The following is a 72,089-nucleotide window of genomic DNA, read 5'->3' as shown; positions in this document are numbered from 1 at the left end:
GCGTGAAAGAGTTGGAGTTCAGGGTGATGTGGTCCTTGATCTAGGTTGGTCGCCCACCAGCACAAAGTACATTAGTCATAACTTCCCACGTGACACCTGGTCTGTCGTGGTAGTAGTCAATATCGCCCGTGAACCGGGGTAGCCTCAATACCTGGCGGATAGTTTCAATTGAGGCATCTACCCATGTGCCTCGCACAGTCACCTCCCACAGCATATGTGTCGGGCAACTCGTGTAGAACTCCCTAACCATCATCCGGTTCGCTGGGTCGGGGTCATCAAAGAGGAATTCCATTTCTCGCCTTCGAATTTCTTCATACATTTCCTCATGTTCCACACGGAGGTCTGCCCGGTCAATTTGCAACTCATGAATGAAGTTCTTACCAGCCTTGGCATGAAAATCGTCCTCCGCTCATTCCGATTCAAACCTGGACTCGTCATATGTCGGCTGTTGGGATGTGCCCGCCCCTCTCTTTTGCTTTTTACGGGCCATAATACCTGCAATGAGTCAGGAAAATTCATAACCATCAAATTCATCCTAATTAGTGTCCGTCAGATGGGTACTCAGACTTTGCCACCCGATGACACCAAAACACCATCCCCATTGAGTTTTTCTTGGCAGACTAGCCACACAAGCAAGGTAGGGAAGGTTACAATCTCCACAAAGGCCTCACAACAGACTACGTACAACATTCGGCCTACACCACCCCACACTACTCCTGCACATATTATCAAACAGTGACAACACCCCCAATCACCAAGTATAACACCCCCTAATTAGGAGTGGGTATAACCCGCCCCATAATATCACAAAAACTCCAATATTTCGACCCACATGGTGCATAATAACAACTACACCTCAAAACAAATGATTCCTAGGCTAAAATATCATAAACACCATGAAGGCCCACACACTATGACACCAAACAATTTCATAACAGTACCATACAACAATAAAAACAATGAAAGAAAACAAAAATTGACAAAACTTATACGAACCCTACCTAGGGTTAAACTAAATACAATTATGCTAAATTATACTAAGTTAGAAGATGAAATAGAGAGAGAGAAAGAGGAACTTACTTGTTTGGTTGAGGGAAAGTGGATGAAGAAGGTGGATAGTAGGGGAGGATGATAATGGAGTGATGTGAAGATGAGAAGAGAAGAGAGAAGATAGAGAGAAGTGGGAGAGAAATTAGAGAGAAGGGAGTGGGGGGGGGGGGTGTTTTGCTGAATCTGGGCGAATTGGGGGGGGGGGGTTTAGTGGTAGGTGGGGGGTATTTTGTGTAAAAGGTGAAAAGAAAAAAAAATTAAAACGAAAAAACTTACCTGGACCCCGTCTGCGTCTGCCGCAGTTCTGTCGCGGTCGCGGTAGGACCGCGGTAGACCAAGTTCAGAGGGTCTCCCTGGCCGCGGTTTTACCGTGATCGCGGTGTAACCGCGATGGCCTGGGTTCAGAGAAGGGTCAGTACCGCGGTCGCGGTGGAACCGCGGTCTGGCCGCGTCTCTGATTCTGACGTTTTTTTTTATGTTACACTTACAACAATTTCGCGGGTTTCCTCCCACGTAGCGCCTGATTTAACGTCGCTGCACGACGCAGGAAGAGTGCATTTAAAGCTCGCTCGACCTCTGTGGTTCAGTCAGATGCAGTTCAGCCCCTTCCTTAGGTTCGCTCATACCCACATACAACTTCAATCTATGACCATTGACTCTAAATGTACGAGAGTCATTCTCCGTGGCAACTTCAACCGCTCCTGACGGGAAAACTTCAACTACTCGAAATGGTCCAGACCATCGTGACTTCAGCTTACCCGGGAACAACCTCAGTCTTGAGTTGTATAGCAATACCATGTTCCCAGGTTTGAAGTTCCTCTCAACGATGTTCTGATCGTGTAGCCTCTTCATTCTCTATTTGTACAGCCTTGTGCTCTCAAAAGCAAGATACCGGAACTCCTCAAGCTCATGCAGTTCTGTGACTCTTGACGTGCCCGCAGCTTCCATGTCTAAATTTAGTTGTTTCAGTGCCCACCACGCTCTATGCTCAAGTTCTACAGGTAGGTGACTGGCCTTCCCAAACACTAACTTGTATGGTGACATACCAATTGGTGTCTTGAAAGTTGTCCTGTAGGCCCATAGTGCATCATCTAACTTCCTCGCCCAATCAGTTCTCGTAGTGTTCACAGTTTTCGTTAACACACTCTTGATTTCCCTGTTGGATACCTCAACCTGTCCACTAGTCTGCGGGTGGTAAGAAGTAGCCACTTTGTGGCGCACATCGTATTTTGTAAGCAACTTCTCGAAGGCTCTATTGCAGAAGTGAGTGCCTCCGTCGCTGATAATCGCTCGTGGTGTCCCGAAGCGGGTGAATATGTTCTTCTTTAGAAACCCCACCACCACTTTCGCATCGTTAGTGGGCAATGCTACAGCTTCCACCCACTTGGACACATAGTCTACAGCAACAAGGATGTACTTATTGCCATAGGAGCTGACGAAGGGACCCATGAAATCAATCCCCCAAACGTCGAACACTTCTATCTCCTGAATTGGGTTCATAGGCATCTCGTGGCGCCGAGAAATGTTCCCGGTGCGTTGACATTCATTACAACCCTTCACCCATGAGTGGGCATCTTTAAACACAGTAGGCCAGAAAAATCCGGCCTCTAGCACCTTTGCTGTTGTCCTGATCCCTCCAAAGTGTCCACCATAAGCCGATGCATGACAAGCCTGCAAAATAGAAGATTGTTCTATCTCGGAGACACATCTCCGGATTATGTTATCCAGGCATATTCTAAAGAGATAGGGCTCGTCCCAATAGTACAAGCGGCTTTCACGAAAAAATCACTTCCTCTGGACCGATGAAAGGTCGTGAAGAACTATACCACTGGCCAGGTAATTGGCCAAGTCCGCATACCATGGCGCTTCCTGATGAGTTATGGCGAGCAGTTGCTCGTCTGGAAAAGTTTCCAGAATTTCCTCAACTTCAATTGCATTTTCAGCTCCCTCAAGTCGTGATAGGTGATCAGCGACTTGATTCTCAGTGCCCTTGCGGTTACGTATTTCAAGATTGAACTCTTGCTTCAGTAACACCCAACGAATCAGGCGTGGCTTAGAGTCTTTCTTTTCTATTAAGTATCTGAGAGCGGCATGGTCAGTGTAGACGATTACCTTTGATCCTATCAGGTAGGATCGGAACTTGTCGAATGCGAACACCACAGCTAGCATCTCCTTTTCAGTTACCGTATAGTTCAACTGGGCTCCACTCAGCGTTCTGCTGGCATAGTAGATAGGGTGCATCAATTTGTCCTTTTGCTGTCCCAGCACTGCCCCCACTTCGTAGTCACTTGCGTCACACATTAGTTCGAATGGTTGCTCCCAGTTGGGGGCAACAATGATGGGTGTTGTGACCAGCCTCTGCTTCAACTCCTCAAACGCTACCCTGTAATCATCAGAAAATACAAACGGGTGATCTTTCTCTAATAACTTACAGAGAGGTTTGGTGATTTTGGAGAAGTCTTTTATGAACCGCCGGTAGAAACTGGCATGTCCAAGAAAACTTCTGATTGCTTTGACCGAAGTTGGTGGAGGTAGCTTTGCTATTACATCAACCTTTGCTCGATATACTTCTATTCCCTTGCTTGACACCCGATGCCCCAAGACTATGCCTTCTTGTACCATGAAATGGCACTTCTCCCAGTTCAGCACCAGATTAGTCTCGATGCACCATTTCAGCACACGCGTCAGATTCACCAGGCACTCATCAAATGAACTTCCCACCACTGAGAAGTCATCCATGAACACCTCCATTATATCCTCAACCATGTCAGTGAATATGGCCATCATGCACCGTTGGAATGTGGCGGGTGCATTGCATAGGCAAAATGGCATCCTCCTAAAGGCATAAATGTCATAAGGGCATGTGAAGGAGGTCTTCTCTCGGTCCTCAGGTGCAATGGAAATCTGATTGTACCCTGAGTACCCATCCAGAAAAAAAAAGTGTGACCTCCCTGTCAATCTATCCAGCATCTGATCGATGAAGGGAAGTGGGAAGTGGTCTTTCCGGGTGGCTAGATTCAACTTCCGATAATCCATGCAAATTCTCCAGCCTGTAATGGTTCTCGTTGAGATTAGTTCATTATTGTCATTCTTCACAACCGTCATGACACCCTTCTTAGGAACAAATTGAACTGGGCTAACCCAGCTGATGTCAGAGATTGGGAAAATAATTCCCGCATCTAACCACTTTATCACCTCCTTCTTCACCACTTCCTTCATATTTGGGTTCAGCCTCCTCTGATATTCCCTGGAAGGTTTGTGCCCCTCTTCCAGCAGAATCTTATGCATGCAGTAAGCGGGGCTGATCCCCTTGATGTCTGCCATGGTCCACCCAATGGTAGTTTTGCACTCCTTCAATACCTGTAGAAGCTGTTGGACCTGCACATCTAACAAACCAGATGAGATAATAACAGGTAGAGTGGAGTCAGGTCCTAGAAATTCATACCTGAGGTGGCCTGGCAATGGCTTTAGTTCCAGCTTCGGTGGTTCTTCAATGGATGGCTTAGCTGGAGGAGTCTCCCTCTTTTCTAAGTGTAGGGGCTCAAACTCTAGATTTCTTTCCCAAAACCCTCTACCTTCCAATGCCAACACCCATTCTGCCAAGTCCTCACCGTTCACTTCCTCCAAATTCATCAAACATGCAGCGAGGGGATCCTCAATCGTTAACACTTCATCATCAGACTGTACGATTATATCCATGGCATTAATAAGAGAGCAATTTGCGAACTCACTTGGGCGCCTCATAGATTTCTGCACATTGAATATAATCTCTTCGTCATTGAGCCTCATCTTAAGCTCCCCAGTCTCACAATCAATAAGAGCTCTCCCTGTGGCCAAGAAAGGTCTTACTAAGATGATAGGAATTTCTTCATCCACCTTGCAATCCAATATTACAAAATCTGCAGGGAACACGAATTTCCCCACCTGAATAAGTACATCATCCAGGATCCCAAATGGACGCTTCATAGTCATGTCAGCCAGCTGTAGCAACATAGAGGTGGGTCTAGCTCTCCCTATGCCCAACTTCTTGTAAATGACCAGGGGCATAAGATTAATGTTGGCCCCTAAATCACAAAGTGCTTTCGCAAAAGCAAAGTTTCCAATAGTGCATGGAATAGTAAAACTCCCTGGATCGGAGAGCTTTTCAACAACAGGTCTAGTTACAACTGCACTGCACGTCTGAGTAAGTGTCACTGTGGCCAAGTCTTGGAAGTCAAATTTCCGGGACATTAAATCTTTCATCATTTTTGCGTATCCATGCATCTCCTTTAAAGCTTCAATCAATGGAATATTAACCTGAATTTGTTTGAGCATCTCAAAGAACTTTTTGTACTGCTCCTCCTTTTGATGCTTGGCCAACCTCTGTGGAAATGGAGCAGGAGGTCTTTTCTTCCCAATCTCTTGGGACTTTTCTTTCTCAGCTACTATCTCTACTACCGTCTCTTCAACTGCTTCAGCAACTTTCTCGGTCTCCTGCTGAGTATTCTTTTCTTCCTGAGCAGGCTAAATTGTCACATCTGTCAGCCTTGTGGATTCATCCATCTCAATGGGTACCTGAATGAGTGTCTCAGCATGTATATTGTCACGAGCTCTCTCTTGCTCTTCGTCGAGATCCCTGCCGTTACGGAGACTCACCGCTATCAGCTGCTTCGGGCCCTAATCTTTAGGATTGATTTGGGTATCTGCAGGTAGCGTCCCTTGAGGACGATTGTTTAGAGACACTGAAAATTGGCCCACTTGCACTTCAATATTTTTGATAGTTGCGTCATGTGCATCTACTCTCTCGTTTATCTTCGCAGTGGACCCAATAACCTGCTGCATCATTGCTTCCAGTCTAGCAAACCCATCGTCCTGTCTTCCACCATGCTGCTGCTGAGGAGGGTGGTACCCCTGCTGCTGATTGTTATACCCTGTGGTCTAGGATACGGTGCCATGTTGTTGGGGGGTCTCATACCTCCCATGTTTCCGGCGTTATATTGTGGCTGAGGTGGTCTGTACTGCTGCTGAGTCTGCTGACCCCAGTTCTGATTTCCCTATCTCTGACCCCCATAGTTAGCAACATAGTTCATATCTTCAGGGTGCTGATGATGATGATCAAGCTCTGTATTCCAAGGATTACCAATTGGCTGGCTAATGCAAGATGTACACAGGCCCCCATTGGTAGTATCTACTATGTGTACCTGCTGCTTCTGCCCTGATTCCTCCACCTTTTTGGTGAGGATGCTCATTTGTGTCAGGAGAGTCGCCATATTTTCAGCCATAGTGTTTGAAGGATCAAGAGGCACTGAGTCCACCACTGGAGTGATGGGTGCATTCCTGGATGTCCATCCTGAATTCTGTGCCATTTTATCTAGTAAACTCTGACCTTCACTCCATGTCTTGCTCAGGAATGCCCCACCAGCTAAGGCATCCACAATATTCTTCAACCCATCTGACAGTCCCATATAAAATCGTTGTCCCAACATCTGTTCTGGAATACCATGATGTGGACACATAACCAACATTCCTTTGAACCTGCCCCATGTTTCATGCAATGTCTCCATCGGTTTCTGCTTGAAGCTCACGATCTCATCAATTTGTTGGGCAGTTTTGTTGGGTGGATGAAACTTGTTATGAAACTGCTTGACTAACTCATCCCATGTTGCTATAGAATTTATGGGGAGTGAGTTTAGCCAAACCTGTGCAGCTCTTGTCACCGAGAATGGGAACAATAATAGCCTAATAGCCTCTGGAGTGACATTGGGCTGCCTCTGGGTCTTGCAGATTGACAGGAAGTTCTTCAGGTGTTGCTGAGGATCTTCAAGTTGTGTCCCAGAGAAGAGTCCCTTGTTTTGCAGCAAGTGCAGCATGTTGTTCGTGATCTGGAACGATTCAGCTTGTATCGCGGGCACAACAATGGCAATGGCCAGATTGTCAGCTGTGGGTTGTGCCCAGTCATACAGTGCACCCTCATACACCAGAGGTGCCGCTTCTCTGACATTCAAGTTGACTTGCTCATGCCTGCCATTTCCGTTGGGGTCGATTGCGTCTCCCATGTCAGTGTCGAATTTGTCTATTTGTTGAGGTGGTTGAAGTCTTCTGTTGGCACGGTTCAATGCCCTGAATATTTTCTCAGGGTCTGAGAGTCCTTCAAGTAGTTCTCCAGTCCTGGTAGAGTTTCTAGGCATACACCTGTGCAACCAAGTCAACAACCGTCAAAAGTTTCAATCAAAAATTGGGTGTAGAGAAACTGCCTACACTAAGAATTTTTGTATTTCTATCAATGGTAATTGATAATTCCGTTAACTCCCCGGCAACGACGCCAAAATTTGATCACGCCCAACTATGCCCTCTAAAAAGGACTCTGCGGACGTTGCAAATATAACCCGAGTATTACGCCCAGGGTCGAATCCACAGAGAGTTAACCTATCAATCACTATCTTTAGAACTACTAAACTCTTAAGAATCAATTTCCCAAACTTTTGAATCACAAGTTGATAGTTTCTTTAGTAACTAAGATCGCAAGAAAATTAAACAGGCTGTAAACTAAAACGCTAAAGTTGTAAACAATGATGAGATAACGCTAAGGTAAAGATTTCCTCTATTGATGGAATCCCTTCTGTTTATGCTTCATACAAATGTACCAACACTTCTATATCAATCATGAACGCTCGTCTTACCATAAATCTCTCCTGAGTAATCACAGTAATATACTATTGCACTCTCCCGAGATACACTAGCTAGCTTTAATTAACACAGTTCACTTAAGATTGCACCCAAGGCTTCGTTATCCCTAATCTTGCCTTTAAACCCGCAGTTATAGATTCCTCTTATACTTTAGGAGTGGTGTTATTCAACAATAACCTAAATATGCACTCTCTCCCGAGTTATGCACACTAAATAGGCACAGCTAATTGAGGATCCTGTCAATTAACTACAACAAGAACATAGTTGAATAAATAAAGATTTAAACTAGCAATTTGTATTCACATAAACAAGAAGCTCATCCCCCAATAGGTTCCATCAAAACCTTAGACAAAAGATTTAGCTACTCATAACTATGGGTAAACAAACTAAGCTAAGATCCATCATAAACTAGCAATCAAAATCAAAGAAAAGAAGAAAGATGTTTTGGGTGATCTCTCACAATTGTTTTTCTTGCCAAGATACTCTAAAAATCAATACATGCCTCTCTTGGGCGAAGTCTAGTGTTTAAAATAGGTTTTAGGGCTAAAAATCCCGTGTTTGCACTTTAGTCCCTGCACTTTTCTCATGCCTACCGCGGTTCTGCCGCGGTCGCGGTGGAACCGTGGCCAAACAGCTCCTCTGAATCTCCCTCTGTCCGCGAGCATCCTTCACCGCGGTTCTGCTGCGGTCGCGGTGGAACCGCGGCAGAGTCATCTTTCTGATTCTTCAGCCTGTTTTTGCGTGGTTCACTTGGGACATTTCACAGTTGGCCTCTCTTTCTTCATTTTTTTTTACTCCAAAAGTGCTCACTAGCCTTTCCTAGTCATATATAACCTGCAAATCATGAAAAGCACTAATAAGAGCATTTTGTTATCACTTTTATTATTAAAACTATGCAAGAAGGCGGTTATTTAGGGCCTGAATATAGTTAAATTCACCTATTATCAGGGGCCATATGATACGGCGGGATAAAAATGGACTGAGTGCCCGGAGCCAAATCAATGCAGAAGTCAATATCCCTGTCGGGTGGCATACCCGGCAGGTCTGAAGGAAATACCTCAGGAAACTCACGAATAACAGGCACGGAATCAATAGAAGGAACCTCAGCACTAGAATCACGAACATAGGCCAAACACCCCTTCTCGACCATACGTCGAGCCTTCATATAAGAGATAACACTACGAGTAGAATGACCAGGAGTCCCTCTCCACTCTAAACGAGGTAAACTCGGCAAGGCTAAGGTCACAGTCTTGGCATGACAATCCAAGATAGCGTGATAAGGTGATAACCAGTCCATCCCCAATATGACATCAAAATTAACCATGTCCAGAAGTAATAAATCCACACGAGTCTCAAGACCCCAATCAAGACTATACACGAATGATGGACTCATTCTACCACAATGGAATCACCTACCGGTGTAGACACATATACAGGGGCACTTAAGGAATCACTAGGCATGACCAAATACGGTGCAAAATAAGATGACACATAGGAGTATGTAGACCCTGGATCAAATAAAACTAAAGCATCTCTGCCACAAACCAAAACCGTACCTGTGATAACTGCATCGGAAGCCTCAGCCTCAGGCCTGGCTGGAAGAGCATAACATCGGCGTTGGGCCCCACCACCCTGGACTACATCTCTGGGATGTCCTGCAGCTGGCTAACCTCCACCTCTAACACCTCTACCCCCACCCCTAACTGACGGAGCGGGCGGTGGAACACCTGGTGCCTGAACTATAGCATGGGAAACCTGCTGCTGTGATTGAGTACCCACTAATCTCGGACAAGCCCTCCGGATATGACCATACTCACCGCACTCATAGCATCCACCTGAATGTTACGGCTGAGGAAACTAGGACTGACCCTGGCAACCTGAATGACCACCCCAAAAACTCTGGATTGGCGGAGCCCTGATAGGAGCTGGTGGTGCATTGTAGGGCTACTGATTAGAATACTGCATGTGAGAACCACGACCACCTGAAGCACCATGAGAAACCTGAAGGGCTGACTAAAAAGGCATAGGAGGATGGCCTCTACCATATGAATCTCTGCCTCCAAACGAGGTACTACTGAACCGGCCTGAATGATGAGGCCTCTTGTCAGACCCCTGACCACCTCCCTGCGATAGAACCATCTCAACTCTCCTAGCCACATTGATCGCCTCCTGGAAAGAAATATCACTCCTAGTCTCATTGGCCATCTGAAGTCGGATCGGATGAATAAGTCCCTCAATAAACCTCCTCACCCTCTCTCTCTCTCGGTGGGAAGTATGATAAAATCATGACGGGCCAAGTCGATGAATCTGGTCTCATACTGGTAACAGTCATAGAACCTTGCTGGAGATGCTCAAGCTGCCTCCAATAGATCTCTCTCTGAGCAATAGGGAGAAACTTCTCCAGAAACAGCTGCGTAAACTACTCCCAAGTCAAGGCTGGTGATCCAGCTGGTCTAGCCAAACAATAATCTCTCCACCAAGTCTTAGCAGATCCAGATAATCGAAAAGTAGCAAAATCAACCCCATTGGTCTCCACTATCCCCATGTTCCTGAGAACCTTATGACAACTGTCTAGATAATCCTGGGGATCCTTAGAAGATGCACCGCTGAAAGTAATAGGGAAGAGTTTGGTGAACCTGTCCAATCTCCACAAAGTATCGGCAGACATAGCTACTCCATCACCAGTCTAAGCTACCACACCCGGCTGAACTACTCCAACTGACTAAGCTGCTGGAGTCTAAAACTGGGGAGCCATCTGCTCCGGAGTGCGAGTAGCAGGAGTCTGGGCTCCTCCTCTAGCCTGAGAGACCGCTGGTGTTACAGGAAGCAAGCATGCTTGGGTGACACTCTCCATAAGGCCCACTAGATGGACCAGAGCATCCTGGAGTACTGGGGTAGCAATAAACCCCTCTGGGACCTGAGCTGGGCCCACCGGAATTGTCTGGGCCAGAACCTCATCATCAAAGACAACCTAAGGCTCCGCCGTTGATGCTGCTGCTCTGGGCTGAGCTCTGCCCCTACCTCGGCCTCTAGTACGGCCTCGCCCTCTGCCCCTCGTGGGAGCTGCTGCACGGGGCTCGGGCTGCTGATCGGTGGATGAGGAAGTGCGTGTTCTCGCCATCTGAGAAAGAACAGAGTAGAAATCCAATTAGCATTGAGAAACCAAACTGCACGACAAGAAAGAATAAATGTAAGTTTTTCCTAACTCTGTAGCCTCTGGGGAAAAAATACAGACGTCTCTGTACCGATCTCTCAGACGCTACTAAGCTTGTCCGTGAATTGTGAGACTATGTAACCTAGAGCTATGATACCAACTTGTCACGACCCGAATTTCCCACCCTCGGGAGTAGTGATGGCACCTACTCATAGAAGCTAGGCAAGCCACGAAATAAAGAATTACTAACTCATTCATTTAGCCCTTTTTAACAATTTGAATTAACTGGTAATCAACATTGAAATATTAACGATAAATAAAATCAAGCGGAAGAATTAATCTGATAAGATAACCCAAGCCAGTACGACAATGCCAACATACGTCTCTACCCGAAATCTGGTGTAACAATATCACGGACTGTCTATGAATACTACAACAAATGTCTGAAAAGAAAGTACAATCTGCCTCGGAAACAAATGAAAACAGAATACATAATAAGACAGTAGAGAACGCCGGGCCTGCGGACGTCTACAGGACTACCTCGGGATCTCTAGCTGGACTGAAGGCAGCCACCCAAATGCTACTGTCCAAAAGCTGCTCCGGGATCTGCACATAGTGCAGAGTGTAGCATCAGCACAATCGACCCCATGTGTTGTTAAGTGCCTAGCCTAACCTCGGCGAAGTAGTGACGAGGCTAGGACCAGACTACCAAATAAACATGTGCAGTTATATAATATGCAACGGAAAATAAAATAGGAATAAACAAGTAAAGATGGGAGGGGGTACATGATGTGGGGGAATATCGTTACCACAGTAAACTAAAAGAAAAGCATAAGGACAATCTAGAATTTACAGCAGAACAATAAGGAACTCGTAACCAGTCTACAAACACTCATATTATCAATTGTTGCGGTGCGCAACCCGATCCCAAAATATAATAACACTGTTGCGGCATGCAACCCAATCCATATTATTTATCATTGTTGCAGCGTGCAACCCGATCCATTTATATTATTGTTGCGGCGTGCAACCCGATCCAAATATAATATTGTTGCGGCGCGCAACCCGATCCAAATATAATATTGTTGCGGCGTGCAACTCGATCCAAATATAATATTGTTGCGGCGCACAACCCGATCCACATATACAGTTCAACATCAATCACAATGAAAGTACCGGCAAGGGATCAATAAAGAAACAACACTATCCCGGCAAGGGAATCAACGGTATAAGTAAATACATCTTGACAAGGGAAAATCAGCTATAACCAAACTTGTTCCAACATCTAACTACCTCAACTAGCAACAATACTCAATCATAAGTAATTTCCACGGGAATAATCATAATCTTTACTCAACACAGTGATTCAACAACTTAGGCATTCGTAGTATTTATTAAGATCACAACACTTTCACTTTAAGACTCACGGTCATGCTCGACACCAATGTATAGATACTCGCCACCATGCCTATACGTCGTACTCAACAAGTAAAATGTAGCAAATATGACACAACTCCTAATCCCTCAAGCTAAGGTTAGACCAAACACTTACCTCGAACTTCCACGGCCAACTCAAGCCTCAAACACCGCTTTTCCTTTAGAATTCGCCTCCAAACAACTCGTATCTAGTCCAAATTGATTTAACAACATCAATAAATGCGAAAGAATTCATACCCAATGCTCAATTATAGATTTTCCATCATTCTTCCCAAAAAGTCAAAAATTGATCCTGGGCCCGCTTGGTCAAAACTCGAGGTTCAGACCAAAACCCGATCACCCATTCACCCACGAGCCCGAATATATGATTAGTTCCACAATTCGACCCCAAAACGAGGTCTTAATCCCAAATATACAAAAAGCCCTAACTCTATCCAAATCCCTAATTTTCTACCTTTAAGAACATGATTTAAGCCTAGAAATTTAAGCCTAGAACAAGTGAGAACCCCCTCCCTCAGGCCTTTAACTTTATGCGTTCGCGAGTGCCTGGACGCGTTCGCGAAGGGCCCCCCCCCCCAGCCTCGCGTTCGCGTCTTAGGCTTCGCGTTCGCAAAGAAGAAAACTGGCACCAGGGAAATTCGCCTTACGCATTCGAGGGTGGGACCACGCGAACGGGAAGAACAAAATCTATGTGCACTGAACAGCAAAAACCTGTAACTTTCATAAGTTCAAAAACTTTTCGAAGCTCACCCGAGCCCTCGGGGCTCCAACCCAAACATACGTACTAACTCAAAAACATCATATGAACTTATCTGTGCGATCAAATCGCCAAAATAACCTCTTAAACAACGAATTTAGCATAGAAATCTAAGAAAAATCTCAAAACTTTCAAAGTAGGAATTTTCACAACTACGGGTCCGAATCACCTCAAACGACTTCCGTTTCTTACCAAATTTTACAGACTTATCTTAAATCACATATAAGACCTGTACCGGGCTCTAAAACAAAAATACGGGCCCGATACCATCGAGTTTAAAGCACATTTCATTTCCAAAACTCAGAAATAATTTCAGAAAATAGTTTTCTTTAAAAATTCATTTCTCGGGCTTGGGACCTCGGAATTCGATTCCGGCATACGCCCAAGTCCCATATTTTCCTACAGAGCCTCCGGGACCGTCAAATCACGGGTCTAGGTCCGTTTATCCAAAATATTGACCAAAATTAACTTAAATCCATTTTACAGTCAAAATTCACCATTTTTCACAAATTTTCACATAATGTCTATCCGGCTACGCTCCCGGATTGAGCACGCAAAATTAGGTGATGCTGAAAGAGGTTTTTAAGGCCTCGAAATGTAGAATTTATTTCTAAAACAAGTGATGACCTTTTGGGTCATCACATGAGAATGAAGGGAATGAAATCATTTTTCAAATCTTATAGTGGATAACTTATTTTCTTTTTCTATATTCGTAACTACCCTACCCTATTTACTTTAGTACTTTCACTTTATCAATATTAAAGAATACTAACACGTCATGTTGTAATATGCTTTGTTTGAGCACATTAAATCATATAGTTTTAAAAAAATCTTACTACCACTTTGTTTTTTATCTCAAATTTAAGTAAGTCTTATTCTTCTATGTTTTTACACAATTTTTTTTTTGTTCTTTGCTTATGGTTGTTGTAGTATTCATTACTTAAAATTGTTACACTGTCATGTGATCTTTTATTAGCTTATCAATTGACTTATTATTTTACTTATTACCCTTTTAATAATCACCAATTATAAAGAAAAATTTATTCTTGAAATTTTATTGTTACGCTTTTATGTTCTTACTCGGAACTCTTTTATTATTTAAATCTATAAATAATATTTTTGACTATTATTTATTTATTTATTTTTAAAGTAATTCAAAATATAATATCCTCAAACTATCTCTATTTTCTTCTTTATACATTCTCTTTCCTATTATAAAATTTTAATTAATTCTTTATATTAGTGTCTTACCTATAACTAAAGTAATATCACATTTTATTTTAAATTATAATTTTGAATTAGTCTGAACTTGGTTTTTAGACTTGTTTGAATTTTAGACTTAGTTGTGAATATTTTTTGCTTAAGGTGTTTTGGACTTGAATGTTTTTATTGGTTAAAACTTTTAGACTTTAATGTGGTCTAGTAATGTTTAAACTAGTGTGATATTTAATGATTTGGGTTTAATTGCTTGAACAATTGTGATATTAGGTAGAATTATTGGTTGTTTGATCTGGTAGGTGGTGTAGCTTAAAATCCAGGAGAATTCTGCTGAATTTTACCTAATTTTCCTTCTGATTTTCGACCATTGTGGTCGGAATACTAAACTGAAAATTCCCCAATTTTCGACAAAAGTAGTCAAAAAAATTAATTATCTATTTAATTAATTTTAAATTTTCGACGGAATCAGTCGAAAATATTGAATATAATTTTAATTAATTTTTTAAAACTAACGCCTGGTTCAGTCAAAATTATTATAATTTTATTAATAGTTTTTTCCTATCGAATTGGTCGTATATTTACAGAAGGTTAAAATATTTGAATTTATTTTGCCATCCCAATTTTCAGATTTGCGACCAAAACGGCCACAAGGTTCCGGCTGATTCGGTCGAAAATCCTTTCCAACCATTTGACTTCAGTCGGAAATTAGTTTCTTACGGTTTTGCTGGTCGAAAATTTGACATTTTCTAGTAATGCCAGGAACAAGAATTATCACTGTTTATGTATTAACATGTTGAAAGAGAAACCAACAATGTTTGATACAGACATAAGTTTTATTTTTCACATTTTCATGAAAAATATTTTTCGATATTTGGCAATTAAAAAGTATTTTTCAGGAAAACTTATAAATTAAGGTTGAATAATACCATTAGCAAAACGGAGAGTGTTTTAATAAAACAAGATTTGAGTACTAAAGGCTTGTAATAATATTTAAGGGTTTGTTTAAGCAGTTAAAGGTTACTCGTGGTGAGAAAAATAATTTTCTGAAGAAATTCTGAACCCGATTGGCAAACACTTGAAAATGATTTCTCATGAGTCATGACTTTCGCCGTATCAAATACACTTAAAATTAGTCAAGAAAGTTACCTTGTTGTCAACATACTTGAATGGGCTCTTTCATAAGGGTCAGAAGGCAAGAGAGGAGATTTGTCCCTCCAGACTTCATCAAAGTACTGAACGATTATTAGGGACTCACAAAAACATGCTTTCCCTTGTGAATCAAATCTGGGATTTGCTTATGCCATTTTTTAGACTCTCGCCTAAAATTAACTGAAGCTTGAGAAAAATTAAATAAGCCTTTGTATATTCAGTGTAGTTGATGATACCGAAATTGATGACACAAATATGCTGCAGTCTTCACAATATATATGTAGTTTTAGGATTATCGGCGAAGCTATATCAAATTGTAGAATTTTTCCAGCAGGACTGCATTTTCTGCCAAACCTGTCATTCCTTCATAAGGCCGTATCATGTAGCCAATGGCATTACGGAGTGCTTTAGAAACTAAAGAGTAAAGGAGAGGGTGAGAGATTCATCACTATTATTTGATTAAATCTCTAATTAACCCTTGACTAAGGCTCTAAACTTAGCATGTACTACTTATGCCCTTCATCGAAGAAAGAAGCCACTGCCTATTATTCTAGGCAACCAGACAAACCAGTATCATACTCTTCATCTCCACAGATGGGAACTGGAAACTCGGAATAATAGTAGTTAGTAGTATAACTTCACTTTCTACGTTATTGGCATGCTCCTTATGTCAGTGACAAATTGTAGATAAACATTTATCTCTTTAGCAAAACAACTCCAAATAAAATAACCTTTTTACTTGAAAAGAATTAAATTCCCTTGCGTTTAGAGATAAATCCCCCCACATTCCAGTCTTTCATGTTCTCCTCAAGAATCAAGATGATTTAGATTCAATAACAAACAGCTGCAAATAAATTGCTAGAAGGAACACCCATTATTTTTTCCTAGTATAGACTCAACAGAGACGAGGAACATATGATAGCAGTACGTACAAGAAATTTGGGTTACAAAACTATGAATATGGAATTACCTTAACAATTATCTAGTGGTATTATCATGTCTGTTTAAAAGTAAAACCTCAACTCTAGACAAGAATACAACCCGACCACAATTTTATGGAAAAATTGTTAAGCATCCATAAAATGAGGAATACATGCTCAGCAAAGGCCAAAAAGGGCATGTCGTACAGCACGAATAGAATTTACGTGTTCTATCGGCAGACTCTAGTCTCGCAAGGAAATTCGCAACCAGAATACGATGTTAGTGCTATGATTTCCTCTTTTAACTGATAGAACACAGAACACCATTCGGACACACAATGGCGAAGTGAACAAAATCAAAGACAACTTATCATGTGCTACCTTCTCCGCCATGGTATATACTGCACTAGCAATCCATTCGCAACCACATTACCACAAACTAACATCACATCTCCGAGTGACAAAAAATACAGACCAAGCAAATCAGCACCACCGTCGATGGACTGCAAAATTGTCAAAGGTACAATTCACGTAAAAAAATGGGACCATAAACAAAGCAACTGAATGACCACCAAGGCTCATAATTTTTGCACCTCGAAACCTGAAAAGACCACTATGCTTCTGCACATACCATGTGTGAGTGCTTAAGTACTGGAGGGTGGTTTTCCTTGACTAATTGATGTTAGGCGTTTGATAAGACTACCCTTCAATGATTCAGGAATTCGTGAGATAAACATTGATTTGGCATCTGCAATTAATAACCTCCTGCAAGACCAAAACATTCTTGGTGTGAGATGAAAAGAAATTGAGAATATTAAGGCATGTGTAAGCTTTGTCAGTTTCAACGTCAGATCTGAATAAAAGTAGTTATGGACTCCATGCTAATTTCCCATGCAATACAAGTTCATAAATACATTCAACAGGTTTTCTATAGTTCAAGAAATGACCAATAGCCAAATGATATCCATTGATCAGTAAACCTCTAGCCCACCATTGTATTCACATTTTTCCTTTATTTGATTGTCCGCAATTCTTACTCAACCAAGTTCATCACGGCCACAATGATGACACTGTAGGGGATTGAAAGTCATATCATTTCATTCCTACAATGATAAATCTTTTTAAACCAAGAAACATGATTTTTATTAATGCTTCCAGAAACTTCTTTCCAAGTTCCTGTAAATGAAAATGAAAGAGTCTTGCAAGTATCAATAATGCATTACTCGCTGCGACAGGCTACCTCCAAACAACAAAAATTAACAGCAACAAGAAGAAGAAGAAGATAATTACAATAATAAGAAACAAAGATTTCTGGGGTGCTCGGATGGTATTTTTCCTTTACATTCTTAATCAAAAGCATTTTGCATTACATGCTACAAGGATTATAAACTCTCTACCCTTCCGGGGTAGGGGTAAGGTCTGCGTACATCCTACCCTCCCCAGACCCCACTAGTGGGATTTTACTGGGTATGTTGTTGTTGTTGTTGCTGCTACAAGGATTATAAGAAAATAATACAGTGGCAAGCCGAAAGCAAGGAGCACAACAAAACAAATTAGGGGACACACTTCTCTCACACATCATACACTTCAAATTGGAAAAAAAAAGATAAATAAAAAAGGGAAAAAGCTGGAAATTGACCCTTGCAGTGGAGACGACATGTAGGAAAGGATCGAGGCAAAATCAAAGAGCACATGATGTGAGACGCGATGCCACTAGGGGATTCAGGGAATATTTACTTGTTATCAGTTTACAACAGTCAGATCATGGATTCAAAGAGGGAAGACAGAGCATTCTTCACGCAACACACTAAAGCAAGAAAAGCAGAAACAAGGAGCTTGCCGATCACTTACCTTATACAATAACTACGCCTCAGTTCCAAATAAGTTGAAGTCAGCTATATGAATCCTCACTAACCATTTTTCCTAGAAAGCATAGGAACCTAATGTAAATGTATTAACATCGGTAAAACATAGTCCTAACTATTGGTATCACTCATATAAATCTTTTTCTTCCAGTGTGCCTTATCTTTTGCGAAGTCTGAATTAAATCTGCATTGATTCCAAGAGATTATAGGTCTTTGGAGACAACTTCCTTCCATGTGAGTCTAGGTCTACCTTATCCCTTTTGACACGTTCATCACTCACCAGTCCCATACTTATGATGCATTTGGAGGTCAGCGCATGACATGGCTGCTATTTCAAGCGACATTCTCTTATTTTATCCTCAATGTGTGCTACTTGCACATTCTGGCGAATGTGGTCACTTACCTCATCCCAAAAAGAACCCAATTTACCAATCACTGTCCATAAAACCCAAATAGTCAATCGCTGTCCGTAAAAATCAATTAAGTATGCCTTAATCCTAAAATTAATAGGGGTTGACACTATAAGAATCCTCTGCAGTAAATCCACTCCATTCGAGCCCATTTCGTTTCAATACCAAATAAGCTTTACCAATCACAAAGGTTCAACATATTGTTAGTGAACAATACTTTCTTTGTCCCAAATTAAATTAAGTATGGCTGGAGAAACTTTAGGCCAAAGGAAAAAAGAACCAAACAGAATGCCTTCTTTGGTCCATTTACCAATATTAGACACAGCAGTTTCATTATGAAGCACTATCGAGTAGACCATGAAGCACTACTGGGCTATTTATGAATGTGAAACACTGTTGGGCTAATTTAAAAATTCTCAAGCAGGAAAATGCAGGAGGAGAAACAGAAAAGTCTTTGGCATGTTTCACGGAAAAAGATCAGGAAAATTTCACCTTCCTTCTTTTATTTTAGATTGTCCCAAAACTAGTCCACTTTCTTAAATATAGATATTTCTTCTGTACACTTATCAAGATACTTCTTCTTCACACTTCTCCATGCTTTTCTCATAATTCTATTATAAAGAGATACTTCGGGACCAACTTTAATCCTAACAATGTTTACAGCCCAAAAACTGGTTTTAAAATAAACAATTGAATTTATGTTTCTAGGTCACTAGTAAATAGATTTGTCCAAAGTGTGTCTAATAAAATGAAGAATAACAGTGATAAATAAAGCAGAATTAGAGAAATGAATTCTTATTGAACGTCGGCCTCTGATACGGCTTTACAAGAGCGAACTACAATCTTTCAAGGATATAACTGAAATGATAACGTTTGAGAAACATATGTAGAGTGAACTTTCGTGTGTCCTCAGCGTGTGTTACAAGTAAATAAAGCAAGGTATTTGTAACTTAAGTGGGATGTAGTTGTTCCGAGTTCCTAGCCTACACGTTGTGTATGTGGCTAGTGGGGGGCGAGATCTCCAATAACTATAACCATAATAGCATCACGGACGGGGGCCACGATTTCAGGAGGATCCCGGATGTACCGGAATTAGTCATCGGAAACGTTTAGTCTGTTCCGGATACATACTTGGTGAATTTCTTTCGGTTACTCTTGTCCCGTATATGAATGGTCGGCCCCCATCATGATTCTTCAGCTCTCTCGGCTATAGCTTCCATGCTCACAGGTGTCAAACCACTCCTACCATATGTCACTACTGTGTTGTACCACGTGTTAAGAACGATTTTTCCCAATACAAACAATGGCAAAGTTTTTGCAACAATCAATTTTATGATCATTTGGACCATTTACATTTTAGTATAACAATAGTTCTAATTTTCCTTGATAACTGTACCAAAACCAAATGGGAGAACAACCACCAAAGAGCGAGTATTAAACTTAACCAAATAACAAAAATGAAACTTCTGCTCTTCTAAACCCAAATAGAATCAACCCGATGGATACAACTTATAAGACCTAAAACCCCAGCTTAACCAGCTTTTATATTGGTAAACCAACCAATTATGTTTTCTTAAACCCCCTCCCCATCCCCCTTTTGTGGAAGCCCCAAAGGCATTAATTCTGAACAGTCAGTAGAGGAGTTCGTTTCACAGTAGGATTTCTGTTGGAAAGAGTTAAAAATACAATGGTCTTGGAAGTTCCATCTATATCCTTGGCAGAAATTAACTGTCATGTTTAACACGTAAATTCACTTCAAAGTCACCTTTTAATCTTTCTCCCATTATCACCCTGCGCAAGATACTCCACGTCCCAAATTAACCAACGTAGTTTGACCAACACAAAGATGAAAGAAGAAAGTTTGAATGAGATATTGCGCTTCAATTTGGCAGGAATACACAAAGATAAGAGTTTGGACATGCAAATCCATATAAAGATGTCAAACCAAATTCCAACATATATGCAACTACGCCTCAACCGAACTAACATGTAAGCGCATATACAGAAGCGGTAGATAAATTTTTGAAGGTTGTGAAATACAACATTATTTAATGAAAAAAGAGATCAAAAAAGAGAGCAGGTCAAACAAATTTGAAATAAGCGAATAATAAGAAACTAGGTAATAGCACCCAGCACGTGTTCAAGTTTCCCATAGTATCTAATTTCTCAAATTTAGTATTGAAACAACCAAAGAAGAGGGGAGCAGTTTCGGACTCAAGGACAAACAAGTACTCTTAATTTCTTAAATGTACTAATTCAAACTGCAAATTTAGAGAAACGTACTTCTTCACATTAAAGTCTGATGCTTCATTGTCTGCTTGTGCCCCCGATTTCTTGGAATGCATAAAAGCATAGACTTCTTCCGACCAACCACACGTTCTTAAAACTAATGAAGCCTCCTTATGGAGCCTGAAACTCATTAGAAAGATAGGGTTAAAAATCAGTTTGAGCAGATAAGATAATACTGTTAAAAGTTTATTAGGCAAGACTATGAAAGCAGAAAGTACTTCATTATCTCTAACCACCAAACAAGATGACAGCAAAAGGGAGCTTCCCCATTAATTATGCTTGACAACAAAACAAATTAGAACTAAACAGCTTGGCTTCATCGAAAAAAATGTCCTACTCAACTTCCTTCCTCAGAACTCTTCTCAATACATTGTTAATGAGGTCAAGATAAGATATGGCTGATCAGTAACCAACATCATAAACAACTGAGAAGAACAAGAAAATGCACAAATCGTACACCACTCCACAACCTTGTCTTAGACACTCTTTTTTCTTTTCCTTTTTTTCCTCCAAACCAGTGATAAGAGACTTTTTACTGTAATCACTTCCCCACTAAAACTGAAAGCAGAGATGGACCAGAACACAAAATGGTTTTCCATTCTGTGGTGAGTAGTGACAAGCACGGATTCGGAAGAGATGAGTGCTTCCAGTTTATTAATTCAAAGGATATCTCGCCTAATTAAGAGAGACAGAGAATAATGTAAGGCAAAACGCTTGGCACCCTATGGACCTATGCAATCAAATGTAACACAATAACGATTTCATTTTAGCAGCACATAACCTCAAGTTCTAACAAATGTGGGTACAACTATAATGAGTTCTAAAGTTCGATCCCTAAAGTATAATAATACTAAGGACGAGGACTGCAGGAAATGCAGAGATAGAATAACATACTCCTTTTTTAATTCTTCCACCTTCGCACGAGACTGAGCATCTTGCTCAAGCAGGATGCAGTCATCTGGTAATTTTCTCTTTGAACCTGAGATAGAAGAGGATTCAACACGGCCATTTGACATCTCCTTTTGTACAGAAGTCACCTCAGCTGCCTTTTCATTATTCTCCCCATTATTTTTACGCACATTTCCCCTTAAGGGATTAGTTGCGACACTCTGGATTTTGCCATTTCCATTTGCCTCTTTGGCAGATGAATCCCTTCCTGCAGTCTTTCCATTACTCAAACCATAATCTTTATGGGGACCGTCTGCTACAGAGCTGGTTGCTACACCCGGAAGTTTCCCATTTCCGTGTGTTAAGGCATGTGATCTTGTCATATGACCATTACCACAACTTTTCCTAATACCGTTCCTGTCTGGCAATGATGTAACCTCTTTCTCTGTAAGAACTGATGCTCTCACATCACCATTTCTATTGTCAGATTCTCTTTGATGAACAACAATTTTGATATTCCCAGAAGAAGGTATCTTCTTGATGGAAGATCTTTCAAATATGCTCAACTCCCTCACTGGGCTCGAATGCACTTTACTGACCTTAAAAGTCATTACATTTTCTTTCTCAGAGGGGTGGCCTAAAACGTGTTTGCCATTTTCTGGTTTTGCTAAGTCACAGGTCGAGATTTTGGATCTAGCCAAGCCATTGGAATGATTGAACTTTGACCCATTAACTGATAAACATGTCTTGGTGAGTGGTGACCTCTGCTTGGTACGAGAGAAGAAAAGGATGTACACCTTCTCTGACAACACTTCTTGCAAGGTTGAAAGAGAAACAAAAGAATCATTACAGCAGTACCAACGACCCACAGCATCCTGCAAACAGCCAACCAAAATCAAAACACAAACATCAGGCAAAACAAAACTATGATTGGCTCCATCATCTTATTATTATCATCTTTGACTATACAGAATAAGGAATAACGAAGAACAAAGAAAACGTTGAGACTCTTGTAAGCTTGGCCAGACAGATATTTTTCCACCAACTAATGGAGTTCACGGCATGCCAGCGTATGCATGAGAAATTATGAATGTAATTTACCTTCAACAGGACACATTGAGACTACTGTTTTGAAAAAATACAAGAGGAAATTAATAGGAAATGAAGTCATCCATGTAGAAATTCACAACTATGATTCTGGCATACCTTGATATATGCATAATAATGCCCTGAATCCGGTGAAAAGCCTGAGTGGACAATAGTTCCAAAAAGATTGTATTCTGGATGAGGATCCTGCAAAATAAGGAACATAAAGTAACTTGACTATGAGACAGAAGTACCTTATTAATCAACTTACTCACTAGAAGTTGAGTGTTCAATCAGCGAGGATGTGCAACTCCCATCGTTCACCTTTTTTTATTTCGAATAGGCATACTACTATTCTGTCAGCAGGAGTTACAGGTACAATTCTTAAGGAGGATAGGTCAAATACACATATATGCACCATAGACTATTATACCTAAATTGATGCAAGCCAATATAAAATCCATTGTACCATGAATCAACAACATCTACGCCTCAGTCCTAAATAAGTTAGCGTCGGCTATATGAATCCTCAATGACCATGTTCTCCATTTAAATTCATATCATGCCAACATTATACAAAATAAAATAACAATGAAAAAGTACTAGAAGTTCCCTATATTTCCTAATAGGATAAGAATCTCTAATAGGGCTAAAAGACTCCTAAAAGGCATACAGCTAAAAGTAAATGTATTAACATGACTAAAATATACTCACAGCTACCTGGTATCGCCTATATAATCATCTCCTTTCTTTCTTCATCAAAATAAATCTATTTCTTCCCATGTGCCCTATCTTTCGCTAAGTCTACAATATTCCAAGAGATTGTAGGTCTTTCAAGACAAAAAGCAAGAAAAAAGAATGCCAAAAAATAGTGTCTCCCAAAAACAATACACAAACCAACTCCCTGAGACGCACAACCCCATCCAGTTTACCTTCTCCAATTAAGATTCTAATCCCATCTGTTAATATCATGAAATTGCCTAAATCCAGAGTTGAGTACATATAAGACCACAGATTTCCCAACTCGAAGAATGGAGAACATGCATATGTTAGCAAGGAAGAATGGAAGTCATTAGCAGAAAAAACTATCTTTTTTTGGATTAAAAGTAAATATTGGTAGAATTACTCTCCTGTATTAAAACTATGCAGTTCAGCCCTTTCTTCTAAGCAGATTTACAGACAGTGTAGACAAAGTACGAAGCAAGCTATGAAATTTGCACCTGTGATTTTGATTGGAAACCCCAAAAACTACCTGCGTAGATTCCAAATCCAAATGAATTATCACAGCAGTATTCCCTTGTTCCCAATGTTGGTTATTACATAGTTGGAATTTTTTACTAGTGCCACCCTATCTTGATTTGTCCAAGACGTGGTATTAACAATTCAAGAATTGGTAAGACAGGGCACTAGTCTTATAGCCCGTTTGGCCAAGCTGCAAAAATCAGCTTATTTTGAGAAGTGTTTTTCTCAAAAGTACTTTTGGTGAGAAGCAGTTTGTGTTTGGCTAATTAGCTTGAAAAGCACTTCTGAGTAGCAATTAGTGTTTGGCCAAGCTTTAAAAAATTGCTTCTAAGTGTATTTTTCTCAAAAGTGCTTCTCAAAAAAGTGCTTTTGGAGAGAAGCTACTTTTTTCTGCTTCTCCAAAACTGCTTCTGCTTCTCCTCAAAAGCACTTTTTTTCATTTTAGAAGCTTGGCCAAACACCTCAATTTGAGGCCAAAAGTGCTTTTGGCCAAAAAAAGCACTTTTGGCCAAAAATAAGATTGGCCAAATAGGCTATTAATTGGAGAACCCACAAACAAATTATCACAGCAGTATTCCCTCGTTCCCAGTTAGAATTTCATAAAAGGGCCTCCCCGCATTGATTTTTCCAAGCAGTGGTATTAACAATTGAGGAATTAGTAAGACAGAGCAATTGTCTAACAAAGGTGTTTTGATAAACTCTTACAGATGGGACAAGATCAAACCCAACTCATTTTTGTCCCTTCCTCCTTCTTCCCTCTAGCTCCTCTCTCCCAGTCACACCAGTATGGAGCAACATCATAGTCTAGCATCCTCCCTCCGGTAGCTCTCACCCATCCTGGCATCTTCACTGACACATTTATAGCTCCCTTATTCAAACTATTAGCATCAGTGCTTCTACCTCACATACCCTAAGATCACCATCTCTTACTCTTTCAATACCTTGATGTAATTATCATTGATGGCAGCTCCATCCTCTTGAGTAACCCCCCCCCCCTTTTCCTCTTTTCTCCATCCCCTACCCTACGTCATAATAGCGTTATAACTCTACACTAACCTTTGCAATCAAGAAAGTAATTTTTTTCAAGGGCAATCTGAGTTTTGGATCAAACATGACAGATTGTTGATTATACCCTGTATTACTTCGACTTACCAAACCCAAGGGGAGAAGGCAGTAATACTATCTTAATATCCTCCTGTATTTTTGTAGTACCCAGTGTTGTGAAGAGCGTAAAGCGAGGAAAAATGACGAGCCCCTTTTCGCTTAAAGCGAGAAGCGAAGCGCTCGCTTTTTTGAAGTGAAGCGGAATTTTAAAGAAAAATATTAAAATAAATATTGCATTTCAAAAAGAAGGGCAGTATAACTTTAACGGAAAAATGGGCAGTATTTCAATCTTTTTATCACTGAAACAGAGCAAGAAAATGAAGAAGAAGAAGAGGAGAAGAATGAGAAAGAAGAACTGAAGGGGGAAAAAATTTCGCTAGCATTTCGATGCTATTTGGATGCTGAAACAGTGAAAGAAAAAGAAAAAGAAAAAGAAGGAGGAGGAAGAAGAAGAAATCACATACCTGGGACCAAACTTGATGATCTTGAAGTTGAAAAGTGTAGAAAACTTCAACCCTAGGTCGCCTCTTTCTTTCTTTGTTGCTGCTCGATGGTGTTTTAAAAAAAGACAGCTTTTTTAATTAAATACGTTGGCAGCCCAGTTATAAAGAGAAGCGCTCGCTTCTTATGCTTCGCATCGCTTCATTGCTTCTCGCTTTTTCAGGGGAAGCGAGCACTTTTGTAAATCTGCAACGCCTCAACTAACAGCTAACAGAAGTGCCAGATACCTCCCCTAGCTTCGCTTCTCGCTTTAAGCGAGGAAGCGCTCGCTTTTTACAACCCCGGTAGTACCATCTTGGTATCATCTTGTTAATAGATTACCTTTACCTTATCAAACAAATACCATCTTAATGTCCATCGGGGCCACCAAACAACCCCTAAGTTGACCTAGATAAGCATGTGATTGCCTTAAACATTTTTTAATACTGAAGACTACGAGGCTTGGAGGAGTAGCGGGGATTTGAGCATTATGTGGACCATGACTACGTATTGCATTAGGGAAGCTGCTAGAGAGGTATTAGGGGTCTCGAAGGGTTACTCTGTTGGTCACAAAGGAGACTGGTGGTGGAATGGAGAGGTCCAAAGAAAAGTGGAAACCAAAAAAGCGGCGTGTCTGAAGCTAGTGGAAGCGTAGACGAGGAGGAGAAGCGGACGAGTAGGGAGTGGTATAAGATGACTAAGAAGGGGGCAAAGTTTGCAGTTACGGTGGCTAAGACCGCAGCATTTGGTCGTTTGTACGAAGAACTTAAGGGCAGAGGCGGGGATAAGAGGCTACTCAGGCTGGCCAAGGTGGGAGAAAGGAAGGCCCGTGACTTGGACCAAGTGAAGTGCAACAACAACAACAACATACCCAGTATAATCCCACGGATGTGGTCTGGGGAGGGTAGTGAGTACGCAGACCTTACCCCTACCTGGAAAGGTAGAGACGCCGTTTCCGATAGACCCTCGGCTCAAGAAAAGGTGGAAAGGATGTGGATGTTGTTCTCAACTTCAGACATCTTTTGCTACGCTCATTTCTGCTACGCTCATCTTTTGGACATGGGACATCTTGACGGGCCAACACTCAGCTCCATACAACATAGCTGGTCTAACCACCACCCTGTAGAATTTGCCCTTAAGTCTAGGCGGTACATTCTTATCACATAAAACCCCCGAAGCTAGCCTCCATCTCATCCAACTTCAATGCGGTGAGTAACATCCTCGTCAATTTCCCCGTTGCTTTAGATTATAGACCCAAGATACTTGACACTATCTCTTGTGGGAATGACTTGAGTATCAATCTTTACTTCTACTTCTTCTTCATGCCTCTCCTCACGGAACTTGCACTCCAAGTATTCAGTTTTCGACCTACTCAACTTGAAACCTTTGGTTTCCAGCATTTGTCTCCAAACTTCCAACCTAGCGTTAACACCCCCTCGCGTCTCGTCAATCAGTACAATGTCATCATCAAATAACATGCACCATGGCACCCTCCCTTGTATGTGACGTGTCAGGACATCCAACGCTAGGGCAAACAAAAACGGGCTAAGGGTTGATCCCTGATGTAACCCCATCTCCACTGGGAAATGTTTCAAGTTTCCTCCCGCAGTCCTCGCCCGATTCTTAGCGCCTTTGTACATGTCCTTAATCACCCTAATGTACGCTATCGGGACTCCGCTGACCTCCAAACACCTGCATAGCACCTTACTCGGGACTTTGTCATAAGCCTTCTCAAGGTCAGTGGACACCATGTGCAAGTCCTTTTTCCTCTCCCTATACTGCTCCACCAATCGTCTCACGAGGTGATGGCTTTTGTGGTTGATCGTCCCGACATAAATCCGAACTGGTTCTCAAATATAGATACGCATGTCCTCACTCTCTTCTCCACCACCCTCTCCCAGACCTTCATAGTGTGACTCAGCAGCTTGATACCCCTATAGTTGTTGCCAGTATTTTGAATAGCATGAGGCAACAAATAGCGATGAGGGCCCGCTTCACTGAGGCGAGAGGCGAGAAGCGAAGCGCTCGCCTTTTTTATGTTAAGCGACAATTTATATAAAAAGATAAATTATTAAATTTGCATATATATATATATATATAAAATATATATATATATATATAAACTAAAAACTCAATAGCAATAATATATTAAAAAATATATCAATTAAAAACTCAGGATATGAAGAAGCTCTTCGCCTCTGCCCATGAAGGAATTGAAAAGCAGAGCAAAAAAAAAAAAGACGAAGAAAAAGGAAGGAAGAAAGAATGAAAGAAAAAGCTCTATGTTGCTCGATCAAAAAACATTAGATCAAAAACGAAAAAGAAAAAGAAGAAAAAAAGAAGAAAGAAGAAGAAAGAAAAAAAGGGCAGAAACTCGAAGAAGAAGAAGAAACGAAGAAAGGAGAAGAAGAAAGAAGAAAAGAGATGAAGAGAAGCATACCTGATGAAGAAGCTTGAAGAAGAAAGAAGAATCGATGATGTGACTGGGTCGAGATGATGTGACTTGGATCGACTTGAAGGAGAAAGAAGAAGAAATTGTTGAAGCCCTAAATTTTTTCTGTTAATCGCTGGTCTGCTGCCTTTTTCTTTTCTTTTTTTTCAAAAACCGATGCTACAGGGCGCCTCTCGCTACACAGCGCCCCTCGCTACACAGGCAGAGGCGCTCGCCTTTTTGAAATCGCCACGCAACAGAGGCAAATAGCGCTGGAGGCTCGCATCGCATCACCTCACGCTATTAGCGCTGAGGCGAGCGCTATTTACAACACTGGTTGTTGCAGTTCTGGATATCACCTTTGTTTTTGTACAACGGAATCATCAAACTCCACCTCCAATCTTCGGGCATCTTCTTCGTCTTGAAAATGACGTTAAACAAGCTAGTAAGTCACTCCAAGCCTACCCTACCCGCTTCTTTCCAAAATTCCACCAGGATCTCGTCCGGCCCAGTCGCCTTACCCCTGCTCATCTTTCGTATAGCCACATCAACCTCCTCACACCTAATACGCCTACAAAACCCAAAATCTCTCCGACTCTCTAAGTTCTCCAACTCACCCAGCACAATGTTCCTATCCCCTTCCTCGTTCAAGAGTTTATGGAAGTACTCCTGCCATCTACGCCTGATACACGCCTCTTCCACCAATACCTTATCGTCTTCGTCTTTGATGCACCTCACTCGATCCAGGTCCCGAGCCTTCCTCTCCCTAATTTTGGCTAACTTGTACAGCTTCATATCCCCTCCTTTGCCCCCAAGATCCTCATACAATCCTTCAAAAGCTGCAGTCTTGGCTGCCATAACCGCGAGCTTCGCCTCTCTTATTGCCTTCTTATATCCCTCCCTATACGACCTTCGCTCTTCCTCGTCAGTGCTCCCCACTAGCTTCAGATATGCCGCTTTCTTAGCTTCCACTTTTCATTGGACCTCCTCATTCCACCACCAGTCCCCTTTGTGGCCACCCGAGTAACCCTTCGAAACCCTTAACACCTCCCTAGCAGCTTCCCTAATGCAGTTTGTTGTCATGGTCCACATACTACTCGCGTCCCCACTGCTCCCCCAGGCCCCCATAGCCAACAGCTTCTCCCCCAACTCCTGAGCCTTTCCCTTAGTCAAGGCTCCTCACTGACCAAGTAAAGTGCATCAAGGACAAAGAAGGTAGAGTTTGTTGGATGAGGGGCATATCCGGCAGAGGTGGCAAACTTACTTCAATGGTCTCTTGAACGAGGAGGGGGACAGGAACATTGTGTTGGGTGATTTGGAATCCTCCGAGAGTCGTTGCGACTTTGGGTATTATAGACGTATTAGAGTTGATAAGGTCAAGGGGGCTATGCGTAAGCAGCGGAAAAACGACTGTGTCAAATGAAATTCCGGTGGAGTATTGGAAGAGTGCATGCAAGGCGGTCTTGGAGTGGCTCACTAGGTTATTTAATGTTATTTTTAGGACGAACAAGATGCCCGAAAGAATGGAGATGGAGTACGATGGTTCCTTTGTACAAGAACAAAGGTGATATCTAAAACTGCAACAACTATCGAGGTATCAAGCTACTTAGTCATACTATGAAAGTCTGGGAGAGGGCGGTGGAGCTGAGGGTGAGAAGGAGTGTGTCTATTTCCGAGAACCATTTCGGGTTTATGTCGGAGCATTCGACTACGGAAGTCATTCATCCTGTCAGGAGATTGATGGAGTAGTATAGAGAGAGGAAGAGGGACTTGCATATGGTGTTCATCGACTTAGAAAAGGCCTACAATAAAGTTCGAGGTCCTATGGAGATGTTTTGGAGGCTAGAGGTGTACCTGTGGCATACATTAGGGTGATTAAAGACATGTATGATGGAACTAAGACCTGGGTGAGGACAGTAGGAGGGGACTCAGATCACTTCCCGATCATGATGGGGTTGCACCAAGGGTCGGCACTCGGCCCTTTTTTGTTTGCCTTGGCAATGGACGTACTGATGCGCCATATCCAAGGGGAGGTACCGAAGGGGAGATGTCGTGGTGCATGTTATTTGAAGATGACATTATATTGATTGACGAGACGCCAGACGATGTTAACGTGAGGTTAGAGCTGTGGAGGCACACCCTGGAGTCTAAAGGTTTCAAGTTGGGTAGGACTAATACAGAATACTTAGAGTGTAAGTTCAATAGGGCGACTCAGGGAGTGGAATGAGAGGTGAGGTTGGATTCACAAGTCATCCCAAGAGAGAAAGTTTCAAATATCTTGGGTCTATTATACAGAGGAATGGGGAGATCGATGAAGATGTTACACACCATATTAGGGCGGGATGGATGCAATGGAGACTTGCTTCCAGTGTTCTGTGTGAAAAGAAGGTTACAACAAAACTTAAAGGTAAGTTCTACAAAGTGGTGGTCAGGCTGACTATGTTGTATGGGTATGTTAGCCAGTTAAGAGCCCATGTCCAAAAGATGAAGGTAGTAGAGATGAGGATGTTGAGATGGATGTGAGGGCACGCGGGGTTAGATAGGATTAGGAATGAAGTTATTCGGGACAAGGTCAGTGTGACCCCTATTGAGGACAAGATGTGGTAAACGAGGCTTAGATGGTTTGGGCATATGAGGAGGAGCACAGATGCCTCGGTCGGGAGGTATGAGAGGTTGACATTGGAAGGCCTAAGGAGAGGCAGAGATAGGCCGAAAAAGAATTGGGACAGGTAATTAGGCAAGACATGGCGCAGCTTCAGCTGGTCGAGGACATGACCCTTGATAAGAAGGTGTGGAGGTCGAGGATTAGGGTAATAGGTTAGTTAGTTGAGTGTTCTCCTTGTTCATACCAGTAGTATTAGTACGTACTTTCGTATTTTGTTGGTATTAGATTTCTATGACTACCTGTTATTTCTCTCATTTCGGTCATCTTACTATCTGGTTGTTATTTATGCTGCTTTTACATGGCTTCTCGTTGTTGCGCTTCTTGTTTTTCTCTTCATTATGTGATGCTTATACTTTGCTGAGTCGAGGGTCTATTTGAAATAGCTTCTCTATCTCAATAAGGTAGGGGTAAGGCTGCGTACACACTATCCTCCCTGGACCCCACTATGTGGGATTATACCGTGTTTGTTGTTATTGTTGTTGTTGTTGTGTTATTTAAAACTTTTAGGTCTCCTAGGATTAAAAAAAAAGACGAATCGCCAAAATGAAGAGAAAACATCACAGATGCCGAAGATAAATTCTCTGCCTTAACAACTATATCTAGAGTTAGAAATCGAGAGAACGCCATGTATTGATGCCTACGTGTAGCCTATCCGGCTATAACAAGGACATTTCAGTTACATGTGAAATCATAGTCAAGTTAAATGGCGAAAAATCAAAGACACAAAACTCATTGGCATAAAAGGTTACCCATTTTGAAAACAAGCTGACAAGGTAGGCTCTGGTGAAGTGCACTAATACTGAAAAAATACCAATACCCCATAATTTTTTCTTCAAAAAGAATGGTAAAATAAAAGTTTTACTTGGCACCACGCTAGAACATCTTCAGCAGAAGATGGTTTGAATTTAATTGGGAAAGAATTAACTCAATGGTGGGGAGCAAAACAATATATGTTGAACTTAATCTTTACACACATACCTGACTCGCTTTGCACATGTAGCTTGAAAGCACTAGAAACTCCTCAAAAGCAATAGGCTTATCGATCTTCCCACCATATATTCCTTCAAACCTCTATCCATAACCAAAGCTAGGTTAGCATTGGCAGTTGAATATAAAATAGAAAAGACAAACATTCCAACAATTTTGTACCTTGAGCTGAATGACAAGAACATTTGGCGCTTGATGAATCGACATTTGCTTCCTTGCTGTCACCAATTTCTTACAGCTAAACAAGCATAAGTCCTCAGTCCAACAGCACAGTTATCATAAAATATGTATCAAGAAAGAGGGATAAAATACTCACTTCTCACACTTGTACTTATTGTTGCCATCCAAAACCTCGGGCCGAAAAAATCTCTGCATAGCATCTTTGAGGGAGCTACTGTGCAACACATCAAGACTTATATCCATGATCTCGTCCACCTTATTTGACTCAGCACCACATGACAAGCACTTGACCTGGCTCTGTAAAGCACCCCCGAAGATTTCCTTAACAATGGTATTTCCATTCCCATCGGCACCACCACCCTTCCTTCTTTGCTGCTGCAACTTCTTCAACCGCAAACAGGTGTTGTGGCAAGCGTCAATGACATAGCGCAAGAATTCATGGGCATCCTCTTGTCTCCCATACCTAAAATGCTGGGCAAAAATCTTTAAGCAATGATTAATCTTAGACGGAGTATCTAGGGCTGATTCAAGACTCAAAGACCTAGCTATTCGCTTCTCTAATATGCAGAAAGGACATTCACTCTTCTTCTCTGAAGCAGCTGCAGCTCCAGAATCACCTGCACAATAGAAGGACATCTTTATTTCAAGCTAAAAACTAGGGCATCAATCAAACATTCAGGTGCTCAGCCAACTATGCATCAATCATAAAGATTAGTTGATGTCAGCTCTATAATATACTAGAAACATCATGCCTCAATTCGAAACTAGTTGAGTGACTTGAGTCGGTGATATGAATCCTCAATAATCATAACAAATACCAAGCCTCAAACCAAAGTAATCAGACCTATATTATGTGAATCCTCAATAAACTTAAAAACTAACAGCTCAATCTCAAACTATCAGGGTCGACTACAGGAATCCTCAATAACCATAATAACTACCACGCCTCAATACCTAGCTAATTGGAGTTGGCAATATGAATTCCAATAATAGTCCTGCTCAAATTGGGCATGTAATGATTGAATGCTCAAACAAAGGGGCTTAGCCCATGTACGAAGTAAATACACACACACACACACAACACGCACAGAGGCGCACACACAATAAAGATGAGTATAATAAATAAATAATGGAGGAATTACAAGAAGAGGAATGTTGAGATTGGAGGCAGAAAAAGGCAAGGGGAGGGGTGTAAGTGAGGCACTGAAGAACCGAGTTGAGATAACAGGTATTGCCAAGGTTTTTGAGCCCTAACGGAGGACCAGTTTTGCGTCTCTGGCTGAGCAGATTCGGCTGCCAATTCATTTGCAGCAAATAGGCCATTAACGACCTAATTCTTCTTCCTCTACCGCCAGCACCGCCGCGTATGGGCTGCCCCAAAGCCGCAGCCACCACGATCGCATCGCCTCGAATTCCTCTCTCTCTCTCTCTCTCTTTCTACGTTTGGCTTTTCTTTTTCTCCTGTTAGGTTTTTTCCAATTTTTGGTTGAGGGAGGGAGATTTCCAGAACAATGAGAGGTTTAATTGTGGTTTCAAATTGGCAGTGAGTGGTTATATAATTCTCTATATATACAATACAATTTGTTTTTCGGGGTGGGTAAATAATAGTGTGGCGTTAGTATGTTTTGTATTGTGTTGTTATATAGAGAAAGAGAAGACGAGGAGACTGTGAAAACAGACAACTTCCCCCTCATATAACATTTCTATTGCAAGAGTTCGGAACCAAAATGTGGTTCTTTTGGACAACTAGCACCTTAATAGGTGTAAAAAAAATGATATTTTTATATATAGCGCCCAAATACTGGGCGCTATACATTAACACTAACTGTGTCGTTAATGTATAGAGCCCAGTATTTGGGCGTTATACATAGAAAGCTGACACTAACAGGTATAGCGCCCAAATACTGGACGCTATACATAAAACTTTATACATAGAACTTTATGTATAGCGTCCAGTATTCAGGGGTTATACACCTTTTTCCTGGCCCCACCAATAATTCCTGACTTCAATAATTCAAAAGCGTATAGTAACCACTTTTTGGGCGCTATATATAAAAAATAATCCCCGGCTAGCCATTTCCTATATAAAGAGGTTAGGATTGTATAGAAATTCATTCAAAAGGTGTACAACGTAGAAATTTCTCGGCTAGCCATTTCCATACTCTTGTTGAAACGTTTATTGTTGTTAAATTCTCCAGCATTTTTTCATTATGTCTGAAGAGCGTAGAATAAGAGTTTTATTATATTGGGAGGTGAGGTTGTGATGGAAAATAACTGTGTGGGCTACAGTTTACCTGCTCAGTGTCATGTTAAATTGCCACTTACAATGGAGGACGATAAATTGATATCGTTGTTATGCAAAAAAATGAGTGTGAGGAAACGTTCAGTGATACTTAAAGTAACCGAAAGATATTCGTATTCCGTCACTCCGCAAAGGGTTGCTCTTTACTCGGAGTTTAACATCGACGATTATGAAACTTTGAGTGATTTTCTGAGGACTCCGGATGAATGCCGGGAATTTCTTGTAATCACAATGTTGGAGATGTACGTGAAGGTCGAAGACGTTCCAAAAAACGAGGTTGTGCATAGTAGAGATAACCCCCAGTCATCGGGTGGTTATTCTGGAGCAGTTTTTGCTGGACAGGTTCCGGATGAAAGAGTTTTCCTTGATTTAAACTTATCACCGCCGGCGAATGAGCAGCGAGAAAATAATTTATACCCTGCTTTCTATAATTCAAGACGAGTGGTAAACTTCAATTTTCATTTGTGTTAATTATGTATATTTTTGGTGTATTGAATTTGTATTAACGCTCATATATTTAATAGGGAGTACCGGCCAGATATGAATTTTATAAGTGGCCCATCCGGTAGTCATCACCTAATCGAAAACGTCCATCATGGAATTTCATCACATTACGACTTGTAAGTGAAGTGATATAGCCATATGGAAAGCATTTATTAATTCAGTAGCTTATATTTTTGTTGGTTGTGCAGCGAAAACGAGCAAGTTGAACCATCCGTACTCACTCAATTGCCCGAAAACGACGTATTACATCGGGATCTGGCAGATGCACAGAGTGAGGAACAGAACAGTGATTACGATAACAATGTCGATGAATCCGAAGACGAGACACCCTTTCCTCGTGAGGATGGTGATGCGCAGGATGAGGAGGAAGGACCTGATATGAAGAGAGACCCCTAGACGAAGAGTGCTCGAGTCTGAAGTGTCGTTTCATTCAAGGGAGATTACTTACATTGATAACTTGTCAACTGTGTCGGATGTGGAATCTCTCACAAGGGATTTTGATGAAATTCAGATAGCAATGTGGGATGAGTCTAGACCAACGTAAAAGAGTGTCGTGGATGCAGGTATGGGAGTCAAGTCCGATGGTATACAAGGTTGTTTGCTGCAGGTGGTTTTGGCCATGTAATTGGATGTGGACGCTGTTTTTGAACCACCTGAAAGAGCACGTTGTCAAACAACGTTCATGTATTTGTCTAATATCTGATCGACACTGTGGTATATTAAGTTCTGTGGAGAACTTGCTTGCATGGCAAGAACCTTATGCATACCACTGTTACTTTGTGAGGCACTTTAAGGCCAATTTTCAGAAGGCACATCCCAATAAGGATCTACATGATTTGATGTGGATGGCAGTAACAAACCACCAACAATATAAATTACTGAGGCATATAGATTCTATCAGGCAAGAAGACGAGGCAGCCTATTGTTGGTTAATGCAACATCACCCGGAAAAGTGGACTTTGCATGCGGATGGTGGCAGACGATGGAGAATTCTTACTACAAACGTGTCAGGGTCCTTCAACGGGTTATTGAAGTCGGCAAGAGGATTGTCCGTCACAGCCATGGTGCGGATGTCGTTCAAGCAGATGGCGGAGAGGTTTGTTGAACGGTCTGCAATTGCAACGGAATTGATGGAAAGGGGTGTTGAATTTATGCCAGTGCCGATGCAGAGATTTGAGAAATACAGACGGCGAGCACATTGACATTCATTTTTGCAGTATGATAGCGAAAGAGGTATTTTTGAAGTTCGCATCGCTATCCATAATAATTGGGGTAATAATGTACATACTATAAATGAATCAGCAAGGTTATGCTCTTATGGGAAATGGTCCATCTACCACATGCCTTGCTCACATGCCATCAAATATTTTCAACGTGTTGGTTATGCGGAGACCAACTATGTTGATCAACAATATAGTGTTTTCAAGTACCTAAACACATATAGTGGTCAGTTGCAGCCAGTGGGTGCTGGGTATTATTGGCCTCCGGAACCATTTAAAATGGTGTGTAACAAGTCCTATTTGTGTAAAATACAGGTGCAGAAGAGAACGCGTATACGGAACCAAATGGATGTTAGTGATACTGTTTATGCGCACAAATGTGGTATATGCTTTGCAAACAGGACACGACCGTCGTAAATGTCCTTCAGCTGGTTTGGGTGGCAAAACTAATCAAGCTCGTGGTAGGTGTTCTTCTAGTGTACCTAACTACCCATGAGTTTATGTTGTAATAATTAGTTGTTATGTCTATGTTGCAAGATTTATGAAATAAAATTATGCTTGTTAATTATGATTTGTACTTTTCCATTTTACCTATTTAAATAATAATTTAATAAAATTATCTGTATATTTGCGTGTGTTGTCTTGTCGAACTAAAAAACCTTACCAGCTGACATAAAGTTGTCTTGTCAACATCATGATATTTAACACGCAAAATATAGCGCCATTAGATAGTACGTTATGTATTTAGCGCGGTTAAATATATAGTTTTGTGTATGTTCTCTTGTCGAACTGAAAAAGCTGATCAGCTGACATAAAGTTATCTTGTCAACATCACGATATTTAACACGCAAAATATAGCACCATTAGATAGTACGTTATGTATTTAGCGCGGTTGAACACTACGTTATGTGTGTGTTGTCTTGTCGAACTGGAAAAGCTGACCAGCTGACATAAAGTTATCTTGTCAACATCATGATATTTAACACGCAAAATATAGCACCATTAGATAGTACGTTATGTATTTAGCACGGTTGAACAATACGTTATGTGTGTGTTGTCTTGTCGAACTAAAAAAGCTGACTATCTGACATAAAGTTGTCTTGTCAACATCATGATATTTAACACGTAAAATATAGCGTCATTACATAGTACGTTATGTATTTAGCGCGGTTGAACACTACGTTATGTGTGTGTTGTCTTGTCGAACTAAAAAGCTGACTATCTGACATAAAGTTGTCTTGTCAACATCATGATATTTAACACGTAAAATATAGCGCCATTACGTAGTACGTTATGTATTTAGCGCGGTTAAACACTATATTATGTGGGTGTTGTCTCGCCTATAAATAACAAGCTCATTGTAGTTATTTTGTGTGCTCAAAATTTAGTAAAGTAAATATTTCATTAAAAGTAAGGTTTTTTTACTAAAATCAAATATTTTACAAATGGCTCAATCTCTTCGTCCACCAAAGTGCAAGTGTGGAAAAGTATGCTTGATGCAAAATTGTTGGGACGATGGTGAAGTTGGACGCCGCTACTGGCACTATATGAACCAGTTTTACAAGGTTCCCGGCGAATCTATTTGTGATTTTGAGGAATGGGTTGATGAACCATGTTATCAAGAATGCTACAGAGAACAACTGCAGTATATTCATAATGTGTGTTTAAGACAACGGAAACATGAAAAAGAAAGCAATAGAATTATTGCAGACTTGAGGGCGAAACTGAAGGAGGTGAGAGAAGAAAAATGGAAAACACAATGGAATTGTGAAGCACAAAAGGAACGTAAAAAAAATATAAACGGGAACTTGCGGAGGTGAAGGTGAAGCTGAAAGAGGTAGAAGAAGAAAAAGAACAACTGGAAGAACGATTTAAGTGGTTGGAGCGGAGAATAAATGGCAACCGGGGCTAAATATTGACATGTATGTGTTTAGTGTATTTTTTATATTTCATGTATTTTTATTATGTTGTCCTGTTATGTTTGTGTTTGTGCTTGTGTTTGTGCTGTAGTAATATTTTCCTTGTTTGTTGTATTAAATTTTATTTTAATTGAAGTGGATGTTAAGTTTAAGTGCTTGTGTTGTTATATGAAACTATCAAACGAATGGGTAACTAAAAAAAGTGATGGGTATATTTGATTAAATATTGTTGTTAATGTATACAAAAATATTATTTACACCAAATAAAAAAAAGGAAGGCCGAATCAATGTGTCCTGCATCCGGTGTGTCTCAATGCAGCCGTTGGCCTGAGGCGCATCCCCTCCCGCCCGGGTGCTATATCAGGATCACCATCATCAAGTCGTCTCCTTATAGCCGGATGCGGCGCAAGATGACATGTATCGATGGTGCTGTCAGGTCCAGTAGAAGGCTACATAATAATGTGGAACTTAGTATGGAAAACTACATAACAATTCACAACAATTTATATTGTCTTACCATCATCGTGTCTGGATCCTGAATGTAGTCATCTGTCGCAGCATCGCATGAAGCCTTAAAAAGGAAATTAATAAAGTTAAAGAAAATAAATAAGTTACAGTTAAAACAAATTCAAATTCAATACTAATAAACTCATACCTGCGCATGTGATGTGGAGCCATAACTCAATCGACGCCCACTATAAAAATCTCGGGTCGGTCAATCCTCATCAGTGGTAGACGGGCTTGGGAAGTATCTACCCCAATCCACTCCTTGAATATTCAAGCCCGTGATCAATAATTGACCCGATGGGGTCACCTGCGATGGCACTGGAGTGCGATAAATTCCAAGGCTGTAAGACGGCATGTCCGTCTCATGCATGCCACCTGCCATATCAGCAGCAACATCATCAGCAGGAGCCCCAACGCCCCCTTGCTGGGGACCACCGCCGCCCCGCCCACGACCACGTCGTCCGGCACCACCAGCTCGTCGGGCACGTCTAGCTTATGGTATACGACGACCTCGCTGGTACTGCGCTGGGTTCATATAATCAGCCCCGTGTGCCAAACGCTGATCCGATCGGGCTCGCTGCAGTGTCTGGGCAGCCACATCCATGAATTGACGACTATACTCCTGTATGGCCACAGGATCGTGGACATGACTCTGCATCTTCTGCCCCATATGATAGACGGTATGTAATCCAATCGTCTGCACAAAGTAAAAAATATAAACTACATATTTGGCACTAAATTACAAGTATATAATTAATAATAACAGAAAATATACCAGGGCCTCGTATCTCCCGGCATATGGGACGTACCGACCGCGTGCCTGATGAACAGGGTTCCCAATAAAAAGTCGGGAAACAGTGTGGTACCATGCCATATAACGTTGAATAGGAAAGTGCTGTGGAGGTGGGGTCAAGTCCCCTCGCCTGTCCTAAGTACCCAACCGCTCGTCAAGCCATGCCATAAATGTGTCGTCTGCCTTGGACCGATCATCCCTCTCATAATGTAAAGCAAGCCATACAGCCGGACTCGATATAGGCTGCGGCAGGCCAAACTGACAAAATACCCACTCGGAGGCATGATGCTCGACATATGAATGGGATAGAAGCCCTCCAAATATGTCGGCCGAACGTGCAATACGCTGGCAGGGTACCTATCACCTCATCGTTGTACGACGTCCAGATGAACTATCAAATAAGAACACAAACCGTTAGTATGCGAAACACTAAGTTAATCTATAACAGGTAAGTTTAGTTAGATATTCACTTGTGCGTCCTCCAGCAGATCCAACACATCCCTGCAGAGGGAGAGATTATGATGGACATCATACTCTCGTGCAAGAGTACGGCGCATAACCCACCTACAGGCTAGAGGGAGATGCGGAATTTCTACATTAGCCGGTAGCTGTGGTAGAGTGGCTGAAACTGCAGAAATCGCTCCCAGACCCAAACCTAATAGTGGCATTATAACTATGGGTTTTGGGCTCGATATTTTGAGGCCTAGTGGCACCAAACTATCATTAATAATTATGTGTTTGTTTTATAATTTAAATTCATATTTTTAATAACTTAATTGTACAAATTATATATATATATAGGTTCCGGGCTCGATATTTTGAGGCCCAGTGACACCAAATTAACATTAGTAATTATGTGTGTTGATACAATTATTAACTTAATTGTACAAAGTTTGTATTTTCAACTACCAGTATAAGATACTTAAACAAAAGGAATTCTAAGCTAAAATACTACACATTACTACGCTACAAGGCTCTAAATTTTACTACGCTCAAAGGGTCTACATTTTACTACGCTAAAAAGGTCTAGATTTTACTACGCTAAAAAATAATCTAAACTAAACATAAACAACAAATAAATTTAATTGCAAATAAAACACAAAACGGCATGAAACACACATATGTATAAATCAAGATATTAACAGACAAATTTATATTTTTTTATAAAATACTAATATTAAATCCGGATAAAATTTAACATACTAGTTTCGAAAAAAAAACACAAACCGAAATAGAACACATACAAATCAAATAATATGCATTATTATAAAAGTTTCAACTTAAAATAAATCGAAATACCTCGATTTAGAATTTTCGGAAAGCAAATAGATTGAAATTTTGACTCCGGAAGTGTGAATCAACAATAATACGAAGCTCTACTCGAATGTGGGACCTACGTTCTTCACCTTTTATGTGACGGGGGACCCAATTTTTTTTTTTAAAATAGTGGGGCAACGGGTATGGGAGTGGGGGACCAAGAAGAAGAAGATATAAAATATTGAGGAAGAAGAAGCAGAATGGTCGTCTTGAAGAAGACGATTCGTTTTTAAAAAAAGGGGTATAGCACCGGGTATTTGGGCGCTATACCTGTTAGTGTCAGGTTTCTATGTATAGCGCCCAAATATTGGGCGCTATACATTAACGACACAGTTAACGTTAATGTATAGCGCCCAGTATTTGGGCGCTATATATAAAAATGTTATCTTTTTTTACACCTATTAAGATGCTACTTCTCCAAAAGAACCACATTTTGGTTCCGGACTCCCCCCAACCCCATAAGACAGACGTACCCTTCTTCCCAAGCCTCTTTTGTCCTTCCTTGCCTTCGGGCCTACCCATTTTCCTTTTTCTTTTTCATTTTTTATTCCGTATTTGTTTTGGATAAGAGTGTGCCGCTAATACTAAAGGATAAATTCTACGAAATGTTGGTCCGACCAACTATGCAATATAAGGCTGAGTGTTGGCTAGTGAAAAACTCTCATGTGCAGAAGATGAAAAGTAGCTGAGATGAAGATATTGAGATGGATGATTGGCAGTACCAGGAGGGATAGGATTAGGAATAAAGTAATTCGGGATAAAGTGAAAGTAGCGCCCATTGAGGACAAGACGCAGAAGTCGAGGACTATGTTGTTGTTGTGGTGTTTGTTTTGGATATTAAATTGACTTTATACCTAAAATTTGAACTCCAACTTATGGTTAAGGGTAGAAGACTATATGGCCTCTTTTTTTTTTTTTTTTTTTTTTGCATAGTTAATCCAAATTAAGAAAGATCAAACTGAAGATGATTAGAAATGTGCTCTGATTCCTATTGTTATTGGACTATCTTTTTGGAAATCTACGTCCTTCTTTTTTATATTTATCATTTGTGTTTCATAGCATAGTTTTAATAACCTCTTGATCATTGGATTACTCCTTTATTAACTATCTGCTGCTTTTTATATTCGCATTTTCGTGTAGTGTACTATTTTAGTTAGCAGTTAGCACTAACTTAGCAAATTCTATTTTGATATAGACATTGAAATAAACCATTTAACAGTATTTGAATATTTTTTAGAATTTTTGTTATATGAATAAAATGCTTATAGTATCAAAGAGTTCATGTTCGAAAGTGTTGACATAAAATAGCGGCATAAGCACAGAGTGATTCGTAAATGCTTATCTTTGTATAATTTGAATATAACAAACTAACTGAGTTTAATACGTAGGTATTTCTAACCAATTAATCTTTTCCTTTTTCCAGGACTAACCATGGGTATTACTGTGTGAAACTTCGTAGGGTCTTTCTATTCAGGTGTAGGTAGTATGTATCTTCACATACATGTCTATTTCATTGAGCGTCTCTCCGAGACACTGCCCAAATTGTGACACCTTTTGTGTGGGTTAGAACCTACCGGACAAAGGATTTCACTACCTTAGGACCTTTATAGTTACGATTGTCATTCACTAGGATTTTGGTTGTTGGCTCCCCTATCATCAGGTCACCAACTTCCTTGACCTGCCTCATGCTACTCGAATCAAAGCATAAGCTAGTGATGTTTTCGGCTACTGGATTTTTGCTATCTAGGGTGCAACATTCGGGCTGCTTCGCCTAGCAGCACGATACTTGTATTGCTCTCCCACAATTCCGTTTTAAGGTTTATTAAGTTGCTCCCATTTCGCTCACCGCTACCATGGGAATCACCCCTTCTTTTTTTTCCCTTTGCACAACTTGGGAAGGAAATGATCTTCACATAGAAATGAAAGAATCTGAAGTGACTAATGAAAAAAATATTGTAGAATCAAAAAATGGTCCTAATTTACGATCAAACAAATCAATCGCCGAGAGCTCGTATGAGAGTTGGTTTGACTGCCCGAACTATGGCGGATCTCAAATCGATGATGAGCTGACGCCTCCTAAATGTGCGTCCAAATTGGACCGAACTCTTTGCAGGGTTATAGTTCCCTCAAAGTTATGGAGATTAAAAATGGAAAAAATTGAAGTTCCAAAATATGACGAATACTCGAAGGAGGCAAAGCCAGCCTTATCCTCTCTACTACTGAACAAAGTTTTAAGTTTCTATGCTAGGTGTGGCCTTCTCAAACAAAGTCAAAGTCTACATTTGTAACAATCTCATTCAGTGATTTATCTCGTGTACTATCTCGACCCTTGATTGGTCCTTGTCCTATAAACAGAAAGAATTTCACGGATAATCGTCATTAAGAAACATTTCTCACTATCTGAAGTGAGCACAACTTGAATCGGTAAGCTGTATGAGTTATTGATACATATAGGAGTCTTATATCAGTATATAAAAACATTATATGTATGATGCAATAAAATATGCACAAGTAGTATTATCCTCAGTTCCTCACACTTGAGCCTTAAGGACAAACAAACAACTCATGATAATACAAATACAGAGGAATAGAGTAGGAAATTTGACACAAAAATTCCTTCATTAGAGTCAACATAAGAGATCTGCCAGAGACAACGAAACTATCTAAGCTAATCCCTACATATCCTCACTTATTCATCACCTTTAACTGTTCAGTAGTAGCAGCCAACCTTTCAGAGTCCTTTGTGACAAGAACTGCTACCAAAACAACTGGTGGATACAGCCAGCCCCATTGGATCTTCCACTTATCAGTAGCCGAGCAATCCCATTCTGCAAATCTCATTTTACCACACGAAGTCATATTTGTTTTTATAAGTTCTATCATTCTGAAATATTCTGCATAGACATTAAAAACATTGTCGTATACTAAAAATTTAATTGCAACAACAGCCTTGTATATATATATATAAAAGAATTTCATCCAAGAAGTGCTGAAATTCAAAATGTCTGCAACATATTGTAGTATGTCAACTGCCAGCATCTTTTGATGTCTGTCCAGCCTTTTTCGTGCAGAACAAGGTACAAACTCTCTACATCATTCAAGTATACTGTTTTTGTATCTTATTCTCAAATATCACAAAATCCTCCAAATTCAAAAGTAGAAGCAACAATCAAAAAGGTCGCATCCACAGGTACGCTCCCAAGTCAAAAATCACTGTGTTTCCCTATGGCTTCACATAAAGCAAAAACTGTGAGCCAGTATGTCAGATAATGCATCATTTGAAAAGCACTTCCATTCCCCAATAAGAGCATATAAGAACTTGAACGCTTGCCATCATTTACATGCAAGAAATCAAGATAAGTTGCAACACTGCTCTTCACATACATCTAGTTATTGGAATTTGTAGATGGTATTAAAGGTATAGATTGAGTGGGTTGAGACTCATCTGAGCTTTCTGGGGAAGCTGCCTTTTTTAGCTTGTGATTATTATATGCAGCTACACCTGCAATAGCTGCACAAAGCACCACAACTTTATATGTTAATATTTGCTCATGGAGTAGTACCATTAACTATTTCTCACCATACATGAAGACACAGAACAGAAGGCAGAAGCTTAGAGTCATTCCAACATAGGCAACTAGTACGAGGAATAAGCAAAAACTTCTGAATCAACATGAAGATCACAGCAGCCTTACACATATCACTCTCCTAGTTACTTAGAAACGTTACTACTGACATCCATAACCAACAGTTTGCATCTGTCTCCAAAGAGGCACTACTAGAAGTTGCGATTATGTTAGTTCAATCTAATGAAAATTTGGAAAAACAAAACCATTTGCTCAAGGTCAAAGAACCCATAGGAATATACCATGGTACAGTCCATTCTCAAAAGCTTTATGGTATGAACAAACTGACAGAGATATATCAGAAGGATTAAGCAGCTACCAGGCACTAAGATGAAGCAAAGCACAAGGATATATAAATACTCTGCATAACAGCACATGTAGCAAGGATGAAGATTTAATGCATGCTTTTTCTTTCTTTATAGAGGAAAGATTCCTTGTCTGAGAGAAGCCCCATTTCACATACTGTTCCTCCTCACAAGAAAGAGAAACAGTAATCTCTGGAACCCAAACAAAAATGCATTTATGATCTCATCTCTTACGGAATCAATTTTTTTTTACTAGCAGAAGAATATGTAGAGCTCAGGAAGCACAGGAGATTACTAAACATGGCTATAATGCACTTAAATAGTAAAGTAATATCTTCTTGGCGAACCACTCAAGGGGATTAGGAAAGGAATTTTGACAAAAGTTAAGAAAATTTACCAATAGCATAACCAAAAAGATTAATCAGTGTCAATTTTGTATCCGCAAAAAGTAGGGCAGATAGCAGCACAACGACCCAATCTTTGACAACTCCAGCAACACGAATTGTCAGGGCACTTGTATGTTGAATCACCAGAAAAACAGACAGATTCAGGGCAAAGGTACATAGAGAATTTAGGGTTAGAATAAGAGGATGGAAGCTCCATGTCCTCTGTTCGTCCATCTTTGGTTTCTCCAAAAAGATCCATGGAATTAACAAACAAAGAGCGCTGCATTTTTGTCAAGAAGGTTCAATCAAAAATGAGTATTAATCGCGTCGAAACAGAAAAAGATAATGCCGATACATCAAGATTTTAGACATAAAACTGCATGCCTGCATGGGCTGACATAGTACATCACAGATATGGGGTTGAGCTTCAGGCCCTTCCGTTTCACCAGAATCTCCATAAATATAAGCCTCAAAGCTTCTCCAACAACACCTCCCATTTGGTAGACAACACCTACCCAGTTAATATTTATTTCCCCATAAGAAGCCACAAGTACACCAAAACTGATTACTGACATTATGAGAAGCATTCTGCAGCTCATCACTTCAAGTCCAGCTGCAACCCCCAGAATGAAAACTGCTACAGGCACTGCAAAACAAACCAAAAGAGAGGATGATGCCCTTGGCACAAATGAACAAAGGAAAACAGAGTACGGGAACAGGTGGTCAACTAGCCCAGCCTCTAAAGCTAACTATCAAGCATGAAGAATCACATGAGAGCTATTCCTATGAGCTTATTTCTATTGTAAAGCTGTAGTTTGCCCATATCATCTATGGTGGACGGCACATAAAACACCTGGAAAGCAGTATACTTACTGATTGCTTTCAGCATCTGAGCAAATGAAACTGAAATATAGAGATAAGCAGTGTTCCCAAGCCAAAGTGTCATAGCAAACATTGCACCAATTGGTATGACCGAGCTCATGTATCTGCATATTAAAACCACAACAGCGTTATTGAATGATTTATAGTATAATTGAAAACAAATCTGACAAAAGAGGACCACAGAAAAAGAATAAAAAAACAATATGATTGTTTAATATGGATGAATTAGAATGTCGGGTAAAAAGCTAAGCCTAGAACAAGAGATTCTTCAACTTTTAGGTTAATTTCACACAAATAGCAAGTAAGAAAGTTCAATGTTAAACTTTAGTTTCTCCTGTTAATTGGTAAAAACCATTGGTAACTACATCAGCATAACTCCGTTTGCTACTAATTTGATTTAATTCATTTTTGTCACATTTATAAAATCAGAATTTAAATACGCATCAACTATGTAATACGTAATCATCTAATGGAAAACATGTGGAGGCTACAAACTGCTTTTCATTTTTCTAAAGAATTGATGAAAAAGAATAGTTTCTTTTTGAGAAGAAAACAAGGTGGTTTATTGTGTGATTTCTTATGTTATAAGTACATGGTCTAATCTTTCAAACAAAGTGAAAATCGGTGTCACATCCAAAAACCATAGCTGGACCTGTAATATGGGAACAAGGGACTAAATGAGCCTAGGTAAAAAAAAAGAAGAGCTAAACTAGAAATGTCGGCAAAATAAATAAAGGCCTTGGATAGAAGCCAACCACCCGTAAGACAAATATTTGACATGAAATTCTTTCACTTGAATACTCACATATCTAGAGTCATCCCTTCCTCAACTTTCATTATCTGCATGAAATTTTCTAAATTAGCACTATAGGTTGGCATACAAGAAATCATTACAAAACTAAAGGTGAATACTCCGTACCTTCAGAACCTTGGTAAGCACAAAACACAAAATTGAGGAGAAGACCATGTGAAGCAGAGTCAATCCAAGAGGATAAGGAAAGTTTATATCTTTTGAAGACAAAACCCACTGCAACACACATCATTATATTGCAGGTCAGATAAAGGAGCTACAACAAGTCATACATGTGAACTAGTCTTAAATGCAGCAATTTAATTGACTAATAAGGGAGCTCGATAAGATGCATCTTTATCTAGTGAAGACATAGCGATGAACAGAACCGCATAAAAATTATCCTAGAAGATGAGAATCTTTTCACTTCAGTAACTTCTTCAAACTGGTAAAAAGGACTTTTGACTGATTGAAACTAGTTCTACTACTACTTGTTGATCTTTTCATTTTGTTATCCTACTATCTTGTTGTTGTTAATGTTTGGTGCTACTGCTTTTCTTTTCGTCTCTCTTGAGCCGAGGGTCCGATCAACAACCTCTCTACCTTCAAGGCAGGGGTAAGGTTTGCGTACACATTACCTTCCCAGACCCCACTTATAGGATTACATTGGGTTTGTTGTTGTTACTGATTGAAACTAGAATGCTGCCTTAAGTTGAGGGTTAAAGGAGAAAAATGTTTTAATACCATTGAACCAAATAAATCAATGAATTTTAAGATACTGGTATACTACTACTTCCATCCAAGGGAAGGTAATAGAAGTTCAATATCATTGAACTCCAGATTTATTGTTATCAAATGTCTATAAATGACTTTATTCGCTTAATTATTTGATCTTTTAGCTTATCCTCTGTATCAACTCATAAACACGGCAATAAAGATAGAGTTAAGGATAGGCCTAAGTGCATTTGGATTTTGACGCTATGTACATTCACACTTCACACTACCCTTAGGGCGTAATTTCACACCCTGCAACAATGTCAAACTTCTATACATGTAATATCGCTCATATTGAGAACCATGTTTCTCTCACCATTAAAGGCGGATCCAAAATTTTAAGTCATGAAGTACCACTACACCAATACTCTCTTGGAACTATGGGTGCGAAATTAGTATAAATACATGTTTGTTTGTTTGTTTTTTGAATATTTTGAACTATATATATAAAGGTCCGAATTGAAGGCAGTGGTTAAAGTCGCCCGTAGATCCAAGGCACAAAGCATTACTCCAGTATCAAATAATAGCCACAAGACAAATGCAATACAAATAAGCACATTAATTTAGAGGCAAATTTATTTACGTGCTTAATTAACAACGTAGAGAGAAAGGGAAAAGAAGGAACCTTATTGAAGAAGATCTGGCCACTAGAGAGTGCAATATAGAGGAGAAGATATGAGCATGTTACAACATCTTCGCTCACCCATTTTCTCTGCGGATCCGCCATTTCCTGCGCCCCTCACACTCGGCTTCACAGTGGGACTTTGATATTTGAAAAGAAGTTAAGTGTGAAATGGGAGTGGAATGGTTAAAAGTGTGACGAGAAAGAATACGGAAAGAGTGCTCCGTGTTCAGACTTTTAGCGCGCCTGACTTGGTGTATTGGTTGCTTCTTTTCCCAGTTCTTGTGTACCGACTGCCCCATTCTCGTTTACTTTCCTTCTCTTGCATTTTTCCATTTCCCGATGGATCTAAAACATAAATACATAAGTATAAGGATTCCTTTTCTTCTTCTTTTTTTTTTTTAAAAATTTATAAGGAGTCCTTTTGTTTGACGGAAAATGATTTAGTTTAAAATTTATGCACTAAACAGTGTAAAAAGAAATTATACAGTAAAATCACTTATTTGGTGGTTACATGTAAAAAAATGTTACAAATATTAATTGATAATCCGATGAAAACAGTAACTAACCTGGTATCATAAGTTAAAATTCGACCGTTTCTCGTTTCGTTATGAGACAAGCAATACAAGAATTAAATCCTCATTTGGTTTAGAATAAAGCTAGGCAGGAATTATCGATATAGAGATTATGTCACTCACCCTAAACCGGACCCGATCGTGATGACACCTATCGTGAAACAAGGCCAGCCGACACAAACCCTCAATATCAATTAAATAGTTATAATAATTTAATTTAAGTCATTAGTATGCTATAAATCCCAAAATAAAGAGTGAAATAGAACAATTGCGGAAACAAACACAACCCGACATCGGGATGTCACCAATCATGAGCATCTAAACATCCGATTAAGAGTATGAAAAAGGACTACGCAGTCTATTACAGAACTAGTACAAAGGAAAGTAAAGATAGGAGGGAGAAGCACTGGGCTGTGAACGCCGAGCAGCTACCTAGTGAACTCCGAACAGCCTGCTGGAAGCAATCAGCCCTCGCTACCGTGACCCGAGGCTCTTGAATCTGCACACAGGGTGCAGGGAGTAATGTGAGTACACCAACTCAATAAGTAATAAAAGTAAAGGCAGCTAAGCGATAAGAAAACACGTAAAACATAGCAAAATGCTACAACGAGGCAGTAAAGAAATCAGAGTAATGCAATAAGGCAGTAAAAGCTCATAGAAACACCTTAGTTCAGTAAAAACCTTTTTGAAACATCTTTTAGTAGTTAAACGAGTGAATGAAAACGAGGAGAAAAGATAGAAAACATAAATCAACCCCTCGAGCAAAATACCAACAAAACTAGCCTCTCGGGCTATCTCACAATCACTCGTATCAGCCCCTCGGGCAATAACATGGAACAACATCAGTCCCTCGGGCTATATCACATCTCACACTAGGTACCCGCGCTTATTGGGAGTGTACAGACTCCAGGAGGGGCCCCTTACGGTCCAAGCGCAATAACAAGCCATCTCGTGGCATAATCAAACAGGCTCTCGGCCTCATATCAAACCACCTCGTAGTGTAACAAATCAGGCCCTCGGCCTCATAATCATAAATTAGTATCACACCGCTGCGGCGCGCAGCCCGATCCCATAATATCCTTACAACATAGGCCCTCGGCCTCACTCAGTCAGAAATCTCTCATGTCACTCGGGCAACAGTAAAACATGATGTTCAACCCAAAATATCATTTAAAATATCAAAACGGAGTAAATATGGCTGAGTTATGAAAACAGTAGAATACAGCATGACTGAGTATAATTATGAAGTCAAAATAGTGAGGAATAGTAGTAAAAATCCCCTAAGGGTCCAAAACAGTTGGCACGAGGCCCAAATATGACATTCAGCCCAAAACATGATGATAGCAAGTAGTTTTTAATCAAGTACGCGGTTAAACAGTCATACAGGATGGACTAAGTCACAATCCCCAATGGTGCACGACCCCACGCTCGTCATCTAGCATGTGCGTCACCTCATAGTAGCACAACGATGTGAGATCCGGGGTTTCATACCCTCAGGACAGCATTTACAATCATTACTTACCTCTATCCGGTCCAAACTCTAGCCCCCGATGCCCTTGCTTCTCGAATCATCCTCTGGATGCTCCAAATCTAACCAAAATCAATACATAATCATTAAAATATGATAAGGGAACAAAGCCTACTTGAAAGTAATCAAATTACAATACGAATCCCGAAATTTACCAAACCCGACCCTCGGGCCCACGTCTCGAAATCCGACAAAATTTACATTAATGGAATCATTATCACTCCACGAGTTCATTCATATCAAAAGTACTAAAATACAACCACAAATGACCTCTCAAACTCTTAATCAAAGGTCTCCAATCTCAAGCCCTAATTTCTTCAATATTTACCCACAAATTTCCATAATTTTCAAGCCTAATCAATGAAATAACACCATAGGAATGAGTTTTATGTTCAAAAATCTTACCTCAATGAAGTTCCCTTGGATTCCCTCTTCAAAATCCCCCAAAAAGCTCCAAAATCGATTTTAAAATTGTAAGGAAAGGCTGAAAATTACGAAGGATGAAATATATACTCTCTGACCCAGGGATTCCGCACATGTGGTCCTTTTTCTGCTTTTGCGGTCTAACCCACCGCATCTGCGATTTTCACTTAAAAGCCCCTTTCCGCATCTGCGATTAAATGCCCGTACCTGTGCTATCACAGGTGCGCACCAGTAGCCACTTCTGCGGTTCCAGCTGACCTCCCTCTTGGCAGCATCTGCGGCTTGCCTTCCGCTTCTGCGGGCATCGCACCTGCGGCCTCCCAACCGCAGGTGCGGTTATGATAGCAACAATAAACTCCAGCTGCCAAACTCAACTCCATATCTCCCGTCCACCATCCGAAATCAACCCGAGGCCCCCGGGACCTCAACCAAAAGCACAAACAAGTCATATACCACTATCCAAACTTATACCAATCTTCAAAACACCTCAAACAGCATTGAATCAACCAAATAACATCGGATTCAAGTCTAAGGTTCAAAAAATCTTCCGAATTCTGCTTTTGATCAAAAAGTCTATCAAACCACGCCCGAATGACCTGAAATTTTGCACACATATTATAAATGACACAACGGGCCTACTACAACTCCTGCCCGCAATTACATTCTGACCCCTATATCAAAATCTCACCTATCAACCGGAAAACGCCAAAATTTCAATTTCGCCAATTCAAGCCTAAATTTACTCGGAACCTCCAAAACACATTTCGATCACGCTCCTAAGTCCCAAATCACCTCTCGAAGCTATCCTAACCATCAAAATTCACACCCGAGCCCTTTTCACATAAGTCAACATCCGATTGACTTTTCTAACTTAAGCTTACTCAAAAGAGACTAAGTGTCTCAAACCTTACCAAAACCTTTCCGAACCCGAGCAAACCAACCCGATAACACATAATACAGCTGAACAAAGTAATAAAAAGCAGAAATGGGAGAAACGGAGTGGTAACTCATGAAACAACCGGCCGGATCGTTACATCCTCCCCCTCTTAAATAAACGTTCATCCTCGAACGAGCCAAGAAATATACTTGAAGCCTCAAATAGGTGAGGATATCTTCTCCGCATCTTCCACTCGGTTTCCCAGGTAGCCTCCTCCACGGGCCGATATCACCACTACACTTTCATGGAAGCTATATCCTTTGACCTCAACTTCCGAACCTGACGCTCCAAAATAGTTAATGGCTCCATATCATAAGTCGAATCATCATCCAACTGAACCGTGATGAAATCCAAAACATGAGACGGATCGCCAATATACTTCTGAAGCATAGAAACATAAAATACCGGATCCATACTCGATAAGCTGGGTGGCAAAGCAAGCTCATAAGCCACCTCCCCAATCCTCCGATGCACCTCAAAAGGCCCAATGAATCGAGGACTCAATTTACCCTTCTTCCCAAATCTCATAACACCCTTCATGAGTGAAACCTTCAACAAAACCTTCTTACCAACCATGTAGGACACATCCCGAACCTTCTTGTCAGCATAACTCTTTTATCTTGATTGCGCTGTACGAAGCCTCTCCTGAATCACCTTCACCTTGTCTAAAGCATCCTGCACCAAGTCTGTACCCAATAGCCTAGCCTCACCCGGATCAAACCAACCAACTGGAGATCTACACTGCCTCTCATACAAAGCCTCATATGGAGCCATCTGAATACTCGACTAATAACTGTTGTTATAAGCAAACTCTGCGAGCGGTAGAAACTAATTCCATGACCCTCCGAAATCAATGACACAAGCGCGCAACATGTCCTCCAATATCTAAATAGTGCGCTAGGACTACCCGTCTGTCTGAGGGTGAAAAACTGTGCTTAACTCAACCTGAGTACCCAACTCTCGCTGTAGACCTCCAAAACTGTGAAGTAAACTGAGTGCCCCTATTTGAAATAATGGAAACTGGGATACCATGCAAACGAACAATCTCCTGGATATAGATCTCTGCCAAACGCTATGAAGAATAGGTAGTACACATAGGAATGAAGTGTACAGACTTGGTCAGCTCATCCAAAATCACCCAAATAGCATCGAACTTCTTCAAAGCCCTTGGGAGCCCAACTACAAAGTCCATGGTAATCCGCTCCCACTTCCACTCTGGAATATCCATCTGCTGAAGCAAACCATCCAGTCTCTGATGCTCATATTTCACCTGCTGACAATTGAGACACTGAGCTACAAATCCCATAATGTCCTTCTTCATTCTCCTCCACCAATAATGCTATCTCAGATCCTGATACATCTTCGCGGCACCCGGGTGAATGGAATACCGCGAGCTATGGACCTCCTCCAGAATCAACTCCCAAAACCCACCTACATTGGGCACACATATCCGGTCCTACATCATCAACACCCCATCATTACCAATAGTCACATCTCTGGCATCATCGTGCTGAACTCTGTCCTTAAGGACAAGCAAATGTGGATCATCATATTGTCGCTCTTTGATGCGATTAAATAAGGAAGACCGAGAAATCACACAAGCCAATACCCGACTGGGCTCCGAAATATCTAACCTCACGAACCGATTAGCCAAGGCCTGAACATCAACTACAAGAGGTCTCTCCCCAACAGGAATATATGCCAAACTCCCCATACTCACCGCCTTCCTACTCAAGGCATCGACCACCACATTGGCCTTCCTCGGATGGTAAAAAATTAGTGATATCATAATCCTTTAGCAACTCCAACCATCTCTGCTGCCTCAAATTGAGATCCTTCTGCTTGAACAAGTGATGGAGGCTACGATGATCAGTAAACACCTTACAAGACACACCATACAAATAATGCCTCCAAATCTTTAACGCGTGAACAATGGCAGCCAACTCCAAATCATGAACAGGGTAGTTCTTCTCATGGGGCTTCAACTGGCGAGAAGCATAAGCAATAACTCTACCCTCCTACATCAACTCACACCCAATACCAACTCTCGAAGCATTACAATACACGGTATATGAACCTGAAGCCGATGGCAAAACTAATACTAGAGCTGTGGTGAAGGCAGTCTTGAGCTTCTGAAAGATCTCCTCACACTTATCCGACCACATGAATGGAGCACCCTTTTGAGTCAACTTGGTCAAGGGTAATGCGATAGATGAAAATCCCTAAACAAACCGACAGTAATAACCCGCCAAACCAAGAAAGCTACGAATCTCTGTGGTTGAGGACGGTTTGGGCTAACTCTGAACCGCCTCTATCTTCTTTGGATCAACTTGAAAACCCTCGCTGGACACCACGTGCCCCAAGAAAGTCACTGAACTAAGTCAAAACTCACACTTGGAGAACTTTGCATAAAGCTTCCCCTCCCTCAATCTCTGCAAGACAACTCTCAAATGCTCCGCGTGCTCCTCCTGACTATGCGAGTACACCAAAATATCATCAATGAAAACTATGACAAATGAGTCGAGATAAGGCCGAAACACGCCGTTCATCAAATGCATGAACGTTGCTGGGGCATTGGTCAGCCCGAAAGACATCACCAGGAACTCATAATGACCATATTAGGTTCTGAAAGCTATCTTAAGAATATCTGAGTCCTTGATCTTCAACTGGTGATAACCTGAACGGAGATCAATCTTGGAGAACATTCTCGCTCCCTAAAGCTGGTCAAACAAATCATCGATACGAGGCAAAAGATACTTGTTATTGATTGTTACTTTGTTCAACTGCCTGTAATCAATGTACATCCTCATTGTGCCATCCTTCTTCTTCACAAATAGAACAGGCGCACCCCAAGGCGACATACTATGCCAAATAAACCCCTTATCAAGGAGTTTCTAAAGCTGCTTCTTTAACTCCTTCAACTCTGTGGGTGCCATACGATACAGTGGAATAGAAATAGGTTGAGTGCCCGGCACCAAATCAATATCCCTGTCTGGTGGCATGCCCGACAGGTCGGCAGGAAACACATCGGGAAAATCCCTCACAACAGGAACAAAACCAATACTAGGAGTCTCTACACCGACATGCCTCACAAAGGCTAAGTAAGAAAGACAACCCTTCCCCACCATATGCTAGGCTTTCAAGAATGAAATTACCCTACTGGGAACATAATCAGTTGAACCTCGCCACTCAATCTGTGGCACACCCGACATAGCCAATGTCACTGTCTTAGCATGAAAGTTTAAAATAGCCCGACACAGAGATAACCAATCCATGCCTAATATAACATCGAAGTCTACCATATATAACAACAAAAGATTCACTCGGGTCCCCAAACCTCCAATAGTCACCACACATGACCGGTACACACGGTTTACAATAACAGTATTGCCCACCGAAGTAGATACACAAACAGATAAAACAAGAGACTCACGGGGCATATCCAAATAACGAGCAAAGTATGATGACACATAAGAATAAGTGGAACCGAGATCAAATAATACAGAGGCATCTCTGTGGCAGACTGAGACAATACCTATGATCACGGCTTCTGAAGCAATAGCATCGGGTCTAGCTAGGAATGCATAAAAATGGGCCTGACCGCCACCTGATCGACCTCCCCCTCTAGGGCGACCCCTAGCTGACTGACCTCCACCCCTAGCTAGTTGGGTGGGTGGTGGTAAAGTAACTAGCGCTGAAGTCGATAGCTGACTCCTCTACTGAGATGAACCCCCATGACGACGAGGACACTACCTCCATATGACCCAGCTCTCCACACTCATAGCAACTCCCTAGTGCTGGAGACGGGTACTGAAGGGAACCCCCTAGCACCAAAATGACTAGCAGATGCACCTGGCATAGAAGAGCCCTGAACTGATGGATCACGAGAGGAACTATGGGCTGGAAGGGCACTGAGTGATGACTGGCCCTTATGAGAACTGTGAGAACCATGACCCCATGACGCCCCACGATAACCTAGGCGAGCTGACTGAGTATGCCTGAATGGACGGCCTCTGCCGTGCTAAAACTAACCCCTCGAATGAGCACCACCATAACTACCAGATCCTCAAGGCCTCTTGGCCTCCCTCTCATCTCGCTCCTAGCGACAAACTGACTCAATCTCACGAGCAATGTCAACAACCTCCTCAAAAGTAGCACTAGACACCCTCTCCTTGGTCATGAGACTCTGAAGCTGATATGTGAGGCCATCAACGAACCTCCTAATCATCTCTCTCCGTAGGAACCAACCAAACAACATGACGAGCTAACTCCGAGAACCTCATCTCATACTACGTCATAGTCATATCTCCCAGACTCAACCACTCGAACTGCTTGCGCAGATCCTTTATGTGAGACTGTGGCATATACTTCTCCTAAAAGAGAACGGAGAACTGCTGCCAGGTAAGGGGTGTTGCACCAACATGCCTACGCCTCTCATAAGCCTCCTACCAAGTGAAGGCTGCTCCAGAAAACTGAAAAGTAATGAAAGCGACCCCGCTGGTTTCCAAAATACCCGTTGTACGAAGAATCCTTTGACACTTGTCCAAGAAACCCTGGGCATCCTTGCCCTCTGTACCACTGAAAGTCGGAGGCTGAAGTCTACCAAACCTCTCCAACCGGCACTACTCATCCTCTAGTATAGCAGGAGCTACATAGTCTTGAACAGCTGCAACCGGCTGGCCTGGAGGTGCCCCCAGTGTCTGAAGTCCCTACACGACCTGCTCAGGTGTGCGAGCAGGGGGAGTCTGAGTTCCTTCCCCGTCCTGAGAAGTAGCTGCGGTTGTAGTAACTGAGACCGCTTGAGCTAGGCCAGTGCATACTGATAGAATTTAAGCCAGGGCCTCCTGAAGACCTAGAATCACAATGGGCATAGTTGGTGCCTGAGCTACTGTTACTGGAGCGTCCACAACTGGGACCTGATCATGAACTGGGGCGGTTGGTGGATCTGCAGGCGCTACCATAGATGTTGTGTGGGCTACACCCCTGCCCCTACTACGGCCTCGACCGCGTCCTCGGCCTCTAGTGGCCCCAACTGGTGGTACCGGTGGTCGTCCATCCTGACCGATAGCACGTGTCCTCACCATCTGTGAGAGAATCGAATAACAGAAGTTTAGTACTCGGACCAACAGATTCGCACGACAAGAATTTCAAGAATATGAAGTTTTTCCTAAAGGTTCTGCAGCCTCTCGAGGATAAATACAGACGTCTACATACTGATCCGCGAGACTTTACTAAACCTGCTAATGACTCGTGAGACCTTGTAACCTAGGCTCTGATACCAATTTGTCACGACCCTAAACCGGACCCGGTCGTGATGGCGCCTATCGTAAAACAAGACCAACCAACACAAATCCCCAATATCAACTAAACAGTTATAATAATTTAATTTAAGTCATTAATATGCTATAAATCCCAAAAAAAGAGTGAAATAGAATAATTGTAGAAACAAACACAGCCTGACATCGGGGTGTCACCAATAATGAGCATTTAAACATCCGACTAAGAGTATGAAAAAGGACTACACAGTCTATTAAAGAGCTAGTACAAATGAAAGTAAATATAGGAGGGAGAAGCACTGGGTTGCGAACGCCGAACAACTACCTAGTGAACTCTGAATAGCCCGCTGGAAGTAATCAACCCTCGCTAGCATGACCCGAGACTCCTGAATCTGCACACAAGGTGCAGGGAATAATGTGAGTATATCAACTCAGTAAGTAATAAAAGTAAAGGCAGCTGAGCGATAAGAAAACACGTAAAACACAGCAAAATGCTATAACTAGGCAGTAAAAAAATCAAAGTAATGCAATAAGGCAGTAAAAACTCATAGAAGCACCTTAGTTCAGTAAAACCCTTTTTGAAACATCTTTTAGCAGTTCAACGAGTGAATGAAAACAGAGAGAAAAGATAGAAAACATAAATCAGCCCTCGGGAAAAATACCAGCAGAACTAGGCCCTCGGGCTATCTCACAATCACTTGTATTCAGCCCCTCGGGCAATAACATGGAACAACATCAGCCCCTCGGGCAATAACATGGAACAACATCAGCCCCTCGGGCTATATCACATCTCACACTGGGTACCTGCGCTCACTGGGGGTGTACAGACTCTAGGAGGGGCCCCTTATGGCCCAAGCGCAATAACAAGCCATCTCGTGGTATAATCAAACATGCTCTTAGCCTCATATCAAGCCACCTCGTGGCGTAACAAATCAGGTCCTCGACCTTATAATCATAAATCAGTACCACACCGCTGCGGCGTGCAGCCCAATCCTATAATATCCTCACAACGCAGGCCAAAATCACTAAGGTTCACAAACACAAACAAAAGCACTAAGGTTCACCAAAAGCACAAACAACTCATATACCACTATCCACACATATACCAATCTTCAAAACACCTCAAACAACATCGAATTAACCAAATAACATCGGATTCAAGCCTAAGGTTCCAAAAATCTTTCGAATTCTGCTTTTGAGCTAAAAGTCTATCAAACCACGTCCGAATGACTTGAAATTTTGCACACACATCCGAAATGACACAACGGGACTACTGCAACTCCCGGAATTCCATTCCGACCCCTATATCAAAATCTCACCTATCAACCGGAAAATGGCAAAATTTCAATTTCGCCAATTCTAACCTAAATTTACTTCGAACCTCCAAAACACATTCCGATCACGCTCCTAAGTCCCAAATCACCTCCCGAAGCTATCCGAACCATCAGAATTCACATCCGAGCCCTTTTTCACATAAGTCAACATCCGGTTGACTTTTCCAACTTAAGCTTACTTAAAAGAGACTAAGTGTCTCAAACCTTACCAAAACCTTTCTGAACCCGAGCCAACCAACCCTATAACACATAATACAGTTGGACAAGGTAATAAGAAGCAGAATTGGGGGAAACAAAGAGGTAACTCATGAAACGATCGGCCAGATCATTACATATTAATAATATAAAATTATATAATAAATGAATTAATATGTTTTGATTAACAATGTAAGGATTATAGTTATATAAGAACTACTTACTTTAATGGGAGCTTTGTCTGTAAATAGTTTAATCTCTACAATGCTAATATACATATTCTTATTTGCATTCTATCTCGCATAAAATAACACATCAATTCTTGTATAACTTACGGTATTATGATTTTATAAAAGGATGCAAAATTGCAACCAGACGAATGGGAAGTCATGCTAAATTTAACGAGGAGATTAAGGGAGTGTTTGGTATGAAGGAAAATATTTTCTAGAAAATGTTTTTCTAATTTTTCAAGGTTTGGTTGGCTTAAATGTTTTGGAAAACATTTCCTTATAAACTCATTTTCTTTAGTAAGAGAACGGAAAATATTTTCCAAAGCTCCTTCTCAACCTTCCCTGCCTTATTCCCCACCCTCACCAACACACCCATCACCCCAACCCCTCTCTCCAAAAAAAACATTTTTTTTAAATTTTAGTTTTTTCCCGTCATCACCCCCGTTTTTTTTTACTTTTTTTTTTGTAATTTTTAAATTTCTGTTTTTTCGTTTTTCTGCACCCCAACATACAAAAAAGAAATTTACTTTTTTTTTTGTAATTTTAAATTTCTGTTTTTTCATTTTTCTGCACCACCCACCCTCCCACCCCACCCCACTGCCCAAATATATTTTTTATATATATTTTCAGTTTTAGTTTTTTCATCTTTCGGTTTACAGGTTCAAAATTTTACAAGTTCCAAAGTTATGAGTTCGGAAGTTTATATGTTTGGAAGTTTACGGGTTTAGAAATTATAAAGTTTACGGGTTCGAAAGTTTGTGATTTCGAAAGTTTAGTGGTTCAGAAGTTTATGAAATTTGTGGGTTTGGAAGGTTGATGGTTCGAAAGTTTATGGATTCATGTTTATTGTATCTAAATTATTTATCAATACTCTTGAGAAGTTATTTTTCTTAATTTGCGTACCAAACACCGAAAAATAAATAAGATTACTATTTGTTTTTCAAAAAAATATTTTTTGTTATACCAAACACACCCTAATTCTTCTTATGTCAACCATCCAAATAAGGTATTGGTTATGATGAATTTAGTAAGGGCCTACGAGGATTAATCCTCATTTCAAGCAATCAAATGAGCTCTTAGTGGATATAAAGTAAATCTTTATTATTGTTACACCCCATGTTTTTGTACACAAAAGTATGCCGTAAGTTAATTGATGTAAGCTTCGAGATGAGATCATCTTTGAAAGTACATAAAGTAAGTTAATCATTTTACCTTGGAGGTTACAAATATTTAAGATCATGAGCTTCAAGTACCAAGAGGGTTGGAAGGCTTAGAAGCTAAACGAATTGAAGAAAATAAGTTTCGTCGAAAGTCGGCAAGTTGGGAATGTTATAACATGTACTTTTAGAGTTAGACTAGGGTGCTTAAAATGATAAGGAGTTTATGTTATGAGTTATTTTACTCTCTTCAGACCCTAGACACCTAAAAACTTTCTCTCAAACTTCTCTCATGTCCAAGACCCAAACCAAGGGTAAACAACACAAATCAAGTGTCGGGAATCTCGTGGCGCTAGTAAGTTTCTTGTTCTTCTTGTGGTTGCTGATTTTGGTATGGTTCCAACTCGTATGGGAGTTGTTTAGAGTGGTCTAAGTTCTGTAAAATACTCTTCCAAGGTTTTCATATCAACCCTAGGCGATTTCAAGTCTTCCAAAGTGATTCTAGTACCGAAAAACCCGAATTGATTGCTAATTTTGCTTCCTTATTCTTGTGGCTGTTTTGGAGGATTCTTCAAGTGAAGTAACCTCATATTTTGTGTTGTTATTGTTTATTAAGGTAATAATAAGTCTATCCTTCATATATATTAGAGTTTCAAGATGAAATACAAGTGTTTACACACCAACTTGAACATAAAAGTGGATTCAAGAAGAGAATACAACTCCTATAGTGTTGTGGTGTGATTGAGGGTTGTTGTGAGCTACTCCAGCTGAGGATTTCAAGTTGTATCTACTACATAAGGTAATTAAATCATGCTCTTGGTTGTGCTTAAGGTTAATCATGTGTTGATTGAGTTGTTTGAGAAGAAATCTATAAGATAGGGACATGGCATAAGGAATCATTATCTCTTTTTGTGGGCTGTGTTGAGGCTATACATATAGTTTGTTGTGGATGGTAATTGTTATAAATAGTTTGATTATATTGTGGCTACTATTGTTGATATTATCTGTGTGCTAATTAATCTTATTAAAGAAGATAACATGAAAAAATAAGAGGTTGACGATAAAGGTTAAGGTGTTAGGTGTATGGACTATTTTTGAAGAATATTTGTGAGTATGTGATTTTTGCTCTACTAGAAATACTCCTACAAAAATTAAAGAAAATATATTTTTCTAAATCGTTTTTAATTTCATAGGATTTTTGTAGGATTTTATTAATTGTTGTGCACATTTAATTTTGTTAAAAACATAAAAAATTTATGCATTGCATATTAGGTTTTGTGTTCGTATTTTAGGATTAAATGATTAATTAATTGCTTTACTAAAATAAAAATCACAAAAAATATTGTTCATTTTACATTTTTTAACTTTTAGTATTAGATTAGTAATTTTCTATTCACCAATTTAGGATTAATTAATTTTGTAAATATTATAAATATATAATTAGTCTGATTTTATAGATTATATTAATTTAGGACTTTTAATTTATTTATTTAAGTATTTAAAATTAAAGAAAAAAAAGGAAAAACAAAGAAAAAGAAAATTGGAGAAATAATTTGTTTGGGGGTTCTGATTTTGGGCCACCCAAAGCAAAATTCAGTGGCCCAAATGCTATTTTTACTCAATTTCTCCCAAGCCCAGTACTCCCCATACCCGGTCCAATCTCCCCCACCTAAACGACGCCGTTTCATCACTCTTTAATACCAGCCGTTAGATTCTTTTGATCCAACAGCTCGCAACTGTCCGAATAGACCCCCTAACCCCCAAAACCCCCTCATTCCCTTCTCTCTCTCAGTAACGCTAACCCTAGCCGCCCTAAAAACCCCATCCCCTCACCACCAACCGCCGCCCACCGGAAATCGCCTCACGGCGGCGTCGACGCTCCAAACCCTTCCAAATTAACACCAAACAACCACCCTCTCTTCTTCTTTCTATATCTCATAACCATTTACTTCAAACAAGCCCAGAAATTCCCAAATCTTAGATCTAAAGTCGAAACCTTAGTTTGTTATGTCTCTAATTTTCTGATCAATTTCGGGCCATTTGAACCCAAGACCTTCATCAATCGATTGCTCTTAATGAGAGTAATCGATTGATGATAGTCTTAGTTCATTTTACCCTACCGGAATTTGTCCGAGTTTGTGACTGTCAAGTTCAAATCAAGCTTTGGTAATTTCTTTATTCCGGTTTTCTTTTGTTTGTCTCTTTCCTTCTTTCATAATCGTCTTCTTTTTCTACTTAGCTTGCATGGCTTAGGTTTAATTACAACGTTTGTTCTTTTTTTGTTGTTGTTGCCTGGTTGTTTATTCTGTCTATGCTAATTTGGATCATCTGAGCATGTCTGCTTATGAGCTAAATAGTTTTCCCTTTCATGAGAGTTTGTTGATAGTAATAGATTCTCAATAATTCCATTAGGAATCTGGTTCATGCTAAGTTTAATTAGGTTTAAGATTAGTCTAGGTTTTCAAATGCTAGATACTCTAGGTTTAATTGCAATGTCTCGTTTCTACTTGTCATTTGATTTGGATTCTGATTTTTTTTGTTTGCCTTGTCTTTGTTTGCCATAATTTGTAAATCATTAGAAACTTGTAGTAGTTAATTGAACTAAAAAAAACTTAGGAGGGTCTTAGCAATTTTAGAAAGAAAATATCTGGAAAGGGGAAACTTCTAGAAGGGACAATTGTCCAGAATTATTTTAAAAAAAGATGCTGAAACGGGACAGCTGTCCATTATTTCTGTCAAAATATGTTGTACTATCTGACATTCCTGAAATTTAAGGTAGAATATTCCGTTTTTATGCTAATCTTTGTGCATTCTATATAAGATATAGACCACCATTCACTCACACACACATTCATTAGCATATTCATCTAAAAGTTCCTCTAAATACACAGAAGAGAAAAGAAAGAAAAGCTCCCTGCATTTTCTTGCTCTCAACAGCAGCTTTTGTTAAAATTTCCCTACTGGTTCACCCTAGTACTGTCTACTCTGATTCTGGACACTCAAGTCAGCTATTGTTTCTTTGGTTTCTTGGCTGATTTCCTGCTGTGTTGCTTGTTTCTTGCTATTGTTTCCTATCTAGCCTCAGCCAGAATTTCATTTTGTTTCCTTTTGGTTTTTGCTGTTTCAAGGTACTGATTTCCATTCTTATTGATGTACTATGTGATAAATGAGTTTCATTTCATGTTAGTTACTGATTAGTATTGCTATAGATCTAATTAATCTCTTGTTATGTGAGTCTAAGATTGAACTGATCTAGTGTAAGTATAGTGAAACAAGCTTGGTTGGTACATTAATACTTGTAGCTTTCTCTTAAAGGATGTGAAGTGTTGACTTTAGGGGTGTTGTTTGAAGTTGTTTCTTTTAGTTAAAATCTTGTAATGTCAACACTGATTCTGAACATATAGCTGCTGTAATTTTCTTTTCTTCTTCTTTCTTGCGTATGTGATGAATAACATGGTGTCTACTTGAGGTCATTGAGGGTTTGTGTTGCTAATCACGGGCTATAACTTGTGGATCTGGCCACTGGTTGGCCAGATCAGCAAGTTCTAAAGCCAAGAGCTGGAATTCTACTACTAATGTTATGCTGAAATTGATGGCTCCATGTGGTGGACTAAAGCTTTGGTGGATATATCATATCCAAAGGGGTAAGTGTTCATTAGGCTACCAATTTCGTGGGAATTGTAATAGAATTAGTTGGTGTTTTCTCTTTAAGGTTAGAATGTTGTTGTAATAAATCAGTTTTAATCCTCAAATGTTAAATATGCATATTTTCCCGTTAAGGTAGTCTATAATTATTGTCATTTGGAATCAATTAGGTTTAAAGTATATACTATCTTTGATAAAAAAATGTAAATGTTATTGGTTGTTTTAGATTTAATGAAGATAGCTGGTGGATTTACTCATGTGGTTATCTACCTATGTGCTGTAAATATAGCATGAAGTTTTAATTATAATTGCTATTGATTTCAAAGTTGAAGTTTAGTTGAAATTCCTTTCCTGGGCATAATATGTCATGATTCAAGGATGTTTTGTTCAATTAAAGTAGTTCAAGCTAATGCCACTATTTCAAACAGCGTGTCAATGCAACAAATTAAGTTTCTAGTATAGTTATTCATTATGTTGATATTCAGAATTTGGTATGATGATTGTTGTTTGTGTATTTGAGGAAATGTGAATGTCAAATGAGGCCTCAGTTTATTAAGGGCCTTCATCTCAAAAGTTGGGCCTGGTACTTAGCCCAAGCAAGACAGCCTGGTCAAAGACAAAAGACCTGAGGGGTCTCTGGGTTTTCGTTTCGCGCATGGGCTTAGTTTTGAGCCCAATCCAGCGTTAGTGGCACCATTTTTAAAGGCGTGGCTAGAATAATGCATTGGGCTTGCTACTTGGCCCATCTCTTCTTAATAGGTAAAATCATACATATCTTTCCTAATGCTATATCCATAATTCGTGGCCTTACAATAATCTCAAATTAGCTTTAAGAGTAACCATGAACATTCATAGTTTGCTTTAGGGGCGTTTATAATAAATCATCATGACTACGGGTACGGTTCCCGTGACGTAGTTGTAATACGTAATTCCCAAATTCGGGTGCACATTTCATGTGACTCGACCACAACTTCGAACAATAATAAAATGCACGTGTTGTAGATTGTGGGTACGGTTCCCGTGACACGATTCACAACATGTACAAAAATAAATAAGTATAAGACAATCGTAACTTGTTCCAGAGATAATTCCATAAATAATTAAAAGCTGTTAAAAGGTTAAAATACACATTAGGTTTTAAATATGTAATAAATCAGGTAATTAGGCCAATTATTAATATTTAAGAGACCGTGCTAGAACCACAGAACCCGTGAATGCCTAACACCTTCTCCTGGGTTAACAAAATTCCTTACCTAGTTTTTATGGTTTCGTAAACTTTTAAATAAAGTCAAATTCTCCTCGATTTGGGATTTAAAATAAATCGGTGACTTGGGACACCAAATAAATTATTCCAAGTGGCGACTATAATTAAATAAATAATCCCATATCGATTTATGTCACTTTAATTGGAAAAACTCCCTTATACCCCCTTTCGGGTAAAAGGTGGTGTGACAGCTCTGGCGACTCTACTGGGGACAAGAACCCAGAACTTTTGGTTCAGGGTTCAGAATTCGAGCTTAGAATAACTGTTATACATGGCTTTTATCTATTAGCTGATTTTTGCGTGTTTGAGCCTAATGTGCTAAATAAGCTTTTTACCATTTTGATATTGTTTGAACTGTATAAAAACTGTTGTGAAACCCTTCTTCTCTCTAAGTCTTCTAAATATTCTGGGAAGTGCACGCTAGTGTGACTTCTTTTATGTTAGAGTCATACCCTAATTTAGAACGAGGTTCGGATCAGTTACAAAGTTGGATAACCTTTTGGTTACCGGTACGTTTCTCTCCCGGCTCGAGTTGTCCGCTCGGGTAAGCCAGGTCTAGAACAATATACCTAGGTTTTAAACCTAGCATAACATAGCCTCATGCCGTATCCCTAGTAGGAATGCTTGTTTGCATCACGTGCAATTGACTTTGGGGACTCAACATAGGGGTTGGGTCCGTCTAGGATAGGTGTACCCAAAAAATCAAAAGACTATCCTGATGCATTTTACGTGCTACTTGTACATTTATTTGCTTCGGTTTGCATGTTGATCGGTTTCTAGAATGGGGAAGAAAAGTCACAAAAAAACAAAATTGAGGTGAGAGAGAGAAAATCACTCGTCTTTGAAAAAACCTAGTGTTCAAAATATTCCGAAGCTCTGCCGAAATTTTGAAAAAAAAGAAGAGAAAAAAGTCATTTTGAAATAAGTCATATTCTTCAATTATGTCAAAACTGACCGAACTACGTGGGTTTGATTCTTATCGAATGTGAGATACGTAGGCAACCCTTATCGGGTCCAGCCCCGCTTTTGAAAAAATAACCAAAAATATGAAATTAGTCATTTTTGTCATAAATAAAGTTAGGTGATGTCGTTTTTGTCCAAATAGCTAGAAATGTCCCGATGGGACGCCGGAAGGTTGTTTTTGCAAGAATAGCCATCAACGGCCCCTTTGTCAATTTTTGTCCACCTAGCAAACACATCCTTAAAATCTTTCCCTCTGAAGTGCTGAAGGGTCGTATTTGCAAAAGTAGCCATGATTTGTTTTGAATAACCTTTTGATCAGTTTTATTTCAAAAAGAAAATAAAAAACAAAAACTCACATGTTTTAACCCAATCACCTTAATCTAAATGTGTAGAATGAGCACGATTCAAAATTTACCGGTGAAGGTTATGACTAAAATTCCATTGGTACTCCACATATGGTGGGAAGATTTGGGAAAATAGGGGCGAGACAAGGTCAACCACTACCTGGGGGCACTCACTAGATTGTTGAAGATTAAGCCCAGGAGTGATGTAATAGAGGCATTAGTAACATTTTGGGACCCCGCCCACAACGTTCTGCATTTCTCAGATTTTGAGCTTACACCTACATTGGAGGAAATGGAGGGTTATGTTGGGAGTACAAAGGGATTAAGACACAAATATTTGATAGCTCCAAGGGCCGTTACTCCCCATAATTTTCTAGACCTACTGAAAATAAGCAGGCAGAACCAGTATGCAGATTTGGCGGAGGGATTTTCCATTTTACACTTTATGTACCAGCGGTATGGGCATTTAGGAGGATTGGAGGACCCAGAAGGTGGACTTTGCAGTAATGAAAACCAATCAAAGTGGGAAATACATGGATGCTTTGCTTTCATGGTGGCATTTCTAGGCCTTTTAGTGTTCCCAAGGAAGGACGAGAATATTGATTTGCGTGTAGCTGGAGTCGTCAATGTGTTGACTACCAATGCCAAGAGCACCCTCGCACCATGATCGTAGTAGAAATATTCCGAGCTCTCATAACATGTAAGGCTGGAATAGAGTTTTTTGAGGGGTGCAGTCTGTTATTATAAATGTGGATGATTGAACACCTTTGTCACCGTCCCCGATACACGAACTACGGGTCTAAGAGAAAAAGTTGCATCAAGGAGTTTGGTACACGGGTGACTGGATTTGAAATACCAGAAGGGGTCAAATATTGGATATCCCACCTTCGTTTCCATAACTGCGGATCAGATAGAGTGGACACTGGGCTGGCTTCCCATTGATGAGATCGTGTACATGTCTGCCACCGGTCCTTACTTCTTGCTAATGGGTCTCCGAAGCATCCAACTCTATGCCCCATACCGGTTTTGAGACAACTTGGAAGATGCTCGATAGTCCCCAAAGACGAAGATCTTAGTATTCACGTAGTTGAAATCCGCTCCAAAGCTCAATTTCCTGAAGAAGTGGTTCACCGAATTTGGAGCGAATGCCAGTATTTGGGGGCAAAAACCCGAGTGCGTGATTTATCCAGTGGCGAGGTCTCGCCTAGTTATCTTGCTTGGTATAGAAAGAGAATCGCAACAAGTGATGAATCTGAAAGGACAACCAAAAGGCCCCACATCCAAGAATTTGTTAAAGCATCGCAAGAACAATGGGGTTGGTTAACCAAAGAGAATGAATATAGGGCTACCATAAGCAGATTATGAGGGCAAATCAGAGACATTAAATTTGATAGTAGTTTGCAGGCTACTACGGATGAAGGAGAGAAGAAAAGGTTGGCTCGAAAAAATGAAGTCCTCCAAGCTCAGATTCAAAGGATGAAAATAGATGCCGAAAACCCTGGCAGAAGCAAAACAGATGAAAAACTCATAAACGGTCTTAGGCGAAAAGTGTGTGATTATGCGACTGATTTGGAAAAAGTCGAGGATGAATTGGTGAAGATCCGGCAAAGTTGGAAAAGAATGCATAAGAACGGACGAGGTTTGTTCAGCAGTTAAAAGAAAAGTATGACAAAAGAGTCACGAGTTTAAAGAAAAAGCTGACTACTCTTGAGAATGAAATGGCTCAGCAAACAAAGAACTTCAAAGCGGAAAGAGAGCATTGTTATGTATTGTTGTCTCGACTGGAAGAGGACATGCAACAGTTACAAGAGCAAAATCATACAGCCACCCAGGTTCTGGAAGCCAGGTCTTAGCAGATTGGACGCCTAATCCAAGAAAAGGGCATCATTAGAGAAAAGATTAGAGGAATTGCTGATTATGTCGTCATGAAATGCCATGAGTGCGAGGATATGACCAAATCCATGTTCTTCGCCGCTGTGATGATTTTTGTCCATCAGATAATGGACAACCTATGTCGCCTACAAGAAGATACTGCACGTAGGCCTGCGTCGAGACAAACTGACGTCCCGCGGGCCCCTGGAGTAGTATTGGAGGCACTTATATATTCCTGATTTTCTTTCGAGTTTGTATTTCAATTTTTTTTGAGTCTGTTAGTATTCTTTGAGCCTGTTTTTGTTTTTCAGTTCTTAATTCTGTATGTCAGAGTCTTTGTAATAGAGGAAAACCAGAAGTTTTTAATGAACTATTAAAAACCCAAAATTTTTCTTTCTTTTATTTCGCATTTATCCCATGAACTACGTAATGATCTGATTCATGTGGCGTCATGATACGTAGGCAATCTCCATCGGATCAGATCATGGCTATAGACAATTCGAGTGAAAAAAAGAGAGAAGAGAAGAAAACCAAAAAAAAGAGGAAAATAAAAGAGCGCAAAGAAAGAAATGATTCAGGATTTGAAAGTGGACAAAAAAAAGCCGAGATGAGACATGCAGCCGTTGCAAAAATATTTAGAAAATTGTTTAACTATTTAGGTGCATTGCATTCCCCAACATGTGATTCCCTATATGTTAAATGTCTTAAACTAATCGGTTTGTTGTGTATGATGTTTAAGAACAGGTTCTATTTTTAGGTGGTTGGTTTTGTGTAACCTAGCTTCACACCCTTACTTCACAAGATCTAAAGGGCGTGTCGCAATGACATCAGAGAGTTATCTACCAATCATTAACCCCTTAGAGGATAGCTCGGTATCAGTTATCCCAGTCTTAGAGTCAGCAACTGCTGAAGAAAATAGAATATTGCGTCTCCACATATTGGAGATGTGGGACACTTGGTTTAATGGCAGAGAACCGCCCAGTGCAATCCCTGGATCTCCTGAACTAATTCCTAGGACAAGTGGAACCTCCAACGTCCCTATTCCTGTAACCAACCCGTTCATCCCATTCGGGTACCCCATTAGTTCAGCTAACTTCACTGATACGCCTTCTGAGGTTCGCCCCTAGGCACCATTTTAGGAGTATCATCTATGATATTCACTGTACCACCAGCCTCTACTATGGAACAACCAACAATGCCTAGGTCATGTTTTGAACCGTCAGCCTTCACTTTCCAAGTACCACAATTTCAACTTCAAATGGCTCATGTCACCCCAAATTCCTACCCTCAGCACCCCCGGTATGAGTTTCCCATGGAACAAGAAAGGACCGTGAAGAACCCCGAGCAAGAAGAGATAACTCGGAAGATGAAAAGCATCGAACAAAGTCTTAAAAACATGCAAGGCCTGAGTGGCCAAAAGAGTGTCTCCTACGCCGATCTGTGCATGTTTCCTTATGTTCACCTACCCATTGTTTTAAAACTCCTAAATTAAAAAGATATGACGGGCATGGAGACCCGATCACCCATGAAAAGATATTGCAATTAGCTAAGAAGGGCGGACGGAAAGGAAGAACTTTTGATGGCCTATTTCAGAGAGAGCTTAACCGGAATTGCATCAGAGTGGTATATGGACCAAGACATCTCTCATTGGCACATATGGGATGACCTGGCCCGAGATTTTGTCAGACAGTTCAGTACAATGTGGACATAGCTCTAGACATAAATTCTTTGTCCAATCTCAAAAAGAAATCTTCATAAAGCTTCCGAGAATACAATAACAAGTGGTGTGAACAAGCGGCCAGGGTAAAACCCCCAATGGATGAGGCCAAGATGGTCAGTGTCTTCTTACAAGCCCAAGAGGACGATTATTTTCAAAACATGATGTCTATCATGGGCAAACCGTTCGCAGAAGCCATAAAGATTGGAGAAATGGTAGAAAATGGTTTGAAAACAGGTCGCATTATGAGTCAAAAAGCTATAAGAGCCACTTTCCAAGCCATCCAGAGTGGTTCGGGAGGTTTAACAAAACGGGAAAAAGAAAGAAGAAGGATCCATGATGGCTTCAAGCTTGAAGAATTCCCATCAACCCCGAGGTTACTTTGGTTCCCCTCCAGGCCCCCACAATATTATTACCCTCACTAGGATGCAGCATATGTTGTGACCCCTCATCTTTATGTAGTAATTAATGCCCAGCAATACACTCGGCCACAACAACATTACAATCAAAACCGAGCTCCACCCCCAAGAAACAACCCTCCTCACCAAGCGTATAATCCACGTCCACCGCAGAATAATTATCCATATAATGCTCGTCCCTGTGAACCATCAAGAAAAACCAACTTCACACCCATTGGTGAATCATATTCCAGTCTCTTCCCAAAATTAGTCCAAACGGGCTTGTTATAGCCTGTACCTCCAAACACGCAAAACCCAGAGTCACCATCCTACCGACCAGGTACCAGATGTTCTTATCACTCAGGGGAAGAAGGGCACGACATCGAAGATTGTTGGACCCTTAAGAGGACAGTCAAAAATCTGATAGAACAGAAGCGGGTAGTGCTGAGGGATGAGGAAGTCCCCAATGTAACTAATAACCCATTTCCAGCTCACAACAATGGTTCGGTCATTGTGAGGACAAAGAATTTGACCTAGCTTTGAAAGCTATCATTTCTTTCGCCAACTTAGGAAAAAAACCCAAAGCGGTAGCAAAACAAGCCAAAAATGAGAAGAAGATCAACTCCACTCCCCAAAGCGCTGAAAAGGCTGTGGAAACCAAGATAGGGGAAGCACCTCCTAAAGATGCCATTCTATGTGTTCCTAGGGCCCCAAAAAGGAACAGTTCATGTTGAGTCCTCCCAAAAGGCTTGAGCAAAATAAGGTTACGCTGAAGGTACCAAAGATGTACGTACCAAAGGGGACTTATGTGGCGCGAGGGCTGATAATTTCACCCAGGCTGACTGAGCCCATGGTTATCAGCCGCGCACCACAGAGTCCCATAAAAGACTCCACTGCTGTCCCTTGGAACTACAACAAAGTAGTGGTCACATACAAAAGTCCCTTGGAACTACAACAAAGTAGTGGTCACATACAAAGGAAAGGAAATCATGGGGGAAGTAACTTAAATGAACCAATCTCGGAAGTACCTCAACCTGGAAGAATTGAACAAGACAAAGTAGAAGCGTTTTCCGCTTAAAAAACAGTCAGTGCTGAAGAAGTAGAGGAATTTTTTCGAAAGATGAAAACCTCGGACTACGCTGGAATTGATCAACTTAGAAAGACCCCCTCTCAGGTCTCACTTTTGTCCCTGTTGATAAGCTCGAATAAGCATCAAAATGTGTTGTTAAAGACGTTGAATGAGGCATATGTTCCGGTGGAGACCACGGTTGAACAGTTGGAAAGAATGGAAGAACGATTTTTTAAAGTCAACCGAATCTTCTTCAGCCGAAATGACTTGCCTCTAGAAGGGGCTGCCCACAACAAAGCTCTTCATTTGACCGTCAAGTGTGAAAGATATTATGTGAAAAGAGTTATGTTGGACGACAGATCTAGGGTTGGCATTTGCCCTCTATGAACCTTACAAAAGATGGAAATTGGGACTGAAAAGATTAGACCCAACAATGTTTTCGTACTTGCTTTCGACGGTGTCAAGCGGTATACGGTAGGGGAGATTGATTTGGTCCTAACTATTGGCCCTGTAGATTTTGAAGTAACATTTCAAGTTCTGTACATGGAAACTTCTTATAACTTTCTCTTGGGAAGGCCATGATCCATGCCGCAGGAGCCGTGCCTTATACTCTCTACCAAATAGTCAAGTTCGAACATGAAAACTAAGAAATAGTTGTCCACGGAGAAGATGAACAATCAATCTACAGGGACCCATCACTTTGATTGCCAGCGAGAAGTTTTTTGGTGTAGGCTTCCAAGCTACAGATGCTGATGTAAAATGGGCTAATGAATGTAAGAACAATGGGTGGGTCCTGCCTCAGCCGGTCCTGCATCTCGCCAGGACGTTTGTTAAGCCAAAGTACGTAGAAGAAGAAGAATATGCCTTCACAGCCGAAGAAATTGAGGACATCTGTGGGGAAATGAGGCAAATGTTGTATGAGGTTCACATGGTCCAACCGGGTGAAGGCTCAAGCATTGCTAAGGTTAAATATACGGGGCCAAATGCTAAGCTTCAAAATTAGAAGGCTACCCCATTCCCAGTCAGGCGGGAATCCCGGTAGTTCAGTCTTGCCATCTTTTCTGCATTCTGAGTTATTTCAGGGTGTAACTCGAATGTTTTTAGTTTATTGTCTTATTAATTCCAATGTAAACCCTCCTATCTTCAAATTCAATGAAATGAAATCAATATTTCATCGTTTATGAATCTCTTTCTTTATTCTTTCTGATTTTTGTTATTTTTTCTTATCTCTTTTTCA

At 40.6% G+C, this 72,089-nt stretch overlaps 3 protein-coding genes across 4 annotated transcripts; all 3 read right to left on the bottom strand.

The window, feature by feature from the left end:
• Positions 1 to 1,905: 1,905 nt before the first annotated feature.
• Positions 1,906 to 3,351, bottom strand: LOC142165338 (uncharacterized). The gene is made up of 2 exons (XM_075223914.1): positions 2,877 to 3,351; positions 1,906 to 2,447 (listed from the first exon to the last, which is right to left on the bottom strand). The coding sequence occupies exons 1-2, from the start codon at positions 3,349 to 3,351 to the stop codon at positions 1,906 to 1,908; spliced, it is 1,017 nt and encodes a 338-aa protein (XP_075080015.1).
• Positions 3,352 to 16,369: 13,018 nt separating this feature from the next.
• On the bottom strand, positions 16,370 to 33,622 carry LOC107807783 (ubiquitin carboxyl-terminal hydrolase 25-like). 2 transcript variants are annotated; one of them, XR_001652990.2, is made up of 9 exons: positions 33,121 to 33,592; positions 32,115 to 32,595; positions 31,961 to 32,036; positions 31,790 to 31,882; positions 23,010 to 23,096; positions 21,810 to 22,678; positions 20,910 to 21,035; positions 16,945 to 17,116; positions 16,370 to 16,854 (listed from the first exon to the last, which is right to left on the bottom strand). XR_001652990.2 is itself a non-coding variant. In XM_016632219.2 (9 exons), exons 1-8 carry the CDS (start codon positions 33,299 to 33,301, stop codon positions 16,996 to 16,998), a joined length of 2,034 nt encoding a protein of 677 aa, XP_016487705.1. In that variant the 5' UTR covers positions 33,302 to 33,622; the 3' UTR covers positions 16,370 to 16,854; positions 16,983 to 16,995. The 2 variants fall into 2 exon arrangements, 1 of the variants encoding a protein (XP_016487705.1); XM_016632219.2 differs by having other exon boundaries at positions 16,983 to 17,116; positions 33,121 to 33,622.
• Positions 33,623 to 42,958: 9,336 nt separating this feature from the next.
• Positions 42,959 to 48,270, bottom strand: LOC107807784 (putative sugar phosphate/phosphate translocator At3g14410). The gene is made up of 7 exons (XM_016632220.2): positions 47,929 to 48,270; positions 46,659 to 46,766; positions 46,545 to 46,579; positions 45,731 to 45,843; positions 45,242 to 45,503; positions 44,869 to 45,137; positions 42,959 to 44,051 (listed from the first exon to the last, which is right to left on the bottom strand). Exons 1-7 carry the CDS (start codon positions 48,028 to 48,030, stop codon positions 43,927 to 43,929), a joined length of 1,014 nt encoding a protein of 337 aa, XP_016487706.1. The 5' UTR covers positions 48,031 to 48,270; the 3' UTR covers positions 42,959 to 43,926.
• Positions 48,271 to 72,089: the final 23,819 nt, after the last annotated feature.

The sequence above is a fragment of the Nicotiana tabacum genome, chromosome 10 (genome assembly GCF_000715075.1).
Source record: "Nicotiana tabacum cultivar K326 chromosome 10, ASM71507v2, whole genome shotgun sequence".
Classification (NCBI taxonomy): domain Eukaryota; kingdom Viridiplantae; phylum Streptophyta; class Magnoliopsida; order Solanales; family Solanaceae; genus Nicotiana; species Nicotiana tabacum.
This window is presented reverse-complemented; position numbering and strand designations above follow the sequence as displayed.

Coding starts and splice junctions, on each gene's coding strand:
- LOC142165338 (XM_075223914.1), bottom strand. CDS start 3,351: ATGTGTGACGCAAGTGACTACGAAGTGGGGGCAGTGCTGGGACAGCAA. Junction 2,448..2,876: donor GGCCAATTACCTGGCCAGTG/GTATAGTTCTTC, acceptor TTGTTGCTGTAG/ACTATGTGTCCAAGTGGGTG.
- LOC107807783 (XM_016632219.2), bottom strand. CDS start 33,301: ATGGCCTATTTGCTGCAAATGAATTGGCAGCCGAATCTGCTCAGCCAG. Junction 32,596..33,120: donor ATCTCAACATTCCTCTTCTT/GTAATTCCTCCA, acceptor TCTATTGTGCAG/GTGATTCTGGAGCTGCAGCT. Junction 31,883..31,960: donor TTCTTGTCATTCAGCTCAAG/GTACAAAATTGT, acceptor GGTTATGGATAG/AGGTTTGAAGGAATATATGG.
- LOC107807784 (XM_016632220.2), bottom strand. CDS start 48,030: ATGGCGGATCCGCAGAGAAAATGGGTGAGCGAAGATGTTGTAACATGC. Junction 46,767..47,928: donor GCCAGATCTTCTTCAATAAG/GTTCCTTCTTTT, acceptor TGTGTGTTGCAG/TGGGTTTTGTCTTCAAAAGA. Junction 45,138..45,241: donor TACTATGTCAGCCCATGCAG/GCATGCAGTTTT, acceptor ACAAAAATGCAG/CGCTCTTTGTTTGTTAATTC.